The sequence below is a fragment of the Pararge aegeria genome, chromosome 8 (assembly GCF_905163445.1).
Source record: "Pararge aegeria chromosome 8, ilParAegt1.1, whole genome shotgun sequence".
Classification (NCBI taxonomy): domain Eukaryota; kingdom Metazoa; phylum Arthropoda; class Insecta; order Lepidoptera; family Nymphalidae; genus Pararge; species Pararge aegeria.
This window is the reverse complement of record NC_053187.1, coordinates 15,153,647-15,214,594: the sequence shown is the minus strand read 5'-3', so window position 1 is coordinate 15,214,594 and position 60,948 is coordinate 15,153,647. Positions and strand designations below refer to the sequence as shown.

Sequence of the window (60,948 nt, the reverse complement as noted above, 5' to 3'; positions counted from 1 at the left end):
ACCCTTCTAATGTGTTGGAGACCGGTGCCCTGCAGTGGGCCGGTAATGCGTTGATATGAAGATAATGATGAAAAAAATATTCACTATATTTTTTTGTACAGAAACCATTATTATAAATTGCTTTCTGATTAACCGGTGACCAATGAAGGGTGAAACAAGGGCATACCTACTGGATCTGAATTAATAGACCCCGTTCAATCAAAGTCAGTACCACGTAACCACTGTTATTAAAACACAAGTCGATTATGTTAAGCTCTCTGTAATTTATTTTTGTAATTAACTGAGGTTTGCTGTTATTTTGGCGATCAATTTTGCGTTGACGTTCGAAAATTCTGACTCGGTTAGTTCATTACTGAATTTAATTCCTCGCACACATTTGTAAACACTCATAGTCAGACTTTAAATTTATAGCTTATCTGAGCACAGGTCCGGTTTGATAATAGTTAGCAATAACCGAAGTGTGAGGATGTAGGTTGATGATAAAACTGTCTTTATGATGATGGTAAAGAAAGTGCAATATTTCAATGATTTCAATCTCAAAAACGGTACGTAAAAATATGAAAAACATATTATTCCAACCTCATAGAGAAGAAAAAAAGGAAAAATTGTGAGGTCATAAAAAATTTTAGTCAAGTAGGAAGGATATCAGCCAAATTTGCATATGATTCTACAATCATTGTACTTATACTATCATTCTTATGTTATTTTTTGACCATCGTTCTAAATATTATAATTTAAAGAATACTCCTATTTACTATAAATAAGTAACTACTATATACTTTATCACAATAATACTTTATTTAATATTTTATGATTAGGTACAATAGATTTTTTGTATGTGATAATATGTATACATATTTATTTAATTGTGTTAATTTGTATGTATTTTGTATATATACATTTATATTTTTATGTTATTATATTCACCACCTACCTCTTTTCTACACTTGGGTTTTCTTGAATACGCTGCACAGTTTTTATTTTTCGCCCAATAAGCGACCATCCTTTTCTAATTGCTTATTCGATAGGGCATTTAATTACAAAATGAAGCGTAGAACTAACGCTTTTCAATTTTTTACAATTTGTTTAATCTCAAGATACAATTTTTTAAATGTCTCTTTTATGGTTTCCAAAAATCCTTAAAACTTAATGTCCTTAAAAGGATCTAATTTAAACTTTGTCTGTTAATGTATTTTTTTGATTGGTGAGTTATAAAATTATATTCATTCATTCATTTGACGGCCCAATGTGCGCAGTGGGCAGCGACCCTGCTTTCTGAGTCCATGGCCGTGGGTTCGATTCCCACAACTGAAACATGTTCGTGTGATGAACATGAATATTTTTCAGTGTCTGGGTGTTTACCTTTGTATTATAAGAATTTATGTACATAATTCATAAAAATATTCATCAGTCATCTCAGTACCCATAACACAAGCTACGCTTACCTTGGGGCTAGATGGCGATGTGTTTATTGTCGTGGTATATTTATGATTATTATTATTTAATTGGTGGATTTTTCTACACCCGCTATTTTCAAGAATATTAATATATACTAAGCCCTTAATACTAGTATAAAAAGACCAGACACTAAGATTCAAAGCAGCTTGAATCACTTAAGGTGTTTTATATTGAATTTATTTTGTAGAGGACATTTTGACTATCTTGCTTTGTGATTATTTGTCACCTTTATTAAGCTTCTTTGTAAGCTCAAGAGTGTGTCAAGTATTCAGAGTGATTTTTTTTTGCTACAAATAGAATTTTAAAACATACTTTCATTTTTGCACCCCTTTAAAACCCTGATTAACCTGGCTTAGCTTTACGGGCATTTTAAACTGCGCAACTTAGCATAAAAGAACATCATAAGCCAGTCCAAAATCTTTATCAATAGTTAATGGTTTGAATTAACTCGGGCAATAATCAAAATAACCTCAAATGGAATATATAAATAAATTCTCCGAGGTGTTCGTAGCTTTAATCTTCTTTAGAGGTTTTATTACGATACCATCAACTATTTTTTAATAATTGTTGGTTCTAAAGCGAACTGTGTATGGGCGCTGAGCAATGTCCTTTAGTTGGATTTAATGCAAGATATCAAAGAATCGACCTCAGTGTGTGTTACGAGACGTTACATCGTGGTCACGTAGGCTTTACAGTGAAAGACTCTCAGAGGGCCGTTGGAATGTGGCCACTTGTCCTTGTACCTTAAAACATTTTACGTAGAGTCGGCTTAGAGATGTAGTTGTATCCTTACTAATCCTCACTGATATTATAAATGCGAAAGTGGGTTTGTTTGTTTGTTTATTTGTTTGCTTGGCCTTCATTTAAACCCCATCTAAGTAACCACTTGATTTTAGCATTGAATAAGTTGAAAGGTCGAAGAGTAACATGTTTTTGTTTCTACTGTTCTACACGGTTTTACATTTTAAAATACAATACTATATAATTTGAAAATGTGTCTGTCTGTATTTTTGCTTGTAACCTATGTTCAACTTAATCACGATTTTTTTTTTGAAATTTGGCACACCTATAGCTTGCATCCTTGAGATGGTCATAGGCAGTGGCGTGCACTTCATATATACGCGCCTGCCTACCCTAAACATTTCATACAACTTATATAGAAGGAGAATTTTTCAATTTTATGCGATCTTCCAGCTTAATGCCAGCACGCCACTGGTCATAGGATACTTTACATCCCTGAAAAGCTACAGGTTGACGTTCTCAGGAGATTTAAACAATCTAGCAATCTGGAGACGAATATAGGATAATTGTATCCTGGGAAAACAAAAAGGTTTCGGCAGGATTAATAAAAAATAAAAATCCCAAAAACGCGGACAAATCCGCGAGCAAAAGCTAATAAGCAACAGCTTAAACCGTATAATGATCCGTATTCTCAAATACCGACCACTGCACTTTATCTAAGGCAAGTATTTTATAAAAACTGAATAAAACATCGTGGCGTCATAGTTTAATTTCACAAATTCATCCCAGTTTAAAGGAATTCTTTATCCAGCCAAGTTTCGATTCAGTTGAATATAGTGTGATAAATTTGAAAGGAGCGCTATAAATTCATTTCATACTTCTACGAAGATTTATGGGAGTTTTAATAGTTTAATAAGTTATTGCTTAAACTTAGTCACTAGAATCCAATTCTAACATCTTACTCGTAACTTAGGCTATGTTCAAAGTAGTTTGCATCAAAATCATTATTATCATTATATTTATTGATCATGGCTTCCCCACGACTTCATCTGTAAATAAATTTCGATAAATACTATTCCATTTATGCTTTACAAACTTTTTAAGTTTAGTAGTAAAAAATACTTGTACTTTAAAAAATTGTCTTAAGTGGCAATGGGCCGGGCACATAGTTCGGAGAAAGGATGGACGTTGGGGTCCCAAGGTGCTGGAATGGCAGCCCCGTACTGGTAAGCGCAGCGTTGGTCGACCCCCAACGAGGTGGACAGACGACATTAAGCGCGTCGCAGGTAGCCGTTGATCCAAGCGGCTCAGAATCGTGGAACTTGGAACTCCCTACAAAAGACCTATGTCCAGCAGTGGACGTCTATCTGTTGATGTGATGATGATGATGATGAAAAAATTGTCACTACATTTATGAAAACAATAAATACCTATACCTAATAAAATATTGCAGCCAATACACCTAAATATATTGCTAGTCTCTCGATCAGAGTGCCGTGCAATGATTGTTGTTATAACTATTCTTCATGACGATTATCAGGTGAAAGCTAAAAAGGGAAAAGTAAAAACTCTTGGACCTTGCTTTCGCTCGGTTGTTTAATCAAGGGTACAACAGGCAGAAGTCCTTGAAACGGCGCATATTGTGAGGAGGTTCCTAAATCCGGAGCCCAATAGCCCAAGTCTCCAGCAGCCAGGGCTCCGGATTTAGGAACCTCTTCAAAAGACCCACAAGCAGTGAAGTCGATTTTTTTTTGTTTTTTTGTGATGTTATAATGTTAATACCTTAACATTGTTAAGAATTAAAAAAAAGTTATTGTATAAATGATTATACCTAATGATAATTTTAACTCGCCAGACCAAAGAATTTGGCTTCTCAAACGGGCAATGCTGTCAGCATTTTTGATATTTTGTCTCGTTGCGGTTATACCGAAGCCGTTTTGTATTTTAATACCGGTTATTTTTGTTCATGAATATTTTAAAATAACTTAACATAAAAACAATCTTATTAATTCTGTAAATATTAATATAATTTAAACTAAGTAATTCTGAAATCTGAGAACCGTGTCAACCTCATTCGTCCTTACAAATTACAAAGGCTCCAGGTTCCTTACTCGAAATAACATAATTTAATTGAATGTAAACAATAATCTCCTTATTCTATCAGACTTAATCATTTCAAATGGAATATATTATCATGAAATTGAAACTAAAATTTACCAAATTTAGTTTCGTTGGTCCAATTAACATGAATCTGAAGCTCAAAGGTTCTTGTTGTTTTAGTATATTTAAGCTGATTTACTGAAATATTTCACTTCACTGCTAATTAATCTAAGTATTTGTATATTCATCGTCAGTAGCCTATACCAGTCCACTGCTGGACAAAAGGCTTCTCCCAAAAGGAGGGTTTGCACATAATCACCACGCTGGGCAGATGGGTTACTAATCGCAGTAGACTGTAGTAGTAGAACGGAGAATGCTGCTTCTCTTTCTCTGCTATATTCTTTTTTATATTGTCCTGTTTTAGCAACCAACCTAAGAACTATCGGCCTATTAACGTCCCACAACTGGGAACAGAACTCCTCACTCATAGGAGAGAGAGTTTTCGAGCATATTGACCCAACATGCTGCTCCAATGCGAGTTGGTGGGCTTTATTGATAATATTGGGGTTATATACCGCCAATGGTGCTTCGTGCTGGTACTTATTATTATAAAAACTATTATAAAACTGTTTAACGGGGTCTTTTCCGTGTTAAAGATGATTTTGTCTATTTTTCGATCAATTTAAAATTATTATAAGGTTGGTTTTTAATTAAAAAAAAAAAATGTTTTAGATTATCAAATGGAAAATACCCCCATAAACTAAACATGTGAAGAATGGCGGGCGCTACACACCCACAGACACGCGGCCACGGTGCATTCTAGAACGAAGTTAAGTTCGTTTTGCGCTAACTTGAGAAGTGTGCATGTAATTTTTTTATGACACAGTGAATTCTTACAAAAACATCACGGATTGAAGTGGATATGATGAAAATTATTTTAATGGTTCAAAACAAAAAAAAAGTTAAATTTTCCTCGATGATAAAAAAATCTGAAATGATGTCAATTTTTATTCTAGTTTCATGTTTAATGTTTTGATTTAAATTAACAAAGAGAAATATTAGAAGAAAGCTCATTGTTTTTACTTGTGATTTCATTGTTCAAGTGAAATAACTATAAAATCGTCGCGCAATTCACCATTCAGTCTGCAGGCGTATATGAAAAAAATATTCCCCTTTTAACGTAGATAATCATATTAAGCCATTCAAACGGAAATTTTCCATAATAAATACGAATAAAGTTAATATGTATATTTCGAGAAACTGGAGGAAAATGGAGTATCAAATTTGAATATCAAAGTATCTACGTGTAACAATTAGACTTTATCACATACAAATAACGAATGAGTTCAAAAACATTTCCTGGTTTGAATATCAACGTGGTATATGTACCTACGAGTACAGTAACAAGTTACAATGCCTTGTATGTTATTTATTCAATTCAAATTCAAATAAATTTATTTCAAGTAGGCCTAGTTTTTAAGCACTTTTGAAACGTCAAGTAAATCTGTTTTTAGACACTCTACCACCGGTTCGGAAGGCAGATTCCACTGAGCAGAGCCGGCAAGAAACTCAGCGAATTGCTCTTTTCCAACATCATTTCATAGTTTAACAATCTTTAGAATATTTTTTTTTCGTAAGAGATGAGAGCGGATTGGCCTGCTTCCATATTCTTAAAGTATAAGGACCTACGTTAACATCACATAACAGTAAATACTACCAATAGATTGGGTTTGTAGCAGTTTATAGCAGAGCTCGTTCAAGGAATAAATACAATCTTATTTCCGGAACCAAGCAGCATTTTTACGTTCCAGTCTGAAGGGCGTGGTTGACAGTGTAATTATTGACATATACGCCTCAGGTTTAAAACCTTATTACCTTTACAAATTTGATTAAAAAATAAAACTATAGCTAAATATATTTTCAGTGCACATTTACTTAAAGTGGTTTTATAATACTTTCTAATTGCTAGGATAGACGTTTCATAACAACCCATTAGCCTACAGACTCACTACAGAGCATAATAGATCCCCTTCCAAAAAGGCTTTAGGCCGTAATTCACCACGCTCATCCAGTGCAGATTGGGATTCACGAGCCTTTGAGAACATTATGCAAAACTCTCAGGCATGCAGGATTCCTCACGATGTTTTTCTTCACCGTTAATGTCAGTGTTATTTTAATTGCTCAAGGTAAAAGTTTCACCTTTTCAATATTTATTTTTAGAGCAGAAAACACTTCCTATCACTGAATATCTGATAGGAAATCCTGCGAGGAGACCCGTGCCCTGTAGTGGGCCAATAAATGTTGATGATGATGATGCAGATATTACTAATTTATGTCCATTTTTAGTATGTAAGTCGATTGTTTATATCGACTTTTTCGTGTGGACGAAACAATACATACCAACTCGTACTTGCTTCGCTTGCAAATTAAAGGCACTAAGTTTGCAAACCTTGCTCGCAGAACACGCTCAAAAACACGCAACACTCACACGCACACAATCACACACCCTTACTGTGTGTAACAAACACACATACAGACTGTCACACACGAAAACATACACGAACACGTAAATTATAAAATTGTAAGTTGTATTGTTTTAGTTAATTGTAATATTTCAATTTTCTTTGTTTTATTCTTTTTTTTTAAGAAAATCCGGAGGTGGGCGTTAATAGCTGTAACACAGTTTATAAGTAATACAGTAATTGTTACCGTTCCATAGATTATAAGAATCCGTTGTAAATGAGACCCAATAAAGACAATTATTATTATTATCATTAAATTAGTCTAACTGACATTTACTGCATAAGGGTGAAAATGTAAATATTCCTAAAATAGATATTTCGTGTTCACATTATGATATTATGATAAAGCCGTGTAGCTTGAGCTTTCATCTTTTTGCACCGTTGAGCGTTTAAGTGAAACAAATTAATGAAAGGCACCGGCTCTCATGTAAACCATAGATACACAGTTTTATATTACTTGTTCTGTGTTTATGTTACTAGTCTTAAATGTTTCCGCAATTTTTATACCACGAAAATATACACGACGCGACGCTTAGTGAAAAGTTGAGTTTAAACATTGGCATTTTTCATCTCTTTTATAATGTTATCTGTAAAACGCTTTGTCTTGACAGCTTGACTAACAACCTACAGCCCAAATGGCTGATCGTTGAAATATTATGAATATTTAGGTCAAAAGAGAAATTTCATTTAAAAAATAAGTTTTATCATAAGCATTTAATTTTAACTATTTTGACAAATTAAATTTTTTATAGAAAGAAAATAAGAGTAATTCCGAAACAAACCAATCACTTTATACAAAATGAAAACTTATAGATTACACCGATAGTCCGTTCGACAGTGCGGAATCGCTACGGAATCCTTTTTACTATTTCAGATTGACACTTGCCGATAACCACCTGAGGGGTTGCTACGGCGTCACCGGGGGAGTACTCGCTATCAGAAGAGCCCCAGGGCTCGACGACATCGGGGGGAAGGTGCGAGACGTCGATCCGATGTGCCTCCTGCGAGGACTCGGACCTCGGCTCTGTTAAACGTTAATCGGACTTTTGGACTAATCATTGTTTAGTCCGAACGCCCCCGTGACCGTGCTACAAGCCCTTTACTATTTATAGGGAATAAAATACAAAATTCAAAATTTATTTATTTCAAGTAGGCCTAATTAATATAAGCACTTTTGAAACGTCAAGTCTGTCTGTGTGTAGTGGCTCTACCACAGGTTCGAAAGGCAGATTCTACCGAGAAGAAGCTGACAAGAAACTCAGCAGTTGTTCTTTACCAATATCAACAATTTACATTTTACATTTTAAAATTCATTTTTCTATCTTGTGAGAGATGAAAGCGGAGCCGGATGCTTTCAAGCAACCTTGTCATTAAGAAGTTCATCAATTATATAATAACCTCGCTGTAATAAATGTGTTTAACCACATTCTTTAAACTTATGCATTGGTAGGTCCAAAATTACCTTAGGAATCATATTATAAAAGCGTATACTCAATCCCACAAATGACTTCTGCATATTTCGCAGACGATATGCAGATGTCACGTCATGTCATAATTTCATCATTAATTTTTGTTTCAATAGCATGTTTCTTGTAAACTCACCTTAATCTAAAATACTTGCTTATATTATACTCAAATAAATAGTTTAATGTGCCTTACGTTTAACTAGATACAAATTATTGTCAAATGACAGGTGCCGAGATTCGCATGCCAGTACACTGGATTGTGAAACTGACGAGAAACGCCGTACGTTGTGTCCAGAAGAGAATCCGGTGACTGTGTCCAGTTATCGTGACCGGACACAAAACCACAGTTCCCTTATATAGTGCCCCGTGGCAAAAGTGTCCACGTTTATATATTTTTCTAATACTTTTACGCGATGGTATATCTTTGGATGTATAACGTTGGTATATCATCGGCACGGCTTTCAAATTTATGATGCCAACCGTTATCGGTTCGTTTAACGCGAACAATGGAAACGCATTTCGGTTGTACGTGACACTAATTAACTTAAAATTATTATAATTTTCCAGACAAGAAAATATCCAACCCCTTGAAATAATTGTAAAAGGGACGAATTATTTTTGAATTTCTTTTTCTGTTTTTTTCAATGTACAATGCTAATTAAAATTTACAGGCTTTAGCCAGTGCCTCTGCCTGAGTCGTAGACAAAGGTATAATTTAACTTATTTTACAGTACGGCCCACTTATAATAAATTAAAACTTATAAGATTAAGTTTTATAGTTATATTTTTTAAAAGAAATATAATACCAAAAAGTCTATAGAAATCCATAATCATCAGCCCATTACAGGCCCACTACAGAGCACGGGTCTCCTCCCACAATGAGAAGGGGTTAGGGCTGTAGTCCACCACGCTGGCCCAGTGCGGATTGATGGACACCACATATTTTTGAGAACATTGTGTAGAACTCTCAGGCATGCAGGTTTCCTTCATCCTTGAAGCAAGTGATATTTGAATTACTTGAAACGCACTTAACTTGGAAAAGTAAGAGGTTCGTGCTGGGATTCAAACTCAGCCCCCGAAAGTTAGGTAGACCTCATACCCACTGCGCTATCAACGCTTCCATATTATCTATAATACTACAATTTAATGAAAAGAACACAAAGTTCCTACCTCTCTTCTTGAGCTGTGTTTTACGCCATTGGTTGCCTGGAAGAGATCGCTATGTAGCGATAATGCCGCCAAACTGTGTCATCATCATCATCATTTCAACCAATTGACGTCTACTGCTGGACATAGGTCTTTTGTAGGGAGTCAATCCACAGTCCTGGGCCGCTTGCCTCCAGCGGCTCGGTTTACCGATTAAGCTTCGGCACTCCTACCGTCGATGCCAAAATTAGTATATGCCTTTTACATCAGTCTTAAAGCGATTGCCAGAGAGTCGCAGGTTCAAATTCTGTCGGTTCGGAAAAATTTTATATGCATTTTAAATTTATAAAATTGATAATTCCTCCAAGTGTAGGTAAAAACACTAATAAAAATTATAAAAATTGTATTCATTCATTCATTCATAGTACCAAAATAAAAGCCTCTAGCCCAGTTTAGTCAGACACATATGAAGCTACTGTTTTGGGCGATTTTTCCAGTACGTTACTCCTAGAAGTAATAAAACCTTTTCTCGCTTGTAATTAGTGAAGATCTTAAATCTAAGTAGGTGGTATTTACTCATGATAGGTATTACTTAAGTGCTTTAACGTTTTAGCTCGTAACCTTTGGGAGCAATATATTCCTCACCTCAAACGTGGTGGAACAGGACACTGCTGAGTTATTTATATTCGTACCTAATAAAATGTTTGTGTTAAAGTGGTTTTATTCTTTAACCAGCCGCATATTGATACGTAATTGAACATAGATTATTTACGCAATTCTAGTTTACTTCTCCACTAATTTTAATGTATTGACATAAAAGTAATGGTAAGAGTTTTGTATTATAATACGGTAGTAAACGTAAAATTTTGACTGCCGATTGGCGCAGTGAGCAGCAACCCTGCAATCTGGGTCTAAAGCCGTGGGTTCGATTCCCATACCTGGAAAATGTTTGTGCCATGAACATGATTATTTTTCAGTGTCTGGGTGCTTGTCCGTATAATATTAGTATTTATGTATATCTATTATTCATAAAAATATTCATCAGTTTTCTTAGTCCCATAATACAAGCTAAGCTTACTTTGGGGCTAGATGGCGATGTGTGTATTAATGAATGAGTGAATGAATATACTTTTATTGCACACTACAAAAAGTACATAGAAAGAAAAGAACAGTATAACGTATACAATTTGGCGGGCTTATCGCTTCATAGCGATTTTATCCAGGAACTAATGGCAAAGATAAAAAACAGGTACAGAAAATAATTTGGTGGTGCACATACCCATAAAATTAATATTTCATCACTTAAACATATATACATATAATATTTAATATAATATTGAGATTGTGAAAGTGTATTGTAAAAAGAAAAAACAATTGCCCATGAACTCGCGTTTAAGAAGCGGGGTGGGTCTGTGCTCTAAAACTATCCCTCCTATGAGAAAAAAGGCCTATGTCCAGACGTTTAACGGCTGCGGATGAAACTGCAGTAAACAAACGGTTTAGTGTTTGTAACGTTTAGCATATGTCAGACAAAGCTTAAACAACTGAAAACAACGTCCAAATTGCTGACACTGACGCGTGTAAACGTATCTAAAAAAAAAACAAAAAGTCTGTTTAATATTCAATTGTGGAAGGATAACTGAAAATAATAATTATGCTAAGGAACTAAGATTTTTGTGGTTAATAAACATTTCTTAAATCTTAAATATAGTTCGACACGGGCACATACCACGATAAATGCAATATGATCGTGGTATGTACCCGTTGAACTATATTTAAGAAACATTTATGTTTTTTATTTAGTTATGACTGCTCAAGATAGCAATTTAAAAAAAAACATTTATGATGGTAAAGGAAAGGGTACAAAATTTTATTGTTTAAACACAAGCTGATATCCAACCTATTTACCTCCAGGCTGGTACTAAGAAACGAGATCATAGAACTAATGCCTTGTGATTTGCTGTCAAAAATTCTAACGTAACAAAAACATACCTCAAATTGGATTTTTTTTTATATAAATAATAATAATAATCATTTATTTGCAAGAACGTTTGTACAATATCAAGATGTTGGTAAACAATATAGTTATTTTATAGAGCATAACATTCTACTAGATTAATAGTGTGCAAATTTGGTTCAAGGATATTAGAAAGATCAACATTTAATTAAATGTCAAATTAAATTAAAATAAACACTACAAACACATGATGAAATTAAAAATGACAGTAAATAAATAACCAAATCGAAATAAATGATCCATAATTTATATTTAAAATTATTTAGTTTATAATAAATATTCTTTTACATCATAATAACATTTTTCGAGAAGCATTTTACTTAATTTATTCTTAAACATATATTAAGATTCATTTTGGTGTTTGGACGTTCGTGTGCGGGGATTTTATCGTCCCTACCTCCTGGCACTGTGGTGAATGCTATGTATGTTTGTAAGTGGAAAGTCCCAAGCTCGATCCCAGGCAAGGGCGATTTGGAAATTTATAGTATTTGAACTGTATGTGATCTGATCTGGATGGAGGCCTTGGCCGTTACAACCGTCCTTCAATAATGACATGATTGCGTTGATTCTGATTAGGAGTATGGGTTTAATATTTCATCTATCTTTTTATTTGACGGCCCATTGGCGCAGTTGGCAGCGACCCTGCTTTCTGAGTAAAATGCCGTGGGTTCGATTCCCACAACTTGAAAATTTTAATGAGATAAACATGAATGTTTTTCAATGTCTGGATGTTTATATGTATATTATAAGTATTTACGTATATTATTCATTAAAATATTCATCAGTCATCTTAGTACCCATAACACAAGCTACGCTTTTGTGTGTATTGTCGTAAGTAGTATATTTATTTATTTATATTTCTGCTTTTACACTAACAGGTTAGCCCGCTACCATCATAGACTGCTTACCAAGGATCAGCAGTCTACGGTTAATTTATAGAGAAATTAAAGAAAAATCCTAACGTTGAAGTTTTGTTACCTTTAGCAAAATAAAGTAACATAACACAGTAGTAAATACAAAATACATTTTTACTGGTCATCGCACTCTTATTACGGTATAGCACACACATAAACGCTTCACTGCACAGCTTTGACAATAAAACTACTGCACTTTCTCTGACTTTTATCTCCGTATACCCAGACACTAACTAAAAACAGAGAGGGGCTATTAAGGCTGCTCTAAAAAAAGGCGTAAAAAAAGTGTACAAAAGAAGCATATTACTGTCAGTAGGGACTATGGAGTAATTTTCACAAATAACGACATTTGGTTGTTTCTAAAATACTCGTATCTTTATGAAATTACAAACCAAGCTATATTACTCATACACATAAATACATCATGAACCCATTTCACGGTTTAAAGCAAGTGATATTTAAATTTCTTAAATTAAAAACGCACATAACTCCGAAAAGTCAGTGGTGCGTGCCGGGGCTCGAACTCGGTCTCCACGAAAGGAAAACCGAAGCCACCAGGCTATTTCCGTTACTATTTTACTCATTTTGTAACTATTCATGCTCTAATAAAATCAAAAATAAAACCGTTCTTGCGACGAAAATATCGACATTTTGTAACTGGCATTGCAATAATTTAATTTGGTAGCTCTGTCAAGACATTCTCAGTAGAACATTTACAGTGTCGGTGATAGCCGTTTATAACGAGACAAAACATGTGCTAAAAAATTAGACCTATTTTTACCTAAATTTGTAGAGGTCATAGTAATCGCACCATTTTTAACAGAAGAATGTGACATTGTGACGTTTTTCTATTTTCGCAACGCAAAGAAAGTATCATTAATTGACATTGTATAGATAAACCTGATTTGAGTAAACCTATATGATTTTTACGAATTATTAAACTGGTCAGCTTTATATACTATATCACCACACCATGATGAGGTATACAACACAACATTGGTCCTGGAGTTAGGGAAGTCCATTGTCGATTTATCCTATCTGTCACTAATATAAAATATAAAGCTTACATATCTTTGTAGCGTCTAGATAAAGATGGTGACCTTAATCCTTTTCTCTAGTGTAAAGAGAACGTCAAACCGGTGTCCTACTTTTCGTTCTTATCCTTTGAAAATTGCATTTGTACAAGCATCTTTGCTGCTAGACGTCATTTTGTAAACTATCTATTGCACTCAGCTACGCCGTAGCATGGACGTAGCATAATACATAAAGTATATTTTTCTTACGTCTTACAATGTAAACGGTTGTTTTGCTACTTTTAATTGTAAAATATGTTATAAAAATATTAAAAACTCATAAAAACATAATTATTTTTACTTCTTTAGAGGCGACTCAGACGTCTGTGTAGTTTTCGCTATTTAAAAAGAATAATTTGGATTGGTCGTAAGTATATGTCATATACTTCACGCTTCTTGACTTATACGCCAGCTAGTGGCAAATATCATAATCAATTAGAATTATTTATTTCCAATATTTTCAAAAGGATCAATTGTGAAAGGAAATAGCAAAGTGAATAAAAATTCAACAGTTTTAAAAAAAAATACTTCGAATTGCAAAGTTTTTTAAAAATCTCTTTTTAAACTTGTTTATTTATTACTTTGGTAATAAATAATTTATTAATACTTTTGTTCTACGGTATATTATTATTATTGAATATTGATTATTGAATACAACAATTTTTGTACATGCAATTGGAGTCATTTAATTTCCTTATTTCTAAATTTGAAAACAAGCGACTGTTCTATTCCATAAGTATTTTAGCACTTATTTTATTTTATTATTCTTTTACAGATTTAATACAATGTTAAAGGAAAAAGATTTAACATTTTTATCACTTGTATTGAAAACCCTATCTCACATTTTATTACATGGAAAGAAAAGATTTGTATCCCAATTGGCAGTAAACTTTGATTCCTCTTTGTCCTAGATTTTTGTAACGATTTTATTTGTTCTAACCCTAAAATGAAACCAATACGATCATTGTAATTTTTTACTGTTTTGAAGACTTTGAATGACAAGATTGATAGTACCTACTAGTACGAATTAAAAGTTAAAATTATGACGGTGCATAATCAATACATGTTTGAAAATTATTTATGTACATAAAAATATATCACAATTTAAAAAGAAAGTGGACTGTAATGATATTAATATCAGAAGTAAAAATAAACTTGTAGTTCAGTTTACTAGGCTGCATAAAATTAGTGATTCATTTAAGGGTATATCATTTTATAACAAATTACCAGATGAAATACTTCAGACATCTCTCAATAGGTTTGAAGTTTATATCAAACGTAAGATAAAAAAAGGATATGAATGATTTGCTCTAACTTTATAGCTAAATATTTAATTCGACTGTGAGATGGTGTGAAAAAAAACCCCAGCTAAGATTGTTGTGGGCTCTTCGTAGACCAGGGCGCGTTTGGAATTCTCCAAGCTGAAGCTAACGAATGTAGTTATCACAGATATGTATATACGAGTATGTATGAACGCGTCATGAGAACCTGTAGTCTCTAAGTCTTCTGTGCAGAACATGCATGGAGGTAGATGAAACACCGACATAAGTATTGCTTCGATGTAGAGGAAGAGCAGCACAACTTGGCTCCCCAGCATCACTCCCTGAAGCGCTTGGCGATCTGGGCGGTCGGCTAAGCCGTGAGTGGCGGGCTGGAGTGACCCAGTGGAGAGCCGTACCAGTGGCACAATGTACAAGTATGTTAATTAATGTGGAGAAAGAAGAAGAAGAGTGCCTGTGGTAAGATTTGATGAAGATATTCTACAAGAATAAAACATTTATAATGTTTATGTTTTAAGTAATTAAAATGTCACTTGCTTTAAAGGGACGGAAAACATCGTGAGGAAACCTGCATGCCTGAGAGTTATACATAATGTTCTCAAACGTGTGCGGAGTCCACCAATACGCACTGGGTCAGCGTGGTGGACAACGGCCTTAACCCATTGCCATTATGGCAGGAGACCCGTGCCCTTCAGTGGGCAGGTAATGGGTTGATATGATGATGAATGTATTGTTATTTACTTCTATATTTTAAGTGCTTTTTGGGTTTATACCAAAAAAAAGAATCAATATTTTTTATTATTGTCAAAGAGATGCTTGCCCACTACAGGTATCCTCTCTTCACGCGCCTTTGATGATATTATGGAGAACTTTCAGATGTATCTTCGCGATTTTTTAGAATCAGCCTCCGAAGCGCAAAACACTAGGCTTTTACCGCTGCCATTCTTCACTGATATTATGTAAACTCAATTCCTGCTTTCTAGTCCCAAAAGTCTTTTAGCCAAGCCGTGGACAGAGAGAGAGTTATAAGTAGTAGAGTGCAGATTAGAGTATCTGCAAGGGTTTCTTGTTGATTAAAAAAATCTTTTAAAATTCACTATCAAGGTGTAAGCACAAAGGTGTAAGGATACTGATCTATTTTATCTATATTTATAGAATCGCCCAAAAAAACTGAGAAGATGAGGAGGGACTTCTCACAGAAGCAAATACTTTAGCGTATCACAAGCTTGAATACTAAAAAACGTGTACAAGAACCATTTTTCTGTGCAAACAACATGTACCAAGTACAAGCACTAGTTTACCTTATTTATTACATTTCGCACTAGACTTGGTCCCCAGGTTCCTACCCATAACGTTTGCTAGAAAACTTCGCTTTAAAAATCGAACGAACCACTCTTTTCATTGGCCTTAAAATATCAAATCTTCGTACCTTCTCATAAAACTAATTTAAACGCTTATATAATGTCCGTGATTAAACTTTTAATAAGTCGGACGCTGATTCACTTGAAGTGTTGTAGGAAGAACTAGCTCGCTAACTCTGAAGTTTAAATGAGAATAGTTTAGAGTAGTTTTGAAGTGTACCGCGCGATTATATTCTACGCAACTGTAAACGGATAAGAATGTAAGGGTACAACCACACCTTTACCTCATATTAGAGCGTAGCTTTAGTGTGGTGGAGCGTTTTGAAACAGAGTTCAACCAGTACCGCCATGCAGCATTCTACTGCCAAGCAGCATTAAATAAATAAATAATAAAAATACTACGACACACAGCAGCGTGCACACAGCCCCAAAGTTTGCTTAGCTTGTGTTATGGGTACTAAGATAACTGTTGAATATTTTTATGAATTATATACATAAATACGTATAATATACAAGATAAACACCCTGGCACTGAAAACCATTCATGTCCGTCACACAAACATTTTTCCAGTTGTGGGAATCGAACTCACGGCCCTGTCTCCCCAAGGAGTAAAATAAAACATCTGGACCAACTTTAATACTGTATATTAAGCTTCTCTATAATTCATATTACTTGTTACCTTTAAATGACTCTACTAGATTAAATGATACTACTAGAGAAGACCACTGGCAAGAAACTCTACCGTTGCTCTTTTATTCAATCAATTAAAATAAGACTTCTAAACACAATTACAACATTGTCAAATGTAATAACGCTAGGCCCTTTGATACAAGATAGGTCAAACATAACTACTGTTATCACTTTATACACCAGGACTTTTGGAAAAAGTTGTTTGTACAGAGCAACCTCTGCTACATATACTTTCTGTATAAAATAATGCTAGGGCTCCTAATATGATACATAAATAACCCAAAGGATATAAGAGATACTTATACTTATCTGATGCAACATCAGGTACAACCATAGTACCAACAACAACATATCTCAACTTCATCGTCAGTTAATTGGATTCTGGCGGAACAGCCACAACAATATTTCATTAAGTATATTGTTTCCATCATAAATCATCTATTCCCAATTTGTAACGTTTTATCACCATACTTTTCTTTTCTCACTTAGTTAATTTAAATCCGTGCTAACTTTTCTTTCCCGCCAATCTATCTTGTCAAACTCGCGTCACCCGCAATAGATCCTATACTTTTTCTTTGACAGTCTACTACCATTATTCTATTTTTAATACACTATCAATGAGTATACAAACTATGATTTGTTTATATATTTAACATAATCATCGGGTTTATCATAGATAAAGTGCTGTAATTCCCTATTTCCTAACACGTGCGTTCTAAAATGCTACGGCTGCTCCGTGCATTTTTACACTTCTCTTCCGATTTCAAGTTGCATAAATAATGCCTATAGTTAAGGTTGTTTTGTTAATTTATTTAAATTAAAAAAATTAAATAAAATTATTAATATAATTTTTTTAAATAATTGCCTAGAAACCCAGCAAATTTGGGTAAGATGCAACTTTGGCATTTTTCTTCGTTTTGATTAACACAATCCTAATTTTAAAATTTAGTCTCGAAATAAGTTAAAGAATATATAAAAACACATTTAATACATCGAGTTTACTATACTATTGATGAAGTTCTTAATGACAAGGTTGCTTGGAAGCAAGCAGCTCCGCTTTTATCTCAATCAAGATTGAACAACTTCTGAGTTTCTTGCCGGCTTCTTGTCGGTAGAATCTGCCTTCCGAATCGGCGACGGAGTCAATACAAACAGACCTATGACGTTTTTTAAAAGTGGTTATATTAGGAATACTTGAAATCAATTTAAAAATTTTCTTTTTTTGTTTAGGTCAAGATAAATCTTTTTATATTTGAATGTGACTTTCTACCTCGACCTAATTAGTAAAACAAATGTAAATTGGTTTAAAATATTAGTATTCATACAAGTTTATGATACTTAATGTATTTTTTTTATTTCACTACAAGTTCATACTAGACTGCTATATCTGTGGCATATTACATGTATTTTTGTATGAAAATGTTTTGATACAAAAAAAAAAGTTACTATCCAGGTTACTAAGTTCTCCAATAATATCAAACTTTGACCAGTGAATTCTTATACCCATTCACATCTCAAAACTTCTGAATTGATTTATTGGATGACCAAATATTGAATGTAAAAGTGTATGAGTAAAGTTATCACAGTCGAAAATGTGACGACAGAATTTAGTTTGCTAGAAAGTTTCTTATAAGTTTGTTGGCTGCAGTGGTCATACTTCGGAATAGTTGGACATTTATTGAAAAGGTTGATTTTGGAGGTTTTCACAACCTTTTGTTGTTGTGAAGCTCTACTCTTTCGGTTAATATATTTTGCTATATAAGATAGGCTAGAGCAAAAAAATATAGAGGGTCTGGGTTTTCTGGGCTAGCAGAAAAATGTATATAATATAAAATGATGTCTCTTAGGTAATCAAATTATGCGCAGGAGTCAAATATTGCGTTCCACACCCGTTGAATTGGCTCAAAAAACGTTCAGCAACTCTGTATACCAACTCAGACATTTTACTTTAGTTTAAATATTTCGATCAGTGTATTTCTATTGCAGCTATGACAACAAAATAAAATATAAAAAATTACTGCATGGTTATGCAATTACGTTACGTTATATAGTCTTTGCAGTGGCGTGCAGTATGCAGGGAATATAAAATGAAGTAAATCTCCAGTGCGCGTTATAAAAAACTGAAGGAATGGCATTTTAAGAGTTATAAAAAGCCTATCCTTAATTATTTGTAACTCGTACTGGTGATTTTCTTCATTTTATGTAATCTGCATACCCTGTGCATACCCTTTATGCACGCCACTCAGTATTTGTTATAAAGCTAATTTTACGATAGACCCAAAAATCTAAAAACTACTTAGGTTATTATTATATAGGTTAGGTTAGGTTATTATAATAGTTATTATTCTATCAAGGTAGATTTAAAATAAAAATAGTTTGCGCTCCATTTGATAAGTTCGTTCCAATGTATACACCGCACCATAATGTTGTGAAATGTTTACATGTATAGAGCTAAATTAATAATTGTCTGCTTTGGGCCATAGATTTACATAATCATTTTAGTTGCAAATAAGGAGCTACTACATTATAACTTCAGCAGTCATCAGCGGACGGGTGGACGGACAGACGAACAAAATGTCAAATTAGCCATATAAGGCCTCCCTTAGATCGGTCAAAACTTTATCGCGCTAATGTTGTTAAAGCATGATTTTTGATGACGTTACTTTTCGTGACAAAGGGTGCTGCAAAACACAACTGTCAACGAAAAGTGGGTCACAAATAATTATAAACTGTGCTTTATGCCTACTTCATTAATAGGTAAATAGGGTCATCAGCATTTTTATTCTAAGTCTAATAATTTACCACAATTGGGTATGGTGGTCGGTGGAGTACTGTCATACGATTTAGAGCATTCACTTTCAATGCAGCTTTGACGCTATTTTGAGATTCAAATAAAACAGTATTATTATTAAATGATTATATTAATATTCACTTGTTCTTTGGCAATTATAATTAATATTAAACAGTCAATAATAAAATATTTACACATTTTACAAACAATAGTTATTTATGATATAGTGCGCGAAAATTTAGGGTTGTAAGATTGAAGTCAAAAGAAACTTAAATAATTTTTTTTTACGTTTTGACAGCGTTGTTAGAAAATCCAAGAGCAAAGAATAACGATAACTCACAATAATTTAAACGACAAACAAAGATGAACAATAGACTTCAAACGACATTTTACCCAAAAACCTTGACATTTTTAGTTGACAATATTTAACGAAAGTATGCTTTTGTTGTACAATAAATATTTCAGGATTACAAAAAAGCTTTTTGCTCTTATGTCTAATGACGCAGGTATATATTATGATTTCGTACATACATTTAAATCGACGGTGGTGATCATTACATTTGAAATCTTAAAAACCTACTTACTTCTCCTTTAAGGCTGCTTCTTAATATTTCTATAGAATAAATAGGTATTTTTGATAATTTATTTAAGGCGAGAAAACAAAAATAGTATATTAAAACTTTCATTACATGAGGTGTAAATTGATTGACTTATCTGTATTCTCACACGTTTTAAATATACATTTTCTTTAATTTTGTACATGATTTGTGACACTTGAATTTAAAAAATATATTCTCTCTAAGTTCAAAAATATATCTTATATCTTATTATACAAACTGTGCAAATTTACAATGCATACAAAATATTTTTGGCAAGAGATCCATAACCGTAATACTAATTACCTTATTCATATGACTATATAATAAAAGGACCTACAATATACTACAATATTAAATTATACTAACAGTTCTTTAAACATAAATATGTATATATTTTAAGTATTCACTAAGATTCACGCTACACTTCCAATAGCCAGTTCGATCTGAACATTATTAGATTTTTATTAATTACGACGGCACTAAAACTACAATCAAAAATTTTACTACAAATCAATTAAATAGTTGCATTTATTGCAGTTGACGTAACAGTGAATCGGAACAGTTGACAGACTAGTTCCCCCCCGCTAACCCGACTTTATTTGTTGCGCCTTTATTTTTAAAGCTTAGTGTATTGTCAAAACATTGTCTACTGGTGAAAACTTTGTCATCCAGTGCGCGACTTGTGCTTTAAGTAGAAAATGAAAGATCTTAGGCTAAACACATACAGACAGTCTTAACAATTATTCATTGTAAAGTCAACATCTCACACAGTGAAGATGCTCCGGTTTCGGAGCGAAACGTGCGTAGGGGGTACATTGCCGGAGATCTTTTTGGTGTGGAGTATAAGAATTGAAGAAAATATAAATTACACCGTACAGATTCTCCTGCTTTTCGCGAAGTATAGCAAATTAAGCTTAATTTTCATAATATATCATGTATTTCCGCCAAGTAACGCTTGCTTCTATACAATACAATTGAAGGATTTAGTGTAGCGTGTATCCGTATCCTTTCACAGCATGACGTCAGACGCCAGCTCCAGCTGCCGTCAGTCACGCAGCGGCAACGTCACCATGTGCGTGCGGCGCTGTTCTTGTGATCGCGATATGCTGTTGCCGCGAGTGCGGTTTAATATCTGTAAGAAAATAGTTAAAGAAAAGGTCTTTACTGTCGAATCATCGCCCTAAGTACAAGATTGCATACTGGATACGGACACTAAATAAATAGTTTTTTTCCCGGAAAAACTTAAAAGTAACTCCGTCGAAATCGTTCATGAATCACCTCATTGAAAGAGGCGAAGAATATTCCTAGCATTTTATTCCACAACGGAGTGACTACGAGCCTTTTTATATGATCTATAAAAAAACCCTGTTTTCGACCTTTATAAGTTATTACTGGCATCAAGCATTGTTCGAAGACTTTGGTACTGAGGGATTTTGTGCAAAAAGTAACGAAGATTGCGATAAAGAAAAGAAGATGCAATTAGTCACAAGCACTGACCATGGACTAGATAGCTGTTCACATAAATGACAGCATAAATCTTGCCCCATTTGATGCACCATAGATATCTCTGTAATATTATTCTATTAAGTGGTTTCGGTCATTCGAATTTTAGTTCTATGAAACTTCATAACGTACATGGCTAAAATGGCGTCAATAAATTGCAGTCAAAAACAAAGTGTTATCAGCCTCTTTAGTAATATAAAAGAGCTCAGTGGTCGAAGGTTTATACTAGAACTACCAGAATGCTTACCATAGCAACAGAATGTGACCTCCTTGCATGTGTGGAACTGAGGAGGTCTGAATGTCCGGTGGAGTCTGACCTCGACCGCGCGGTACCACGTACGTGCCGTCTGCGCTGCGTACCGCACCAGAACCAGCGGTATGGTGGCACACGTCTGAAATTTATATACTTTTAATAAGTCGTAAGTAACGTCTTTAACAGTCCATGCATAACTAATATCACCATTATGATAATGTCCATGCATAAGGGCTTAGGCCGAAGTCCACGACGCTGGCTAATTGTGTATTGGTAGACTTTGAATGCGAAGGCATGCAGGTTACCTCAAGAAGTTTTTCTTCACCTATACAGCGCTACACCGATTCTTGGAGTTATATAATATTTAAAACGCACGTAACTCCAAGAAACTTCGGGATCGAATTCTGTCATTTCTTAAGAGGAGGCAAATATTTTTATATTTTATCAACCCATTACCGGCTCACTCTAGGGCACGGGTTTCCTCCTACAATGAGAAGGGTTTGAAAAGCCGTGATCCACCACGCTGGCCTAGTGCGGATTGGTGGACTCCACCATGACAGGACAGACATGCAGGTTTCCTCACGATGTTTCACTTCACCGTTGAAGCAAGTGATATTTAATAACTTGAAACGCACATAACTTAAAAAAGTTAAAGGAGCGTGCTGGGATTCGAACTCGGCCCCCAGAAAGGTAAGTCGAGCTCCTTATCACTTCGCTTCAATATATATCAATAAAAAAAAACAATATGTTTACATATATGCTTCCTTTTAGAGGTCCTTATGGAATTTATTTTGATAGCCAAGAATGGTACAGCTACAGTATCATAAAAGGAAGAAAATCTTACTTTAGACTCGCGTAAATATGTGGCGAAAACATGCAGCATATCAGTGGATTCGCAGCTGAATTCAACGGCGCCAGGCTCTGTATAAGGGTTGCGATGGCTATGTTCATTTGCGTCATCGGTATTTGATGGTATACTTGCAGCAGGTCGAATACGATGTATGGTGACCAGCAAAGCACGAACACTGAAAAAGACGTAAGATTTCTTTTTATTCTACTACAAGCTAGCTTTTGAATGCCATCTCCTCTGGTGATGCGTTATGGTGCAGAAGATTGTGAGCTTAGCTAAGAATGCGATGAAAAGAAGATGCAATTAGTCACAGGTACTGACCATGGACTAGATAGCTGTTCACATAAATGAGAGCATAAATCTTCCCCCATTGAAGCACCATATTTGACATTCGGTTATCTCTGTTTGGTCATTCGAATTTTAGTTCTATGAAACTTTAGAACGTACAGCGCCTTAATGGCGTCAATTAATTCTAAAGCAAATTGCCTGTAATTAGTACTATATTAAACCCTAGTGGGACTCTACGCGACATCGTACTGGACACCAAAACACTTGTCTTTGTATGGTTCCAATTCCCATTGGTATAGTTTGTCCTGATCGTTGGACTCTATCACGTAGTTGGGCGCGGAAAACATGCTCCAGATGTTGTTTTCGATATCGGAATTCAAGTGTTTTTAATAGTTCCTTATATAAATTGTTAGATTTCCGTGCTGTAGGACTCTCTGGACCAACTTATAAGACTACAGGGCTGACCACTGTGTTTTGGAGGCGACGGTTGTGGTTACCAGTACCAGTCTATGCACGTCATAGAGGGTATGCATATGGTATGCAGATGATATAAAATAAAGAAAATCTCCAGCAAGAGTTATAAAAAACGTAAGGATAGTTATAAAGAGCCTACCCTTAAGTATTTATAACTCGTACTGGAGATTTTCTTCATTTTATGTCATCTGCATACCCTGTGCATACCCTCTTTGCACGCCACTGGTGGTTACCAGCCTACCGTCTTACAATTACTAACAAGCCTTAAGAAGTTTGTAATTAGAAATTGTAATCGAAAGATTAAATAAATAATCGCTTGAAGTCAATTACGCAATGCCCGAAAAACTTCGACGAAAATAGAAATCTAATGTAGGCCAATATCTACATAGATAATTAAATTACCACATAGCTTATGTTAATATTTTTTTAACAAAGTAGGCGTGAAAGAATTAATATAATAAACATTAAGTCAAAATAGCAGATGCGTGTAATGTACCAGATCAGTTTAGCAATCGTACAGTAGCGCAAGCAATTTGAATGTGAAGAACACTGGCATGGGCTTTGAGAGATAGAAAGCTACTACCGTTAATCATGTTCCATAAATAGCACAGCTTATTCAGTATCAGTAATATCATTTTCATAATCATGTTTTTGATGAAAGTGTAAAAGTCATACATAATTAAATACTACTACTAATAAAAAGGTTCTGTACTACTTCAATACTGACTGACTGATTATAATTACGAAAGCGTGTCTTTTCGATTTTTAGGAAGTTTATTTGTTTGTTTATACGGCTTATTCTCTCAATCGATCTTGAGGAAATTTAGCACATATATAACCTGCATAACGAAGATACATATCACACTTTTTATTCCAATAAAGCACCTGGGGATTTTGAATCGACTGTAAAACGCCTTTACTTTGCATTTAAGATAGCTTAAATGCAGGAAAAAGACATACGAATCTTTTAATCCCAAGACAACTAATCACTTCGACACCTTGTCGGTCTTAAATGCCTCAAAGTAATTCCGCTAAAAGTTAAAACTGAGACCTCACAAAAATTACCACATGCATTTTCAAAGAGGATGACAAATTGTAATGATACGGCACCGTTCAATCGAAAAAGCTCGCCAACTGTATGATTGTTAAATGGTAATACATTTCAGGAAGTTGAGGTTAACGTCTAAGAAAGCTATAAATATGTTTGATCTTGAACCGGATTGAGGCCGGTCGTTTTATAAAATACGCTGCCAGAATATTGCTCGCTAAATTCAGAACATCTGTCTGTTCGAGACCCGCAGATAAAATATTTTTATTTTTACTCTGTTACACCGATCTGTCATAACATAGCGGATGTTATGATTTTGTTAACAGACTTGCACTTAACTAAGACCGCAAGAGGCCATCTTTGAAGCGAAATATAAAAAGGGCTAGAATGTAAGCGAGCATCGTTTCGAGTATTAGAATTGATAACACCCGTTATCCTAATACGCCGGTATATTTATCATCATATCAACCCATTACCGGCCAAGTACATGGCTCGGGTCTACCACAGTGAGAAGGGTTTAGACAATAGTACAACACGCTGGCTCAGTTGGCTGAACTCCACACGCCTTTGAGAACAATATAGAGAACTCTCAGGCATGCATTCCTCACGATGTTTTCCTTTACCGTAGAAGCAAGTGATGTTTTAATTGCTTAAAACCTAACTTAAAAAAGAAAAACCTAACTTGCTAGGATTCGAACTCAGCCCCCCGAATATACAGATATAAAAGTCATAGTCAAAGTCAAAGAAAAAAATACCTTTTTTCAAGTGGGCCCATAGATGGCACTTGTGGATGCGTACATTACATGAGAAATGTAATGTACGCATCTATCTAGCTACGAGGGTTCCAAACGCGTCCTGGTCTAAGAAACCCACTACAAACTTAGCCGGGTGTTTTTTTTGTTAACACCGTCTCACATTGTCATTTAAAAGTGTTGCTTAAACCTTATTTTAGTAAAATCAGCATTGCAAGGCTCCGTTTTATCAGCTTTGCATGTATAACAATGCTACATCGTATCATAATCTCCTCAATTAACGATCCGTAAACAAGTATTCCAAAATAGAATTGCATAATAACACAACTCACCGAAAACAATAACAAATGTCATTTTGACGCTCTTGATTTTGGCTCTCGGTATCAATCCTCTAGAACTGGCGCGCCGCGAATCTGGGTCGCATTCCACCTGCCCTGGAAAGAGAAAAAGTTAATTTTAAACGTTTTTAATGTAATTCCTGGGATTCCTTCCATAACGCATTTTTGCGGGATGTTTCGACTAGCAATAATGGTCGCGGTTTAATGCTTTTTAAAACTAGTCCATAGTTTTTGTCTACGACGACGTCTGTTCTAACATTTTATCACAAGATTTAAAGCAACCATCTTCCTAAAATAGGTCTGCATACAAGAAAGATAGACCAACAAAGTATCATATGGTGAGCTGAATCATAAGCAGCTTTTCTGCGGCTGGTGAAAGCGAACTTTTTCCCTCCCTAAGCCATACAGGCTACAGCATACAGGTCGCATTCCACCTGCCCTGGAAAGAGAAAAAGTTAATTTTAAACGTTTTTCATGTAATTCCTGGGATTCCTTTCATTACGCATTTTTGCGGGATGTTTCGACTAGCAATAATGGTTGCGGTTTAATGCTTTTTAAAACTCGTCCATAGTTTTTGTCTACGACGACGTCTGCTCTAACATTTTATCACAAGATTTAAAGCAACCATCTTCCTAAAATAGCATACAAGAAAGATAGACCAACAAAGTATCATATGGTGAGCTGAATCATAAGCAGCTTTTCTGCGGCTGGTGAAAGCGAACTTTTTCCCTCCCTAAGCCATACAGTTTGTCCCTTGATCCACTTTACTTCGCCTCTTTATGTTTAAACTATTCAACACCTGTTTTTCTTGGGATCTTCTGACTTTTACCTGTCTTCTTCTCTCTTTACACGCTTCATATAAGCGTCACCTGTATATATGTCTGTAACCGACTCCTATGGACTTAATTTTGACCCTCTTCAAACGTTCTGATTTAGTTCGTACTTTGTAGATATATCGAGAACCGATGTCAATATATAATTTGAAAAGATTTTCAATTTGCAAAATAAGATTTTTGTTAATTTATATAATTTTCATCTGTAGTCGATAAGGCAGGAATGATGATAATTTTAATTTCCAACCATTATCTTAAGCCAATTTCTTTAATATTAACAAATTTGATGGTGAATAGTTAACCGATTAATTTTTCAGTAATAAAAATAGTAGTTTATGAAAAATTTAAAATCACGCTTTTATAAATAAACGGTAGAAATTAGTTCAGTTTTTTGTACCAAGCATGTTTTTTTTTTAAATTCAAAGTTAATTTATTTCAAGTAACCCCAGTTTATAATCACTTTTGAAACGTCAAGTCAGTCTGTTTGTAGTGACTCTACCACCGGTTGGAAGGCAGATTCCATTTTTAGATTGCTCTTTTTCAACATCAACGATTTTTTTTTTTAATTTAGTTTTTTTGAACTATTAATTTTATTAATTTACTATCCTATAATAATGTTATTATATATCCTATGTAGGAGTCTATGTAATTCTCATATTTGAATGTATGGATATTGTATAAGTGCATCTGTTTTGTCAACTTTTGCTTATTAATTGTACAAAAATATATCTAAAATCAACTGTACTTTAATAATTTTTTAAACATATTCTTATCTTTAATTATAAATGCAAAAGTGTTTGTTGGTTTTTCCTAAGATTAAGCAGTAACGGTAATACGGATTGACAATATTTTGAACCAGATATTATGGTGATACTTTTTAACCCCGAAAAAAGCAAGGATTCCACTTTTTCCGAATCTAAAATTATCAAAACAGCTATTGTAAAAGAGAGATTGTTAGTTAATTATTTTATCAACTGTTATTACTATGGAGAAATACATTAGGTGGAGTCCAGTGCAATGGTAGTCTGCAGTCTTGTAAGCGGAACAATTTTACAGTCATTAGCGTTGATGGTTGGTAATCTGTTTTCCAGAGCTGTTTCCTTTTACATTAAGAAAAGCATTCTTCACATCTGGCGACTGGACTTTCTTTATTCACAACATTTTAAAACGACCAAGTTATATTTTTGAAGTCTCACGGACTGTTGTAACTTTTATTTCACAATAACATACATTGTATAATTCTTTTTATCCTCCCTAAGGATCTTTTGCGAGCGTACCTTCTTTTAATTTGTTTTTGTTTATAAAAATGAGAAGCTATAAAAGACTTATACTTTCGACTGTATCTATTTTATTTAATCAAAAATTTTTGTTCGGTGAACAATATTTTTAGAAAATGTACGATAACAAGTACAACTGTCAAATTTTCATATTTTTTGGTAATTTACAAGCGGTAAAAAAGCCACCACTTATTTTTACTAATAATCCCCTTCAGGTCTTCTTGGCACTTTTTCGAGGAGACCGAGTTCGATCCCAGCACGTTTCAGAGACATGTGCGTTTCAATCCATTAAATATAACCTGCTTCGACAGCGAAGGAAAATATTGAGGAAATCTGTATGCCTGAGAGTTGTCCATAACGTTCTCAATGGGAGTGAATTTACCAATCCCCACTTGACCAGTGGACTACGGCGTAAACCATTCTCAATCTAATGAGGAAACCCGTGGCCTGTAATGAGCCGGTTACGAGTTGATAATAATTCAGGGAGATGTATGCGAAAAACCATAAAAAAAGGTTCCTATGCACGTTTTTTATAACTAGCTGTTTATTAAGTTGTTTTTCACGTTTTACGTGGGAACAGTTTGTTTTCTTGGAACAAAAAAGTAGCCTTTTCTGCTCTCAGTCATTTCAACTAACTCAAGTTGTTTAGTTACTTCATTAGGGCGTGAAGCAAGGATAAACAAACACACTTTCGCAGTTATAATATTATTAAAGATATAATAATCTTCTGTATAAAAATCAGTCCAAGGTGGCCCCGGCACAAAATGGTGTTTAATATGTTATTTTTTCATATCTCCCTTAATATGGGTATCACTTGAAAGAGTTTAACTAGAAGAATACTATAAACGATGTTAAATTTCAAATTCAAGATGGCCGCCACCCAAAAATGACTAATTCCTTTTTTTTTATAACTACGAGTATGGGTAAAAGATGAAAAAGCTTGATATTTAAATATTAAAATTTTATGAACATTTTATGTTACTTGTGGTTAATGTAGGATTTTAATAAACTTACCGGTTCTCATCTTCCCCCTTTTATTATTCATTGGCGGGCTCATTACGACCGCTTTGCTCTTTGTCCAAATAGTCAGTACTATGACCGCGTAGCAGGCAGCGATCGCTAACGCAGGCAGCACGAAGATCATGATTGATACCAGAGTCATCCAGATCTGCCATCTGCGCGCTGTACCCAATTCTATCCAGCACTGAAGCTGCCCTGCAATAAGCAAATTGACATGATAGTAAAAAAACACGCTATCTAAGCGATTTTCCAGTGATAACAATAATTCTAGTTCCGAAACTTATGCCCGTTTTCACTAAGCCTAAATCATTAGGGTTTCTATTTAGGCGATGCCTATAGAAAACTAACGCTTCACCAACTCTTAGGTGATAACTATTATTGAATGGTTGATGTATGCCGAGGAATCTCCTTAGATTAGGCGTTACTTATTTAGATACAGCCTTGTTCTGTATTAGCGAAAACTCTCTGTATTAAAAAAAAAATTCAAAATTCATTTATTTCAAGTAGGCCTAATATAAGCACTTTTGAAACGTCAAGTCTGTCTGTGTGTAGTGACTCTACCACCGGTTCGGAAGGCAGATTCTACCGAGAAGAAGCCGGCAAGAAACTCAGCAGTTGCTCTTTTCCAACATCAACAATTTATATTTTACATTTTAACATTCATTTTTCCATCTTGTGAGAGATGAAAGCGAAGCTGGATGCTTCCAAGCAACCTTGTCATTATTCTACTGTGCACCTTGTTAACTTGAAGGAGTTTGTATATTGTACATTTACTTTTTGTTCAATGAAGATATATTTATTCTTCTAAACTGCGCATTATAAGATAAACAAATGTTTATCTAAACCAGTCTTTTCATTATTTTTTTTAGCTAAGAATTATAGGCAAAAGTACTTTCTGAACTCAGTCAAAGCATTAACCTTTATTGGATTAAGTAGAATAAATTTAGACTTTAGTGAATAAAGAAAAAGTCTAATAAAAATATTTTTAAAGACTCAATCTTTATACTTTGTCTCAATAAACTTAATGCCCGGTAGAAAGTTGGATGACCTTTTTAAAAGTCTAAATCAAGACTCTCTGTTTGAATTAATTTTACAAGTCTGTGAATATAATAATTAATCAATATCTTACATAGCTAACTGTTCCCCGCGGCTTTACCCGGGCTAACTAAAGGTCGCAACGTAATGTTGTATTGCCCACGCATAGACCCTTCGCATAGACATAATAAATATTCCATAATTTTTTCTTTTATTCTCGCTATAAGCTAGCCCTTGACCTTAATCTCTCGTAATCGTATGATGCAGTCTAAGACGGTAACGGGTTAAAATGTTAGGGATATGGCAGTTATACCAAACCCATACCGTTATCCGTTTCTACGCGACATCGTACTGGAACGCAAAATCGCTTAGCGGCACATTTTTGTTGGTTGCCTCGTTATGGTGGTAACTAGCGACGACCAAAGCTTGGGAGGCCAGACCAAACTAGAGAAAATTAAAAAAAAAAATGCCCAAATTGCCCTTGCTGGGAATCGAACCCAGGACCTCCTACCTCTTTATTATTATTTGTTATGATGTACTTCTTTGTGCATCATAACAAATAATGATAAAAAGGTAGCCTGGTAGAGATCACTATTCGTCGCCTTTTTTTTTTAATTATATTTATTTTGTCCTGTACTTTTCTCCGTTTTATGCAATAAAATTATTTAAATAAATAAAATAAACAAGTAACCTAAGTACTTATGATTAAACTTGTATGATATAAAGAGTGAACTGAACCACGAAGACCCATTTTGCAACTTACCTTGTACCTCCTTTATTTCATACAGTATCAGGATCGGTATAGAGAACACTGTGCTGATAATCCACGCTGACACAATCAGGGCCCTTGCTCGATTCCCTGTAAAATGGAAAACAGGGATTTGTAATAAGTAAGTAATATAGAGTTTAGCAATCCTCAAAAACTAGACAGCCGACTGGCGCAGTGGGCAGCGACTCTGCTTTCTGAGCTCTAGGCCGTGGGTTTGATTCCCACAACTGAAAAAAGATTTGTATGATAAACGTGATTGTTTTTCAGTGTCTGGGTGTTTATCGCTATATTATAAGTATTTCTGTGTATTATATTCTTTAAAATATTCAACAGCTATCTTAGTACCCATAACATAAGATAAGCTTACTTTGGGGCTAGATGGCGATACTTATGATTAGAAAAATACGTGTGTGTACTTATGTATACGCGTTAGAAGTTATACTTCTTTGGCGTAACAAGATAAGAATCTTTTCAAAAATTTTATCTTATGCCCTATTTTACGTTTGTAAAAAATCGACACTAACAATAGAAAAAAGGTATTGTTTGAATTAGCGAAGTCAACTATAAAACCTTTTTGAGCAAAACTAAAATTTTGAATATACCTCACTTCATGGTGTCGGTTTTTTGTGACGGTGTACGCGCGTGTTAGGAAATAGGGAATTATAGCACTTTATCTATGATAAACCCGATGATTATATTAAATATATCAACAAATCATAGTTTGTATACTCATTGATAGTGTATTGAAAATAGAATAATGGCCTTTAGTAGACTGTCAAAGAAAAATATAGGATCTATGGCGGGAGACGCGAGTTTGACAAGATCGATTGGCGGGAAAGAAAAGTTAGCACGGATTTTAATTAATTAATTGAGAAAAGGAGATTAAGTAAAGTATTGTGGATAGAACGTTACAAATTGGGAATAGATGATTTATAATGGAAACGATATACTTAAGGAAATATTGTTGTGACGAAACAAGAGTCGTATGTATTGGTGATGGAGTTGAGATAAGTTGTTGGTACTATGTTGGTACCTGATGTTGCATCAGATAAGTATATATCATCTTTTGGTTTATTTAGGTATCATATATGGAGCCCTAGCATAACTTTATACCGGCAGTTTATGTAGCAGAGGTTGCTCTATACAAACAACTTGTTCCAAAAGTCCTGATGTTATAAGTGATAATAGTAGTTATGTTCGACCTGTCTTATATGTCTTGTATCAAAGGGCCTAGCGTTATTACATATGACAATGTTGTAATTGTGTTTATAAGTTGTTTTAATTGATTGAATAAAAGAGCAACGGTAGAGTTTCTTGCCAGTGGTCTTCTCTGCCGAAAACAGCATTCCGAACTGGTAGTAGAGTCATTTGAAGGTAACAAGTAATATGAATTATAGAGAAGCCTAATATACAGTATTAGAGTCAGTCTAGTTGTTTTATTTCACTCCTTGGGAAGTCAGGTTTATAGAGTACAGACCCACAACACTGCTCTAAAGCAGGTTGGTGGGCTTTAATGATGTCTTTTATAAAATGAATACTTTAATATGAGAAACTAGGTATTTAGCTTCAATAATACTGTTAATTAATGAAAGATCTAAGTGCACTCCTGAACATTGTGGGTATTATAGTGAATATCTGAATACCATGGTCTTCCATTCTTTATATTTTTTTAGCACGCGCATCGTAAAAATTTACTCACCATTCCCTAACGCGCCAAAAGAAGTATAACTTCAATACTCTTTACTCCTACCCACCATACGATAGATATATTTTGTTGTCTATTGTTCTTTCCAGGAAGTTTCAACGTAATAAGTAAGAGGCTTAAATCGCCACTCATACCCTGCAAGGCTATCGCAACGGCCTCGTATTCGGGATGAGAGCTATTCTATGTCTATTTGGGATTTGGTCTACGTGAGATGAGGTTTTGTTTAGACTGATACGATGGTATAAGACGGTAAACCAATTAGACTATTCGGTATTGCATTCAGGTGGCTTTTTAACCGATCTATTTTCTATATCAACATAATATTTGCTTATTATAGTTTATAGTCCGAGTACAGTTATCATTTACAGGTTTGCACGACAGTGAAGTCAGTCCGGTAAAAATAATTAAATTAAGTGCGTTGGATGAAAAAAACGAAAGGATATGCGGAATTTTGATTACCAGTATAGTTTATGGGAAGATGTATAGGAGCTTAGGTAAGTACTTATGGATTTCGGGTATCATTCAATTAAGAATGGATTTTATTGATTTACGGAGTCCGGAAAAAAGAACTAGCAATTCACTAAATGTTTATCCACGAAATTTATTTTGTACATCTGACAGCTTAAATATATATTAGCACTCAGTAAAACGAGTAACTTTGTATAAGTAATTGTAAAGTTTTAGCTGTAGGTGTGTACTTATATCCTCCAGTCGTTACGAAAATGTACTAACTTCGTCTTTACGTAGTTACTCCATACATGTATACGACGGCAAGGTCTTGTTAAAATGTAATTCACAGAAACTTTGTCTTGACAATCTACCTACTAATTTCAGTTCTTTGTGACTTAATAAATTAGATAATTTAATAAAAATGTAATTAGAACATTTTCAACCTGTTTTTAATAATAATGTATGTAAGAATCGTACTAGCTTATACCTGCGACATCGTCGGCGCAGAATATTTGATTTCTAATAAACCAAAAATTTCGTTCTAATCTAAACAAAAATGGTTGCGTTCGTCGCTAGTGTACAGCGTATGCATCCACTAAAATTTTTCGAAATCATATTATGGAAAAAAATCCAAAATGCACTACTTCTATTTAACTGCTAAGTATTCGTTAGATATTCTAAATAAGCTAAAACAACCGGTTCTATTTTAAATATTTCAAACCTTATTTCATAATGTATGTTAAACTGAATCCTCCATACTCTTTATTATTTACTGTTTGTGCATATCTTAGAAGTGTAGTAGTGAGGTGAAGCAAATTATTTTTCCTTGCATTTAGCACGTTCAAGGTTTATCGATGCCCTTCATTGGAGTAGCACATTTTCCAGTACGCACGAGAATAAAATATTCCACAATAGTAAGATAGTAAAACTAATACATTACTTACAACTTCTGGAAAAGTTCATAGGATTCGTGATGGCATCACAGCGGTCGATACTGAGCGCAACCAGGACATATGTCGATGCGTACATCACTACAGCCTGTGGAGCAAAGCATATTTTATTATCTGTGGCAGCTACTTTCGTAAATTTGTCGCAATGGAGACAGAGATTTCAATTAGATTATTTTAGTTGCATATTTGGTGTCTATAATAGTTGTCACTATCTATTTATTTCTGGTTTCCTTCTGGGTACCTCGAACGTAGATTATAATATACCTGCGGCGGTTTACCATTTTGATCATTTGTCAAAGTTTTAAGGTGTTATTTTAACAAAGCTATTTTCTATATCTACATATTTACTTTTGCGTCTTCTGGCTTTTACTGCTAAGCGTTTTAGCGTTCTCGTAGGTATAAACTGATTGGAAACCTCTTTTACATATTAATCTAAATTTCCGCAACAATTTATTAAGAAAGAACTTATAACTCTACTTGGGTAACGAAATAAATATGTCAGTAAATAAAAAAAGGAATACAACTATAGCTGAATATATTGCTACTTGGGAAACATTTGAATTTCACAGGTTGAAATGTAGCTTATAAATCAATTCAGGGTGTAAGTTATCTTCATTCAACATTTCAGCCAAAACGGTTAAGACATTGTGGTGTGAAGTAACAAACATCCAGACTTAAAAGCTTTTAGGTTTACCATATTATTATTAAGATTATAATGTACTTTTTGTTAAATTGTTCTGTGGAATGCTTAGAGAAATGCCAACAAGAATTTCGTCGCGAAAAAAATCTCTATTCAATTTAAAGGGAGGTGATATGTGAAGTCATTTATCTTAGTCACTACCTGAAGGAATTTGATGACTTTGCAAAGAAACTCTCCAGCCAGCCATGCAATGGTGATCTTCTGCACGATGTCAACGAATACGTATATTAAGCCCACGAACAAATCTGAAACAAAAATGCTACTTTCAATTTGATGATACGATTGCAGTGTTTTATTAAACCTGGAAGAGTTTTTGAGTCTAGTCCTTCAATAGGTATCTCGCAATATTACCGACATAGCTAAACATATCTTAAAAATATACGTTTTAGAGTTTGAAAGACATACATAAATTCAGCCTATTCTTTTGTTTGTGCGGGAAATCTCCTATTACCAAGATACCCGATTTCTTGGGGACCAAATCAGGGTTAGTCAGATTCCTATCCACTAAAACCTCCTCGGTTGCCCTCCTCGGCATATATTGGGAGGCTCAGGCTTCTTTTAGGCTCACACCGGTGCCTCCCATACTCGGCGCGTATTTTTGGGTGCGTCACAGGAAAAACGGTCCCCCAATTCAAAAAATTCATTTATTTCATTTATTTCAAGTAGGCCTAATTAATAAATAATATCTCAATCACCCATTTGTCTGTGTTTGAGGCTCACGAGCCATAGCACCGTCTTCTTGGGGCCACATGTGATAGAGACGAGACTCTAAACACACTCCGGTCTATGAAGAAGCCCACAACAAGCATAACTGGGTATTTACAAGACGTTATTAAGTCACAAAATTGATTTAGTTTAGTTCTATGGAAAACTACCATTCCGGAAAAGCCCGAAGCCCGAAGTCGTTGCCGATAGCATTGTGGTAGCGATGACATGTAGAAACCCGACTAGGGAGGTACTATTGGGAATGAAAATACAACACACAAATATAGTCTGTGACAAGGGTTTAATTATTTACTGTTATGGAGAGTATAACAGTAAATAATTAAACCCATATCATCGAATATCATATTAATATCCATCAAATTAATGTGCACAGTAGTGTGTGTACCGTGATTTTCAACTGAACTAATCTAACTAGGCACTCAGCCAGTCAACTAGGCGAATGCTGGAAATTGACTAACCCTGCCCGCATACTGCCTGAGATACAGTGCTCGTAAAAGACGAACGATTCGTGATAAAATAGTTTTGAAGAAGATCTTACTTCATAAGTTTTTTTTTATTCCTTGGATATATGTATGAGGTTCATAGATATAAATTGATTTATTTATACATGAAATTTTATGTTATACCACTCATGGTAGTTTACCGCTCACTCGCAGTAGGGCATAAAAAGATAATAGAGCAATAAGCAAACATGCAAACACAACGTTTCAAAAGTGATATTAAGACTACTCCACACTTCAAAATTGTTTTTTGCTAGTGGGCGCCGATCCTTAAAATAAATCTTTTTCCAGCGTGAAAAATTTATTGTTATAAACTATGCTTCTAAAATTTTATATTTTTTATTGTGTCTAGTCGTACGATGGAGTTTTTCTACTTTTTTTATATTTCACCATATTTCAAGGGGAGAATATAGTAACTTCAATACACATGTTTTTGGTACACATTCATGTGTAGTATCGTCTCTATCTACTATCTTCGTCAAATCTGAAGCCAATTCATAATTCATTTTTCATTTAAAACACTGTTTAACTTGGTAGAGTAGAATAGAATAAATTTTTATTGCTTTAACTGTGTACATTTTTTTAGTGTTGTAAATTGAAATATTTCCAACAGTTTGCCACTTTCTGGCGTGCAATTTTCTTATATATTTAGAGTTTATTTTACATATAACTACACCCGATTTCTCACTATACTTTTCAATGATATATTTTAGTATCCGAAACATTAAATTAGAACTTTCTTTGTATTCCATTATAATCTAGAAATATTAAGAAACTTTGATGGCGTAAATGAAATAAAATGACTACCGGACCAGAATTTACAGATACATCGAGATAGAGGTCGTAAATCATGGTCTGTGTCTAGACTTGCCATTTTAAATTAAACATAAAGAAATCACTGAGAAAATCACACATGTATTCAACATGTATGATTCATAATGACAATTTTCCGAAATAAGGTCAAATAAATACATTCTCGTTTTGCCACAGAAATAGATAAATAATATATTCTATTTTTGAGGCGCACTAAAAATACGCAAATTGGTCAGTCTCTAGTTACATAATAAAGAGGAAAGATTTTTGTTTGTTTGTACAGAATAGTTCCCACTGCCACAAATAAACTGTTCCTACGGGATGCTTTAAAAACCAGAAGAAACGCGAGCTAAGTCGCGGGTAGCAGCTAGTATGTAATATTTCTGTACAGTGGTATCCAGATGGGGAGCGTGAAATGGAGTGTCCATGGGTTTTCCAGTTGGTTTACGGGGTTTATTGGATTATTGGATACATGGTGGATTTTAATTAAAACGGTCATGTTGTGAATGATGCTGGCCTTGACATTATATTATAAGGGGATGAGTCTAAAGGGGCTTTAATACTTTTTTGCTATGAAACCTAAAGAGATGAATTCAATATGATGGTAATTATTATCTATACTTATAATAAAACTGTAACTAAAAGAGTTATGTGGTAAATGCACATAAGTCTTTTAGTTAATTATTTTTATATTTAGAAAATTTTGTCCGGGGAATGCTTTTAATCGATACTGAGTCCAAAACAGAATTTTATTTTATTTTTTTCTGTATGTCTGTCTGTCTGTCCGGACTTCCCGTGAAAACTACTAAACGGATTTAAATAAAATTTTGCATAGAGGTTGCTGGTATTCCGGGTCAATATATAAGATTATTCCCATAAACAGTAAGTTTCCTCTGGGAAATGGGATGAAAGTTTTTATCAATTTGACTTCATAGCTCCTTTAAATTTGAATCGATTTTAATACTTCTTTTTTTAATAACTTTATCACAGAAAATACATGCTTAATGTATTGTCTGTGATAAAGATATACATAAGTATACACTTTCAAATAAAAAAATAGTTATCGACGATGCATGCGAATGCATGCTTACCATCCTACTAATATTGTAAATGCGAAAGAAATAAAATAATATAAATATTAAGTTTGATTATATACCTGCAAATTCATTTTTAAATTATTCAAATTGAACCTATCGCTTAGAAGTTGCGACGGGTATAGAATAACACGTACGGCGACGTCGGACCGCGAATAACATAGTTTAGGAATAAAACTGGACCTGGTAGGTAGCGCTGCAATTAGTTTCTAGGTTTTTTAAAGATATTTAAACGATTTGGTGCCGACGAAGTTGCTCGGGTCAGCTAGTTTTTAAAATATCTGCTCTCATATTATGAAATTCTATTCACGAATAAAAAAGTGCATAATTAATAACCATAGGCAAATTTTATTGACCATCATTATCACTTCAACCGATTGAAGTCAACTGTTGGACATAGGTCTTTTTATGGGAATTTAAAATCCCCTGTCCTGGGCCACTTGATTCCAGCAGCTCCCAGCGACTCGTTCGATGTCGACTTTCCACCTCGTCGGAGTTCACAAACAATGCGTGCGGAGCTGCCATTCCAATACCTTCCACCCCCTAAAAACCTTTAACCTTACAAATTTTTTAATGACCCAGGAATGGCAACCGTTATGCCATGGCCCTTAGTATAACGTGCTGACTATAAGACCGAAGAAGCAGTTTTTAAATCAACAATTAAAATACTGAAGCGTGTTTTCTTTAACTAAGCACTCTAAATAAAGAAAATTTATATTAATCGTCGTAATATTAAGAAAAAACTGAAGTCCTTCTTTTTAAGTAACTTGTGATCATTTTTATACACAACATGGTAAACTGGCAATAATGTTCTGTAGTTAACGTACCTAGATTTAATTCTCTGTTAGCATATATTACAAACCTGCGTGGTTTTCTGATGCTAGCTATAAGTATTTTTTATTTTTTTTTGGAAACTTTATGTAATAAATAATAAATAAAATATAAACCATGAACTTTCATAGTAAATTGGCAGAGAGCTACTATTATCCCTAGAGGGATAAGTTGCTGATTGATTATTTTAGATTGCTTTGATTGCTTCATGATATAGATTATAGAAGCCTCAAGCACAGACTAACTACGTTATGATAATAGATAGATATCACATTTTTCAAACAAATAATCAATGGACATTGTTAAATCCACACATGCAGTTTTTAAATAAACATACTAAAGCGTGTTTTCTTTAAGTAAGCACTCTAAATATAAACCATGAACTTTCATAGTAAATTGGCAGAGATCTACTATCATCCCTAGAGGGATAAGTTGCTGATTGATTATTTTAGATTGCTTTGATTGCCTTATGATATAGATTATAGAAGCCTCAAGCAGAGACTAACCACGTTATGATAATAGATAGATATCACGTTTTTTTCAAACAAATAATCACTGGACATTGTTAAATCCACACATGCTTTTCATTTTTTTAATACCTCGGTAGTATATTTTGCACAGTAAGTTACTAATGTTAAATGAAACAATAAGTCTCCTATTATTTCCCTGTAAGACCATGTTATAGCCATAGGACTGTAGAGGTAATAACATATCACTGTTCAATTTTATGTGTACCAAAAATAACTTTGTTCGAACACATCGATTCGATACTGAATAGTATAGTAGTATAGTAGTATAGTAGTTAATCCGTCTAATTTATAATTTAACAAGAAACTTTGAAGCGGAAATTGTGTACTATTTTAAAGCCCTATTGCAATGTTATAAAAACCAGAGTTGCGCGAAAATAGTTTCATGAAAGAACCGCTTGTTTAGTGTTTATTTATACTTGAGATGTTTTGATTCAACGCGTTACTAGAAAAGTACCAGATAAAGGGGCTAGTTTCTTTATACTAACTTTTATTAGTCTATTGCCCGCCATCCCGTATTAGATCGGTCCGGCGGGTCTAAGTTCTGAAACAGACTAAGCGTTTCATTGACCTAGTACTGTGCACGTACGGCAAAGTATAAAATAATTTAGGTACTTTAATATTTAAAAAAAAAACAGGCAGTCTTTGGGGATTGGCGATAAAAGTAAAAACTAAATATATGTTCCCAGTAAGTAGGAGCTCGACTTTACTTTCGGGGGGCCGAGTTCGAATCCCAGCACGCACCTCTTACTCTTCTTAGTTATGTGCGTTTTAGGTAATTAAATTATCACTTGCTTCAACGGTGAAAGAACATCGTGAGAAAACCTGCATTCCTCTACATAAGGTTCTCAAAGGTGTGTGGAGTTCACCAAATCGCACTGGGCCAGCGTGGTGGACTGCGGCCTTAACCCCTTCTCATTGGTAATGGGTTGATATGATATGTACACATTATACATAAAGTGTTCGGTGGTGATGACGCGAGTTCTACGGTTTTGTTCACCCAAAAAGTGCTTAAAGAAGTTTTCATTTCAAAAAAATCAATTTATAATATAAACAGATTTAATATACAAACTGTACCTACATAATGTAAATTATGACTTTATCTCATTAATTAGAACGTTGTCATGATTAAAATATTACTATGGTTTTACCTCAAAACACGTCCCAGAGGAATCCTTTTGTTTAACGTTTACATTAAAGATCAAGTAATTACTCACTTCACTTCAAACAACTTAAAAAAATTAGAATTTTAGATGTTATTCCTTATTTCCGTCAATTTAGAACTTATTTATTATTAACCGAGTTCAAAATGGAGGAGGTTCTCAATTCGTCGGTATCTTTTTTTTATGTATGTTACCCGATTACTCGAAGACATCTAAACCGATTTAAAAAAAAACTTTTTTAGGTTTAATTTTTTTTTGATATTTTCCAGGTGGTTCCATTTGAATTTTATCGAAACAATAATGTAGCCCAAAGTAGCAAATTAATTATTTGCCTATAAAGTTCATTATTTGGCGTGCGCTGAGAAAAGTTGTACTACATTATTAAAGTACTTATTATTACATACAAAAAAGCCCGCGAGGAATTATATCTAACTATAATATTTAGGTTACAATAGCAGCGTTTGTGTTCTAAAATTTAATTAGCACGCCGTTAGAAACAAGTATTTCTTGCTTTTTAGTTCCTGGGCGTATGTTAAAGTCGGTTTTTTTTTATTTATTAAAACCACGTTATTTCGTTTATAAGGTTTGCGAACGTATTTCAGGTACACTGAGGCTCAGACCTGCAGAACATATTTTGAAGTAGCTGTCATAGTTCTATTTTTTTTGGGGCGATAAGTTTATGTCGATTTAAATTTATTCAGTTTAAACTGTTTTTGTCGATCTTAGGTTTTCTACGCTTAGTCCGAGGTATTTATTGATCGGACCAAAAAATTACAATATTAAGAAAAATTAGCATGTGCAAAATGTGGTATTGTACTGCAGCAGTTGTTACCTTGTTTTAATTTAATCATTATAGGACTCTCTCTCTCTCCTATAATGATTATTATAAAACAAGGTAACAAAAGGTGGATTAAAAAGGTGGTTCTAAAGCATATAAAAAAGGTGGTTCTAAAGCACATAAATAGCGGCTTGAAAGTTTCAAGTTATATAATCAACTTATAATAGCGTCGATAGCCTAGTGGGTAGGATCTCGACTTCACTTTTGGGGGGCCAAGTTCGAATCCCAGCACCTCTCACTTTTCATTCCCTCACCAGGCAATGCGCCTGAGAGTTCCCTATAATGTTCTCAAAGGTGTGTGGAGTCAATCAAATCGCACTGGGCCAGCGCTGTGGACTAAGGCCTTAATCCCTTCTCATTGTGGCAGAAGACCCGTGCCCTGTAGTGAGCCTGTAATGGGTGGACATCATGAAGTTTCAACATTAATAAATAATAATAATAAATAATAAACATACTACGACAATACACACATCGCCATCTAGCCCCAAAGTAAGCGTAGCTTGTGTTATGGGTACTAAGATAGCTGTTGAATATTTTTATGAATATAATACACATAAATACTTATAATATACAGATAAACACCCAGACACTGAAAAACAACCATTTTCAGCACACAAACATTTTCCAGTAGTGGGAATCGAACCCACGGACTCGCTGCCCACTGCGCCATTCGGACGTCAAATGACATTGCTTTATAATCATCATCATCAGCCAATTAACGTGCCACTTCTAGTTACAGGCCTCTAATCTTATAAAAGTGTGTGTTTTAGAGCATATACCCACCACGCTGCTCCTTCGCGGATAAGTGGGCTTAAACGATTATATATAAAATGAAAATGAAAATACACTTTATTGTATACCTAAAAGAAATGAAATTATAAACAAAAACATCGCTAAATAAAACACAGATACAATGGGCGGCCTTATAAAGGAAAGGGAAAAAAACACTTAGATTTGAGGGTTAGGTTGTACACAAAAAGCAGTTACCAACTTAAAAATAAATATATATATATATATCAATTATTATATCATACAAAGTACAAGCCTAAAACACAAAGAAAAGTGACTCCGAGGCAAAAAAGAAAATGACTAATTAGGGTGGCATAAAATATTTTTTAAGGAGTCTCTTGAAAATCGGTAGTATCGGTAATCGGACCGCGCGCGCCTAGTTTGAAAGGGGAGAGTGTTCCATAGCCCAACAGCTTCAACTGAAAAGGATTCATAATAGAAAGAAGTACCTACTATGGGAAGGAATTTTTAGGATAAGGTTATCTTCAGAACGAAGAGAGCGACAGTGAGAATCACTGAGAAACTCAACCCGTTCTTTAAGATATAGAGGAGTAGCTGGATTGAACAAAACACAGTATAATAATGATAATGAAAATATAAACTCAAAAATTTACAAAAACTGGTAAAGAACAAATTTATATCGACCCTTTTAATTAAACCAACGGAAGTTTAATGCTTGCTTTCCAAATACTCCGAAATATGCCTTTAAAACAACGAATAAACACAGGCAAAAAGTTGAAGCCATTAATCACGAATCCCCTCAGCGGTCAAATGTTACAGGACATGACAATGACACCCGATAACCTCCCCTTTGTCATCTCTCTCAATGGGGGGTAAAACAGGTCTGACCCTTCCGCTGACCTTGCTCATTAATTACAAGCACCATAACCTTTGAAGCCTTTATAGACAACGATTACGGGAGTTAAATGAAATACGAGAGTTCATAGGTTCCAAAACTTTTCGAAGCGGCTCCACTAGCTCAAACTTCATGCTTATTGGAAGTAAACAATTCCATATGATATAACATAAAGTCTGGTTATGTTGTAACATGAGTAAAGTTAAGCAAACAAGAACTTCCGAAATTTTAGTTAACTCCTGAACTCCTAATATTTATATTATCATAAAGTCCCAAGGTCGTCCTACGTCATGTAAAGTTTGTGACATAGATTCGATAAATGTTGTTAAATTTGTATTTTTTAAGTAGTACAGTGACTGAATTGAATGCTTTCCCTTAAATATATGTAATTTGTTATTATTTTTATCAATAGCAATAACAAAACACCCGTTTTTGTTGTGGGATAAAATTTAAACTATCCAAATAAAACTAAAACTTCCGCAGTCAGACCAAACCGAGAGAGTCTCATTAGTCGAGGAGCCCTGTGTACTTTGTAGGCACAATATGTACGGTCTTGTCAATGAAATATTTAGACAGCCGGTTGGCGCATTGGACAGCGACCCTGCTTTCGGCGTCCAAGGCCGTGGGTTCGTTTCCCACAACTAGAAAAATGATTGTGTGATTAACATGAATGTTTACAGTGTCCGAATGTTTATCTGCATATTATAAGTATTTATGTGTATTATATTCATGAAAATATTCATCAGTTATCTTAGCACCCGTAACACAAACTACGCTTACTTTGGGGCTAGATGGCGCTTTGTGTACTGTCGTAGTATATTTATTGATTTTATTTATATACAAAGGTGTATTAAAAAAAATAACAAACAAAATAATTTTTGTTTGTTTATTATTATTAAATTTTATATTAAAAAGTAACGAAAAGACTGTTTACATTATAAGACAGGTAAGAAAAAAAATAGTATTTAGAATACGTAATATTTACCAAAGCGAATTGTTTGGAAATTTGTAAATATACTCATACCTGCTATTGCAAGATGCATTATGAAAAAGTTCATCCTACTCTTTCTGGCATTGGTGCAGAGCAGAGCAGCGATCACGGAAGTGTTGAGTACGACGATGAGCACGAATAGCACCCACATCACTGTGAACTGGATCGACTGTGGACAAACATATATAAGTTATTCACTGATACATTTGTCGCCCTAGAAGCAGCGGTCTCATTGACTACTTCATCACACTGATCCATTGATTTTAAGCTGATCTTAAATAAACCGAAGTAATTTGACCCATGTATCATGGTAGCTGCACATCGATGGTGACGGCAGATCTGAATATAGTTGTGATCTCTCTTTCCACGGGTGAACCAGGTGACTAAGGGATTATAAAAAAGAAAAAGAAAGTTCTTCGGCTGCTGCTGCAAATTCCAACTACAGCGTTCACCCGTCTACTCAGCGTGGTGATTATGAGTAAATTCTCCCCTTGAGAGCGGCCTTTATTCCAGCAGAGGACTGTTAAAAGCTATTGATGAACTATAATTAGTTTGGATTTTTCATTTGACGCTTCCGCTACGGCTTCTATAACTTATTACCAAGAAGAATCTTAATGCCGTTTGAGTACCACAACAGGACTTGAGCGTATTGCTAATGTACGGGGTACATTAACAATACGCAATGAACCTACATATGATTATACCTGTTCAATCCTTAGATTGGACACACCATAGGGCCCAATAGGCAGACCAGAGTCTTCTTTTTCTTTTCTTTTTGCAGGTTTGAGTGAATAAAAAACGCGACCTCAGCGAAGGTTGTATTTGCGAAGTGAATGATATTACATTATTTTGTGTGACGAGTTACATTGACAGGTGACGCAAAGTTGACTGACATTGACAGTGATTATTTTCGTAATTGACATTTTCACTATAGTTGTACAGCGCGCCGAAAATACCCTTACAAGTTTTCACAACTATGAGAATGGCCCTATAGTTGTGAAAAGTTGTATTTATTAGTAATCAAAATAATAACAACTCTGTAGAAAAGTGCCACTTTGATGGAAAACACTTGCTATAAGTTAGCCCTTGTGTGCAATCTAACTTGGTTAGTGATGTTGCGGTCCTAGATGGTAGAGGGCTAATCTGTTAGAAGTATAGCAGTTTTGTTAAACCCATTCCCATAGAAAGTTTCTACGCGACAACGTACCGGAACGTTATATCGCATAGCGGCACGTTTTTTTCGGTAGGGTGGTAACTAGCCACGGCTAAAGCCTTCCCACGAAGGCCAAACCAGAAAAAAATTATAAATTATAAATTTCCAAATCGCCCCTGCCAAGAATCAAACCCGGGACGTCCCACAGACAGCGCTCACTGCTGCACCTCAGGTCGTCAAAACCTTCCAGCGCATGACTACAGCGTATCACGAGTTACTGCATTAAATTTCCGGGTCGGGCCAAAAAATGTTGGATATTGGGACTTTAAGCCAACAAATTCTGAGTACCAGCCCAGAGACAGGAAATTGAAGTTTTCCATTATGCCTCAGAGCGCATATTAAATCTGGACCAAATTTCTTTGATCAGTTAGTAACACGAACATGTGGCAGCGTTCGTTAAAGCTCTTAACTTTTTTATTATTGTTTATAAAATTAAACATTAAAGTTACTCATACTTTAATTAAAATATTATCGAATATTTGTAATTATAACATTACTAAAACTATATTCATTTTCGTATACTTTTTTTTTGGGGAAAGGGCCTGGTGGCTTGAGGCACAGGTTTTATCTAGTTCAAGCATCATTCCCCACATTATAACTGTGTAACAAAATAGCCCGTAACCTACATTACACTGTACTTATATAAGTAATGTGGAGTTGGAAATTTCTATTATCAGTTGTAAACTCTGAACTTCGGATGATGAAACAAAAACAAGGAAAACTAGCTTATTCATTTTTAACAATTTGTTGTGAAAATTATGATAAGAGGCTTTTGGTTTAGAAATTATAATAATAATTTCTACCTGGATTACCTACCTACCTAAGAATTATTTTAGCTTTTCCGCACACTTAATTAATGCACATTCGTATTATAACCATTTGCCATTTGGTAATAATATCATCTGGGTGTATCTACACCGTTGCGGAATAGCTCACATATTTATCGTAGGTATTCATTATTTTATTGTATTTCTTAAAGGTAAAATTTAAATTACCCGTAAGAAGAGTAAATATTTTTTCATTAGGGCCTAAACCACATATTTACTGACCGGGTAACCTTTTAATCTATAGCTACATGGTGACTCGTTTTGTACTATATCGGCATTCCCTTCCCTTCCCTTCTCTTCCTTCCCTAATCTGTACAATATTTATAATGCGAGATAAAGTACAAATATTAATGCACAGTATTGTGTTTTTAACCGTTTAAGTGTAGTAAAATAAAGGCATCGTGAATGGGCAACTTACATTATTGATATCAATAGATACTGGTATTATACTTGTTCCTTACTTGTTCGTTGTTCGTTGTAAGAACGAGTAAGGATATATGTCTATTTAGGGCAGGAGACCAGGATGGGCAAGGAGAACAAAAATAATTAAAATTCACAGACGACGGCTCACGTGGGCGGCTTACTCCAAACTGGACTTTTTTTTTAAGATGAAAACCTCAACAGAACCAAAAGCAAAGATTTTCAACCAGTGCATCCTACCAGTGCTCACTTACGTAGCCAAAACCTCGGTATTTACCAGAGAAATCATCAGCAAGTTGCAAGTGGCACAGAGGGCAGTGGAGCGAAAACTGGTGGCCGTGACACTTAGGGACCAAAAAACAAATGAATGGCTTCGAGATCAAAGTAAAGTTGCAGATGGAGCAAGACAAGTAGCGCATCTTAAATGGACGTGGGCCGGCCATATAGCTCGGAAGGAGAACTCTTGGTGCAAACGTCTCCTCGAATGGAAGCCATGAGGAGAAAAGCGCCCCCAGAGATAAACACAAATGCGCTGGAAGGACGACGTGAAAGTAGCCGATTCGAATTGGATCCACATAGCTCAATGTCGCAAGAAGTTGAATGATTGAAATGATTTTGAAGGAGGCCTGCACCAATTTGGTCGAAAAAGGCCGAAGCAAAATATTATACCAATGCACCGCGCCGCAATCTTGATAATATTCGGCAAATACTAATGGCATTCACATCATACATGTAACAGCACTGCCTACCCAACTTTGTTCATATAACTCTTTTATAATTTGTTTTTTTTTAGCCATCTTATGCTTTATGCCTACCCTGATGAAAACCCTGTGCACGCCTCTGGCAAATACATCTAGCATCTTGGACACTCTTTAACCAGGAACAGCAGGGTTAATGTCTCACTGGGCAGCTAATTTTATGGCAAGTTGATGCTCTTATCCTAAAAACTAAACCTAAAACAAGAAAAACGTTGAAAAAATTATAAACTCAATCAAATAAATTACTCATTACAAACTGTCACACATTGAATGAGCTTTTAAGAAAACTTCCTTTACTTTATATATTTTGTAACAGCAAGGCTGCACATCTTAGCCAATCTTGGCGAATTTTTGAATAGAGATAGCCAATAACTCCATGACTTAATATACGGCAGACAACGACTATATAGGCTGGCAATATTACCTACTTAATTTGCTACCTTGTAATTTATTATCTAACTCAAGGAAACAAATGTCCTCAAACTCACTCACGACTTACTGACTGACTGTCCAAACGCCTAGCCCAAAAAAAAAAAACCTATAAAATTAAGACAAGAAATATAGCAAGATTCCCGATTTTTTCCCCGTGCTTCGGAGAGCACGTTAAGCTAACAGAGAGTGCACTGAGTTTGCGTAAACACGTTTGCACTATAATATCTCCCAAATAGTTGGGAAAATGTCACCGTCAACCAATGTCACCAATAACCAGAGTGGCTGAAATCAGTCAGGGAAACTGATCTGAAAGGATAAAAAATCTTACATGAGGCGTTCTGGAGACACATATTCCGTAACCACAGGAACATTTAATCTCACAGGAAATTACTATTTTGCAGGCCAAGATGTTGCGAGATTGTAAAGATAAACCCTTCTTATTATGCTTAAAGAACACTTTTTAAACTACTTATACTTTCTCAAAGATTTCGATATTGAATTTTCTTCGGCAAAGTGCACTAGTACTTTCCAAGCGGTAAATTTTAATGCCCGCAAAAAAACGTAAACTTTACAGCAGAAACTGTCAAAGTTCTAGAAAAATCGTTCTAGAAATTGGGGTTTAATCTTTTGCGATGCTTATCGTAGAAGTTACTACACATAGCATACTATATAACTCCTATTTTTGTAACCGCATACCTATAATGCTGTCCTCATAAATATTGGAATATCAATTAAATTATAAACGTTACTAAGTGCTAGAGCAGTTGCGAACCAATTTGGCTAAAATCCATGCAAACACTTAGTTTTAGTGTCAAAAAAGTAAACAAAGTCATTGTGCTTTTAAAGCAATCTCAATTAATTGATTTCAGCTGGTAGCAGTGGAATATACTATCTTTTTCAAGGTTAAAGTATTAGTTAATACCTAACATATCGATTTTAGAATTTAATTTGGATTTTAGATCTACTACCACTGTGTAACTATTTAATTACTTCCTTAGCTTAGCTTTAAGTTGGTCCTCGAGAGATCGCTCTTTAACGATAAGACGTCTCTTGTACATCTCAACATTTGTTTTTTTGTAAATTTATATATCATAAATTTGTAAATTTGGGTCTTAAGACTTTTGAGGTGTACAATAAAGTGTAAACTATATTACATGTAAATTTTATTGCAGTGGACGTTCGTCATGTCGTATTATGCATAGGAAATTATATAGCGATGGAGAGAGCTATTGAGTATCCCTACAGGATCAAATCAGAAATGAAGAGAATTGTGTTACCGACGTAGCTCAACGAGTGTCGAAGTTGAAGTGGGTTTCAGAGCCCGAACCGGTATATGCTGACCCCGGCTCTTGAAACTCCCTAGAAGTGACTTAAGTCCAGACTTCAATGGATTGATATGATGATGATGATGAAAATGTGAACGTAAACATACTTCATCTGTTTGTTTCGGTAAGTACGATTAAAAAAATAGATACAATTATAAATACAAATATATATATATATATTTTGTTTCCTGTTTGTAGTATGTTGTATATGTATCTGTTGTAAAACATATAGACGGTAACGAGCTATTATTTAAGTAAGTAAAATATGTAACCAAAAGCATCATTTAAACATGATATTACGTGTGACGAAAATTTATAACCATGAAATAATGGACGCTACATAATTTATGCGGCGGCATAAATTCCCAGACAACTGGAAAATTTAATTCTTCATAAATTCAATTGTATTGACAGGCTCGCTTTCGCTGCTCTAAATCGAAAACAGCTTTGATAAACGACGACGTTGTATCTAATATAACGTATAGTTTCCAAGTTGAAATTCGTGCTCTATGATTTATTTATTTTACATCTTGTTGGTACATCTACATTAGTACCTCTTGTTAGGCCCACTAACACTTTATTTAAGGATAACTATGAGACAAAAGACATTATAAAAGACATTATATTAATAAAGTGTACTATAGTGATACTCTGCGAATATTTAAGTAAAGGTCATTCAATATTCTCAGAGTATCTCAACAATTCACGGATCAATCTGTCCATCCGTCCGTCCGTGGATGGAGGTTATTGTCTTGTGGGGCACGTAACAACAGAGTTGGTTATGACGATCTGGATCATCGAAGTCTCCTCGTTAGATTTGGTACATTATTTTAGTTGGTCGCAAGTCAGTTTAGTTTGATGTAGCTCTATACTATATGTGTGTATGTGCAGACGGACAAAGGCGCGCCATAAAATATTTAAAAAGGCAAATTTTGTGTCGATTGCCAAGGCCTTAGTATAAAATTTCAAATCTGATGAGCTTACTTTTAGTATATCCCACACCTTCACAAACGTTTACATTCATATCGTAACTGTGATACAGTTGCTATGTAACTTAGCTAAAATTAAAGTAAACTCTGTCTCTAATTATTTCATCAGTAATAAATAAATTTGTTATGTAACATATTAATATGTCCCTGTTTGGTTTTGCAGCCGTAAGCTATTTATTAAACTAGATATTTATTTATCTTAAGCCACTAAAGCAATAAGGACAAAATACAGGCATACCGTCTTTTTTTTGCTATCCGAAAAGTTCTGCCAAGGCCGCCATTTTGACTTCATTTCTATTACATCTTTAGTGACACTTACAAACAAGGTTAAGACGGATCTTTAATTGCTGTGAGAATAATTGAAATTGCGTTTGCGTCTTGTCGTCGCCACCGAGAAGCCAATTAACTAAATCCTTATTATGTATTATAAATGCAAGTATGCTTTGTAGTTTGTCCTTGAGTCTTGCAGCAACGGAATCACAAGGCATGGATGATTTACCAATTTAATATGTGGGTGAAGATACAAATAACTAGCACCATCTACTCGTATATAAATGTTAGCACATCTTCCTTTGTGTTTTTGTTTGGTTTAAAAAAAAGGTGTGTTCGTTCAGTCTGGGCAAAATTATGCATAATCTGTGGTCGATATAAGTTGGATTGGAAATTCAAAATCATAAGAACCCAGATTAAAAAGAAAGGACATCAAAAATGGCGGGAAACAGGAGAGTAGGTTAGGGCTGAATTGATTAAAGAAGTTCTGATTAAAGTTAGCTATAAGTTCAGGTAGTTTGATATTTTAGTTTATAATTTGCTATGCTGTAAAATGTGAATATAGGGTTTCCTTTTTAAATATAACGTTGAAGAATTTGTTTTCTGGTTTCTTTGAACGCACTAAACTCTAGAACTACCTATTGATTTGAAAAATCTCTGTTACTTGTTAGTCCAATTCGTAAGGAGAGTGAAAGGCTGTTTAGGATCATGAATTTAAGCTCTAAACAAGTCTACGATTCTGAGGCACACACGAATTATTATTGACATTAATTGAAATATTTTCGATAATGAGAGTGTGTGCGAGGCGTATTCAAAGAATGAAGCATTGATCAAAATGTTTTTTTAGTTCTTATATTGTGATATGCCGTATGCTGACGTTAGACCTGAATACAGTTGTCACTACCCCTCCTCCTTCCTTATTTGGAAGAAACAAATTTAGTTATCTGAATTATACGCAGAAGACCTACTTGTAATTTACATCCGCAGTTTTCGCAAAAACAATCGGGTAAAATTTGTAACTCAACTATAACGATCCAATACGCAATCGCGCATTGTATGCGGTTACATAAATTTTATGATATTGACAGTTCTTCACGCTTTGTCGGCTCAAATCGAATACTGCAAATTGACTTGATAAACGACGAGTGCGTGCCAAATATTATAAGGCTGGAGGCATATTTACAAAACGCCACACACCGAATGATTAAAAATTTATGTTAATTCGAGTCGAAACACACTATGACTAAGAAACACTACTAATACCCATAAGTTAGGAGGTGCTGGTTAATGTCCATTTTAAGAAGATAAAGAATTATGATGTTCCTAATACGCGTAATTAATGAAGCCATGTTACAAGAAATAAAACTTTAAAAAAAAAAAAAAGATATTATAGATTATTGACACAAATGTCTATGTATGTATCTGTGTGATAATAAAACAATATAAATTTCACGCGTGTGAATGGCAGTGTTCTTTTTTCAATTCATACAGATACCGAGCAGTAAGAAATGGGCTGTCTGTTAAGTAAAACTTGTGCGCAGAAAGAATGGAAAATAAGAGCAGTGGAGTGCTATGCTGATATAGTTTAGTGGTTATTAGAACATTGTTTGTTTACATGTTGGCAACAAGCTAACTGTTTCAGAATTTTTAATGTAGAATTTAAAGCAAAGGAGCACATAAAACATTTATTTATAAACGTCACCTTAACATAATGCAGGTAGAATTAGAATATTTTCTTTTTAAATTAAATTATTAGGAGAAGCAGAGCTTTTTGTGACACAGCTCAACCGGGAAAGTACTATCGCCATGTTTATTTCTGCCGCTAAGGAGAAATGTTGTGCCTATGTAATTAAAGGCCCATGAGGCTTAACACCTACGCCTAAAATTTATGGACACAGAGTGGCCTGTTGCAGAACGAGCTTCTTGTATGCCGTTGAAGTTTTGCTCGGTTTAGGGCGACGGTTTACGAGTTACCATGGGTGTGTTTACGTCAATTATTACAAAAAGAATTAAAAGCCAACATGTCTATGATTTTCCTTACCTCGCGTCGCTGTAAAGTAGCGTTGGTCGAGTGGCGCTTACTCAAGTAAATGTGTCGAGTTCTTTATTGTTACGGTTTTAATTCAATGCTCGTGTTGATTGTTTTAAACTCCATCCTTCGTAAGATTCTGTGTCAGTACAGAATTAATGGCTTAACGTTCTCGCAACTGTTCGCAATAATGTATCTCATTTTAGTTATCACCGAACACCGTTTGCACCGAATGCCTTAGTATTTAAACAGTAACTAAATCCGCCCGCAAAATCGATTACAAATATCTACGCATATTTCCTGTTATCATATTAGCTATTATTTTTAAAGACTGTATCGTATCAGCCACTTCAAACGAAACCCTTACGTCTGTCCGTCCGTCCGTTTATCAGTGTATTAATGCCCATTATCTCAGAAACAGCTTGAAATATGAATATAATATACCGTAGGTAAAGTACATATCTATATTATTTTAAAAGAATAGATGGCAGTAATCAGTTGGCAGCACAGGCTACCTTTTTCATTCTTCACATATCTGCTTTTTTGGTTTTTTTTTATTTCCTCAATTATAATACTTATACCTATATAATTATTTTATTAATACGTGACGCAAAAGCTTTGTACTCCTGTTTAAGAAATTTGCGCGTAACATTTGTAATAGTTTATTATGAGAAGAAGTGCTAAATGTTTTTTTTTTAATATGCATAAAAATACATTTGATTAAAAAAAACTGTTCTTAAATCCTTATTTGAACTATAATTTATTTGAAAAATACAGCCAAATTAACAGTGTAGCCTTGGCGAAGTATCACGTAAGTCTTTGATAATAGAACCTTATTAATGTTCAAAAAGTTATAGTTTTAATTAATTATGGTCGAATTTCGAGCAGTGGGCGACCACTAGTAATAATAAATAAGAATGTCATTAGTAACATAGCCTTTAAAGCGTGTTTTCATGCTAAAGTTCCCACTCACAATCTGCCATAAAATCTAAGGGTACTTTTCGATGACCTACAAACTGAAAATCTGGCACAAAGGTACTTTACTTTAGTCTCCAATTTGAACGAAGTGCAGGTCCACTTCAGAGCGGCAATCGTTTGGAGATAACTGTAAAGTGGGTCTTAGCACAAATGAAGAACTAAAACTAATTATTTCAGTATTAAATGATCATCACCGTCAACCCATTACCAGTCGACTTCTGGGTTCGAATCTCCCTCAGAATGAGAAGGGAGGCCAAGTGCGGTTTGGTAGATATAACACGCCATTGAGAACATTATGAAGTTGTGTTGAATGTTTCCTTCGCAGTTAAACGCTCATAACTCTGAATTGTTAAAAGTCCGTGCCGGAAATCGAATTAGGCCCAAGCCAAAGCCAAAGTTTTTCTTATTTGTAGTAATATCGTACATATGGTTGTATTGAATTTATATAAATAATATGTATGTGTTTAATATATAAATAAGAAGGCATTTCGCACCACCAATCTTATTGTTTATTAATTGCTTTATGTACATACATAAGAGACATGACGTCCCGCCGGGGCATTGCAATAAAATTTGTAGAAATTATTTTTATTGCTTTACTTAATTTAAATTTTTATATCCAAATTAAATTGTATTATTGCAATTGGTTTAAATATATAAAAATGTCAACTTAGAACTAAAAAAAAAATCATAATCATAGAATTTGTATTACAACAATAATTTCGATTTACAATAATTGAATGTCACACTATTATTAATAATTGATAATTAATAATTAAGATATCATGTAATTGAGGTCTAAGCATCATATTTAAAAAGGTCGTCTACGTCATAAAAACAATTTTGAATTATAATTTTATTTTATTATATTACATCTAAAGCCTAGCCTAGTCTGGTAGGGATGGATATGTAGCGATAAGGATTATAATTGTACCTTCTATCTAATTTCCTATGTTTTCTCGTTTTCTGTTATATTTTTTTCCTTGGTGTACAATAAAAGTGTATTAATTCATTCATTCAATTAGATCTTAATATTTATCTTAACACTTTAGTAACCAAACTATAGATTTTATGTATATTTTTAACTATTTTCATTCACTGAAATTTCAAATCTGGGTCATAATAATTAATAAAGGCTCCTATATCGAAAAATGCCGCGTCACGAAATTGAAGCTTTTACATTTCAGTAATTAAAATAATCCTTATCTATGTAGTATAGAGGAGTGTCGTACAGTATTAAAAGGCTACTCGTCTGATAGTGGGCGTGCGATATGTTATCGTGCGTCCGTCATTTCCACGATAGCTCCGAAACATCCATTACTGGATTGAAACCTTTCACGCGTTATAATTGTACCTAATAAACGTGTAGGCGTATGGTTTAAGCTTAGATAGGTTTCGCGTGAGTATGTTTAAGTTATAAAGGAACTTAGATTAACTACTTTTCATCACTATAATCCTGAGCCAATCCCACTGCTGGGCTCAGGGCACTTTTCTCACACGAGAGAAACATATCGACTCTCATGTTGCTACAATGTTGTTTGTTTTGTTTTACTACAACTTATTTGCAGTAGTGCTTTTCGAGACAGAACTTGTCAGAGAATGAACTACTGTCATCCTTATTTCTACCCCCAGCAATGCTCTGTTCCGGTCTGAAGAGCGTGGTTGCCGGTGTAATTACAGGCACCTACCTCTGGTTGATAGTCACAGAGTGGGACTTTGTAATACGTGTTTTTTCATGCCTTGGGAAGTGCTGCTATGTTTATAGGATGTCCACTTTCCAAATATTGGGTAGAAGCGGGCGATACTTTGCGGAATTCCATGATATGCAAAAAATTTAAGCTTAATTTGCTATACTCTGCGAAACGGTGTACTCTGTACGGTGTAATTTATAATTCCTTTTTTTTTAAATTAATTTATATAATCTATCTTCGGTAATTTACTCTCCACGCACGTTCCGTTCTAACACCGGAGCATCCTAAGGAAATGTTGATTTTACAATGAATAATTGTTAACAATTGTCAGTGTCGGAGAGAAGCGTGTGTGACTTTCCACCAAATGAGATTGCAGTCAAAAGCTAACTTGTAGTGGAATACAGATCTTCGGTAATGTACTCTCTAGCCTAGAGAGTACATTACCGAAGATTCGGTTTACCGGCGATTCGAGGTTATGATGCAGTCTTAGACTGTATCATAGCTTACCTGTTAGGAAGTATGGTAGTCATTCTCTTAATCGGTTTCCCCGCGACATCCTATCGGAAACTAAAACGCGTAGCGGCTCGTCTGTGTCGGTGGGTGGTGACTAGCCACGGCCAAAGCCTCCCACCAGACCAGACCAGACCAGAGAAAATTCAGAAATTAAAATTCCCAAATTTCCCCTGCTGGGGTTTGAACCCGGGGCCACCAATTTAATTACGCAGCGCTCACCGTAACGCCAGGGAGGTAGAAGAACTTTTAAACTATACCACATAGATTTTCCTGCTTTTCGCGGAGTATAGCAAATTAAGCTTATATCATTGTTTCCACTTTCCATCTGCTAAGTCTGCCAATTATTACCTACTGAACTACTACTTAAAAAAAAAAGTTTCCCCAAATCTCACCTCGTTGTGTGTGATGATGCCGTCTGATGGTAGTATATAAAGCTGCTAGAGGAGTGTCAGTTATATTAGAACAGTTCGAGTTCATTGCTGAATTTATAATTATACTATAAAAGCTAAACGATGTCGGTTTGATCAAATTATTAGGTTGCTTTTACCTATATTCGGTTCAGCTTCTGCACCAAATTGTAAGAAAGGCTGATGGTGGATGGTGAACTGCAGATAAACTTTTTATTCTGGGAAAACTAACTGTTGCTGTAAAATTTTCATAAAATCATGAACTCAAAGACGGGCAAAAGTTAAACAACAGTTTTATGTACTTACATCGTAAAAGTAGTAAACATTGAGATTTTGTGTTGCATTTGTTTGAAAAGGCAAGGTGGTCGTCACTTCTTCGAGCTGCTCGAGCGTGAGTTCGGGGTCCATGTTTCTGTAAAAAAAGAAACATTCTTTAGGTTTATTTTTCAACAAACAAAAAGGATAGAGGTGCGTGCCGAAAATTGAGGCTTATAATAAACGCTTGTAATTTTAATGAATAATCCTTATTAATATTAAAAATGTGATAGTGTGTTGATTTGTTTGTTTGTCCTTCCTTTACGCCGTAATCAAGCAAACAATGAACTAGATTGTCAAAGAATACTGCAACGCTTATTTTTAGGAGGGATCTACGGACAGATAGCAACATTATCCGGCGTATTTTCCAAAAATGGTTAAAAACTGTGACCAGAGAAATTCAAGAAATAATAAACTCTCAATTGCCTCTGTCGGGGACGTATCAGAGACCTGCGACTCATAAGACCTCATTCATGACCACTGCGTCAGAGATTTGTTATTAGTTCGAACTCTTATCTGTATGTCAGTGAGTGGGCTTGAATGTTCACATTTTATTTACCATAGGAAACACTATAAATCATATTTTTAGTACAACCTAGATAAAAATAAACTCTTACACCTCTCGTACAATGTTATTCTACGTTTTTCCTACGTTTTTATAGCATAGAATAAAAATAGTATGTTAGTAATAAAAAATTGTACCTACATCCACAAATATTCGGTTACAGAACAACATCCTTTACAACAATGTTAGTGGACGAAAATAATAATTCTTTGAGCTTCATACAAAATTTATTAAACTAAGAATGAAAGAAATATCTAAATGCGAGTAAAACTCGAGCACAGGGGGTTTGGAACCTTTTTTGTTTTTACACGCATTATATTAGCTTCACACGTATGTTTGTATGTTTGTAACTGACTCCTTTGGACTTGATTTTGACGCTCTTCAAACGGTCTGGTTTGGTTCCAACTTTAATATATCGTGGACCGATGACTCTACACTAATTGGATAAGATTATTCTAATTTTCTATATGAAAAAAAGATTTTAGTTAATGAAAATGTTTTTCGTATGATTCTATGAGCCTTTTGTAAATTAACTAAACTAACAGGCAGAAATAGGTTAAGTTTTTTATACGAAGCGTGTTTTTTAGTTTCCTTGAACTATTAATTTATTTATAAAAATTTAAACCTACTACCTATTCCTTGTGTTTTGTACAGAATAACTAAACCAGCTAGTAAAACCATAATTTTTTTATCATCAGCATTTTTATGTCCTATAGCTAAGTAAAGGCTTCCTGTTTCATGGATTAGACAATTTGGAGCATAAACCCACCACGCTGCTCAAATGTGGATAAGCAGGAAACAAACAATTATTGCTGATTTAGGAAAAATGTGCTGCTCTGTATATTTACATGAACTACGAAAAAAGTCTTTTTTTACATTTCTTATGGTAAATGTAAAACGATGTAGCAGAAAACACATGATTTTTTTTTACGTTATATGACCCATAAACATTTTTTTTTTTAGTTTCCATGCAGTTAATCATGCATTTTAACTAATAAATCAACGCGGAAATTGAAATACTTGGTTTTCTAATGTTACTCATCATTTCCGAGAGGTAGGCATAATTCCTTTAGAAACAAATTCACGTCGAACCTCCTCTAATGGAATTCGGTAGGTAGGTAAATGTAAATAAGGTTATAGTATATACTGAAACCCAAATGTTCACAGCTCGCAGCTATACAATGATTTGTCTCTTTCTGCCAAACTTATTTGGCTTTTAAAGAAGCGTTCATTACAAGCGCTTAATACGCTTTATTTTATGTCTTTAAATCATCTTCATCATCATCAACCCAATACCGGCCCACTACAGGGCACGGGTCTCCAGAATGAGAAGGGTTTAGGCCGTAGTGTACCAAGCTGGCCATGTGCGGATTGGTAGACTTCACACGCCGTTGAGAACATTATAGAGAACTCTCATGCAGGTTTCCCCACGATATTGGATAGAAGCAGGCGTTACTTTGCGGAAATCCATGATATATTATCAAATATAAGCTTAATTTTCTATACTTCGCGTAAAGCAGGAGAATCTGTGTGGTGTAATTTATAATTTCTTTGTAAAGTCAACATCACCTGAGGATGCTCCGGTTTAGGAGCGAAACGTGCGTAGAGGGTATATTGCCGAAGATCTGTTTGGTGTGGAGTATAAGCATTGAAGAAATTATAAATTACACCACACAGATTCTCCTGCTTTTCGCAGAGTATAGCAAATTAAGCTTTATTTTGATAATTTCCCCACGATGTTTTCCTTCACCGTTTATAGCCAGTGATATTTATATAATAATAAATTTGAAACGCACTTAACTCCTAAAAGTCAGTAGTGCATGCTGGGGCTTGAAATCAGTATCCACGAAAGGAAAGCCCACCATTCTACATGCTATCACCGCATTACTTTACAACGTCTGTTATTATTTAGGTGAAAATAAATGAAGTTGGTATCATATCAGCACATGTTCTTAAACACGTTCAGCGGTTATATGGTACATCTTCATACGAAATTTAGTAAACTAAGAATAAAGAAATATCTAAACGCGAGTAAAACTCGAGCACAGCGGGTTTCGAACCTTTTTTGTTTTTACACGCATTATATTAGCTTCACCCGTATGTTTGTATGTTTGTAACTGACTCCTTTGGACTTGATTTTGACGCTCTTCTAACGGTCTGGTTCGGTTCCAACTTTAATATATCGTGGACCGATGACTCTACACTAATTGGATAAGATTATTCTAATTTTTAGAATTTGTGCAGTTTCTTTCAAAAATACTCAAATTAATAAAGGTTTGCCTATAATATTTGAGGAGGTAACCTCGATTTCTCACTCCAATCTTCACCAAATTAAAATAGGACAACCTCTGAGGTATAACGTATCAAACAAAAAAATTAATAATCACAATCGGTTTATAATTGGCGGAGTATCGAATATACAAAAAAAAAATCACATATTCGAAAGAAATGAAAGGAGGAGGTTCTCCTCCTTTTTTTAAGTCGGTTAAAAATTTTGGATACTAAAAGCCCTTTTGGAACGACTAGTATTGCTTTTTATAGTGACTCTACTTTTATCTATGTCAGGTGACATCGTGAGGTAACATACAATTATGTATATTATATATTTTAGACAATATTGGCGCAAATTTTCCATACTTCCCTATCATCAAAGCAAAGTCATTAATCACTTAAAAGCCTAAGTACAAAATCAGCTTATTTTAACACACCAAAGGCTAAACATTTTATATGTAAACTCGTGTCTTAGTATAAACAATGAGAGATTTATATTACATTCTTGTCAGATCGTAAAATAATTTTTTACGAGCCCCGAACTTTGGTGTGAAATATTTTAAAAACTGCTCAAAAGAGTTTATATTTGATAAGTATCTGTTTATGTTGTTTTTAGAACATAGAATATTATGATATTATTCACTCTTTACAGTATTTTTCATGTATCAGTGGAAAATCTTAATACGTGGTGTATAGTTGAAAGGGACTTTTATATTCCAGATGTTTAGAAAATGAATATTTTGTAGCGTAGTTTCGTAAGTCATTAGCTACCTTATAAGTACGCTAAAAGGTAGTCACATCAATATACCTCCCTGATGAAAGGGTGTGGGCTGTGTTTTTAAATTTAGGTCCCGGGTTCGATTCCCGGTTAGGGCAATTTGAGAAATTTCTTATTTTTCTCGGGTCTGGTCCAGTGGGAGGCTTCGGTCGAGGCTAGTTAGTTAGCTACCATCCTAGGTACGATGCAGCGTTGAAACCGATTACCTAAAATACTGCTCCTGCCCGCTACTACCTACCTTAAATTGTACCACCACTTACCAGGCGAAATAGTAGGAAATAAACTCATGATTTTCAAACTCGTAAAGAGATGTTCAAAAAATTAAATCCAAAAGACATTTAATTATGTCAGCTTTCAAACGTAAAAAAACGCATCGAAATCGGTTCATTAATTTAGAAACTACGATGCCACAGATAAACATATATAAACATACGGTAAAATTATAACTCACGGCGCATTAAAAGGAGTGTTCCTTTCATTGCGTCGGGAGTTAAAACGCATACCAATGTAACTCAGTCCGTGACCCATCAAGGCAGATATCTACACTGCAATTTAAATTTACCATTCATAACATTCAATTTTTATAGAGAGTCATACAATGTCGTACTGCACAAAATGACAACTCAAAAACTCGCACAGTTCCGCATGAATTATGTCATAAGCCGCAGTTTTGTTTACTTCGTCAATTGTCTCGATCTATATTTTTGTAAGTTATACAGGATTCGCAGTTTGACGACTTCCCTGGCGCAACGGTGAGCGCTGTGAATTTGATTAGGAGGTCCCGAGTTCGATTTCAGGGGCAATTTGAATTTTCTCTAGTTTGGTCTGGTGGGAGGCTTTGGCCGTGGCTGGTTACAGCTAAGCGATTTAGTGTTCCGGTGCGATGTCGCGTAGAAACCGATAAGGGGTACGACTACAATACTCCCTAACAGCCCGCTATTATCTTAGACTGCATCATCACTTACCACCAGGTGAATTGCAGTCAAGGGCTAACTTGTAAAACTTGACGGACCTAGCAGGTAAGTGAAAAGTTTACCTGAAGGTAACTGGAAAATCATCGCCTTTTAACAGAGAGACAGATCGCAGAGTGTACAAAGAACTCGTCCTAAAAAGTGGTGCCATGTTTTCATAAACCTAATGCGTAGGTGTAAAACCTCACTCGCCTGTAATTACACCGGCACCCACGCCATTGAGAGTGGAACTAAGTGGCGAGCAAGGTAAAAGGCATGGCAGTAGTTCTTCCCCGGACGAGCCCTGTAACAATAAGCTCCGCTGCTACTAAAACATTATACCATTCAAGAAAATTCAAATTAAAAATTCAAAATTTATTTATTCATGTAGGCCTATCACAAGCACTTATAATCCCTACTAATATTATAAATGTGAATGTAAGTTTGTTTGTTACGCTTTCATGCAAAAACAACTAAACCGATCATCACGAAACTTTCTACACATATACCTGAAGTTATAAGATGTAATATAGGATGCTTTTTATCCCGAAATTAAGCTGAGCTCTCTTGGGAGAGGGGACGAAAATGTTTATCGATTTTACACCAGGCTTAGCTATCCTAAATACAAGTGCTGCAACATTTATGAGGCACATGTCTTTCGAAAAACAAAAACAAAAGCAGACGA

The 60,948-nt window shown here is 34.7% G+C and overlaps 1 protein-coding gene across 1 annotated transcript; it reads right to left on the bottom strand.

Annotated features, from left to right (window-relative positions):
- Positions 1 to 21,107: 21,107 nt before the first annotated feature.
- On the bottom strand, positions 21,108 to 55,792 carry LOC120625769 (cardioacceleratory peptide receptor-like). Its single transcript, XM_039892968.1, has 10 exons — positions 55,691 to 55,792; positions 43,566 to 43,701; positions 34,546 to 34,649; positions 33,699 to 33,792; positions 30,594 to 30,689; positions 28,790 to 28,990; positions 25,660 to 25,761; positions 22,760 to 22,940; positions 21,910 to 22,054; positions 21,108 to 21,291 (listed from the first exon to the last, which is right to left on the bottom strand). Exons 1-10 carry the CDS (start codon positions 55,790 to 55,792, stop codon positions 21,205 to 21,207), a joined length of 1,248 nt encoding a protein of 415 aa, XP_039748902.1. The 3' UTR covers positions 21,108 to 21,204.
- Between the last annotated feature and the right edge of the window lie 5,156 nt (positions 55,793 to 60,948).

Bases quoted from the DNA above. Each gene is read 5' to 3' on its own strand.
- LOC120625769 (XM_039892968.1), bottom strand. From the start codon at position 55,792: ATGGACCCCGAACTCACGCTCGAGCAGCTCGAAGAAGTGACGACCACC. The intron at 33,793-34,545 runs GTAGTGACTAAG...TTTGCTCCACAG, and splicing joins AAGTCATCAAATTCCTTCAG to GCTGTAGTGATGTACGCATC. The intron at 22,941-25,659 runs GTGAGTTGTGTT...CGTCTTTTTCAG, and splicing joins GACATTTGTTATTGTTTTCG to TGTTCGTGCTTTGCTGGTCA.